This window comes from Henckelia pumila, chromosome 2 (assembly GCF_033568475.1).
Source record: "Henckelia pumila isolate YLH828 chromosome 2, ASM3356847v2, whole genome shotgun sequence".
Lineage (NCBI taxonomy): Eukaryota > Viridiplantae > Streptophyta > Magnoliopsida > Lamiales > Gesneriaceae > Henckelia > Henckelia pumila.
The window spans coordinates 5,114,365-5,182,012 of NC_133121.1; the positions used below are offsets into that span (position 1 = coordinate 5,114,365).

The following is a 67,648-nucleotide window of genomic DNA, read 5'->3' on the forward strand; positions in this document are numbered from 1 at the left end:
AAGTTATGTTATGTAATTTTTAAGCATGCTCATTCATGTATATGTATGTATTAGTATTTAATTGTTTTAAATTATTTTAAACCCTTGTTATGTTAGCATGTTGGGCCTCTAGGCTCACTACACTGGTATGGTGCAGGTGAGGACGTTGAGGATGATGTTGTACCCACCGGAGGCGAGGATGTATGAGCGGACATGCAGTGACCCCGTGACCGTGATAGATGTCTGAGTCACATGCATGTTTTATTTATGTCAGCATGTTACACATTTTATATTATTTTTCAGTAGTTGTGAGTATTGAATATTGTCAGTGCATGCAAATTTTAATCATTTTATTCCTGCAGTATTTTTTTTTAATTAAATGTTTGTCTCAGATGTTCATTTTATTTTAAAGAATGCATTTTTATTTAAGTATTTAATTGTTTATTTATTTATTTATTTATTTTAAATCTTTTTATTTTGTTCATATATGTATGGGCATATATGTACATATCTTATTTAGTAAGTATAAAAAAAGAGGAATGAGTTTGAGAGAGCATAGTGCGTCGGCGTTAATTGAAGCTAAGAGAAGAGGTTGGGAGACATTTGTGAGGAGTCCACCAGATGCTGTTATATCATTGATTCATGAGTTTTATGCAAATTTGATGGTCAAAGACGTGAATCTGAAAGTTCGAGTTCGTGGGAAATTGGTGCCTTTTGATAAGAGTATAATTAACAGCCTTTATGAAATGCCAGATTTGGACATTGCAGATGATGAGTATGCGGTATTCAAGAATCAGTCATATCCAGATAACATTGTACTTCAGACCTTGTGTGAGGATGGGGCGGAATGGAAGAAGAATGCGAAGGATGAAGTTGTTACATTTCCATCCATATTTCTTCGACGAGAAGCGAATAATTGGCATGAGTTTGTGGCTGCCAGGATGTTGCCATCTGGGCATACATCCGATGTGACTAAGGTTAGAGCTGGACTGGTGTACTGCATTGTGACAGGGAAATCCGTTGATGTTGGGAGAGTAATTCATGAGTCTATTATTGCTGCAGTTAGGGGTTCCTCGACTATCAGTTTACCCCACTCATCCTTGATTACTCAACTTTGCCGGTTAGCCGGTGTTGTGTGGGATGATACGGAGCAGATTCTTCCAATTCGAGGTCCTATAAGAATTACTGGTGCATTGAGACGAGACAAGAAGAAGAAAGCAGCCAGTACTTCTGAACAGGCAGCTGAACCACCGCAACCCTCGGAGCCACTACCACACTTTGAGCCAGCACCTGCCCATTTGGAAGGACCCATGTCATTACCGACGCATCTGGCCACTGAGTATTCTACTCGTGATGATTCTACGGCCGTGCTTTCTCAGATGAAGAAGCAGTGGAAGATGATGCGAGCACATATGACATATATGCATGACTTCACTGCCGCTCTTGCCCAGAATTATCCGCCCACTGTTGTGCCTTATCCAGCTCCTCCGCAGTGGTCTTCTGATGATACTGCTGCTGCTGCACCTTCGTTCCATGGAGATGATGATGATGACGCCGAGTCCTGATGCTCGGTGTCGAAGGTATGAGTCCCTTGTTCTTTTTATTGTTTTTAATCATTAGGGACAATGATTACATTAAGTTTGGGGGGAGAATTAGTTTTTGATTTAGTGATTTAGTTGTTTGGTTGATAGTTGAGTAGTTGAATTTTATTGTGTGCTTTATAGATAAAATTTTTAATTGTTGTTTTTGTTGAGTTGAGTTGAATTGAGTTGAGAAAGAAATGGATGCATGGCTGATGAAAATATTTTTGTGCTATAACTGAAATCCATGATTGTCTACCTATCTGACAAATATTTTTGAAAAAATGGAACCAATTAGATGAACAATTTCCTATATACTCTGTGATTAATGCTTGAATCTGATTTTTGAGACATACAGACATAGATATGATTGAGGCATTGTTTGAAATTTTTGGGCCTAATTTTCATTGAATTTATCCTTAGTTGCCCATTTGAGCTACACGTATATTAGTACATTGAGGTACAAAATTCTGAATTTTTTGTGAAAATCATCTTTAACTGCTGATGATTATTCTTTTTCTGCACTGATTGAATTTGTATGATTTAATTGTGGATTGAGACTTGTCTAGAACTAGCTCGAACACTCTTCGAGGCGAAATACGGGCAAAACTGAGATTAGGAATGATTTAGGCGATTTTCCTGAATTCGTTCGAGCCTTTCAAGCTACCTATTACTATTTTATCCCTAGTACCTTGTTTGAGCTTTATTGAAAATCGAATGGCATGCGTGTAAACGTGTGATTAAGCCCCCATTCGTGATTATTTCAAGGTCCTACATTGACTAGCTGAATAGCCTATACACTATTTCCTACCTTTAAGGGAGTAATTTGAATGCTAAAATGTTGTATGCTCCTAGTGTTATTTGTGAGAAAAAGGATTGGTGTGGTGGATGAATTGAAAAGATGAAAAAAAAAAGGTAGTAGAAAAAAGAGTTGAAAAATGTGGTTGAAAAAGTTGTGAAAGAAAGAAAAAAAAAATTCTAAAAAGAAGAGTTGTGAAAAAGTTGAGAAATGAAGTGAAAGAAAAATAAGTATGAAATTGTGAATGAAAATGAGTTGAGATTAGATTGAGCATAAATATAAATTACTCCTTATTTTGAATTCTTATCTTTCATTTGTAGCCGTGAGCCAGACCTTACACTATAAGCTGAATAAGTCCTATTGACCGAGTCTCAGTTGCCCAATATACTAGTGGAGAAGAGTTGCGAGAATTTAGCATATGGACTGTTGATTGATGCTTTTAATGATTATGAATTTTGATCGAAACACGCACACACTATTATTCGTTGCATTTACCTGATTGCGAGCGTTTTTGATAATTATCCTATTTTTGATCCCTTGCTACCTTGAAAAGACCTCATGATCTATGAATGTTTGAATTAAATTTGGAGAATGGTGTTTTGAACTTGAGTTGCGGAGATTGTGAGTTTATGCGGTAATTATTTTGTGATTGGCTAAAACTTTTAAGTGTTAGTTGGGTGTGATATGATTGGATTTGATATTTTTGAAATCATTGTTGAGGCCATTGTTCCATAATATTTCTTGACTATTTTTGTGGGTTTGATAGAATGAGTTGTTGGAATTTAATAGTTTTGCTCGGGACTAGCAAAAGTCTAAGTTTGGGGGTATTTGATAAGTGTATCTTATACACTTAATTTATATATGATTTTAATTGTTAAATATTTGTTTCGAGCAGATTTATGTGGGTATTGTGTTGTTTTTGTGATTGTAGGAAATTAAGGAGATTTTGTGAATTATGAAATTTTGAGGAGAAAAATAAGAAGTTTAAAAGAGAAAGAAGAAAAGAAAAGAAAAAAAACGTACAGACAAAGAAGATGAATAGTGTTGGGCCATATTATTGGGCCAAAGATCAGCGCTTTTCATTAGCGCTCAAAGAAGAGCTATCGCTCAAGTTCTTGGGAAGGTGAGAAGGTTGAGAACAGAGGCTTATGCGCGGGCGCATGATTTCTGGAGCGGACGCGCGTCGCTAAATTCTGAACTTGGAAATTTTTATTCGGAAGGAAACTTCTATATTTGTGGGCTTTTGAGTGGGCTTTGGGAGACGATATAAAAGGCAATTTTTCATCAGACTAAGGGGGAAGAGCCGCCACAATCTTTTACGCAGATATCAGAGAACAGAGATTGATTGTGATTGTGATTTTCCTGAGAAGATTTTTGGAGCTTAATCGTGAAGAACGAAGATGGAGTTTGATCGACCGGACAAGGCGTCGACGACGGATTTGTTTCTTTTATCTTTTATTTAATTTTGAACATGTTTGGATTTATTATTTATTTTTTTCAAAATTTTATTATGAACTAATTTTTATAGTCTAGAGGTCGGATGGAACCTGGTGTAGACACTTTCTTGAATTCTTGATTTTCTTGGATTGAATTTCTTCTAGATTAATTGTTTTTTCTAGAATTGATTGTCTTTTCAATTATCTGATCAATAATTGATTTGTAATATTTATTTGAAATCTGGCACTCGGGAGAGGAGATTTTGAATAGGACCATTGGAAAATACACTGTTAATTGTTTATCTGACTCGGGAGAGATTATAATTTTAACAGAGCTTTTAAAGAGAACATAGTTTTGAATTGATCACTGCAAGTAGATTCTTAATAGGGATATTGGAATTGAATTGTAGTTGATATATTTTATTCGGCACTCGGGAGAGGAAATAATACACGTAAGTGTTCTTGGCTATTAATAGATTGAAATTCATGAAGATTAATTAATTAGGATTGATTGTTGTTGAAACCAGGTGAAATCTATACCTGTAGACCATTTTCTCTGATTGATTATTCCTGAAAGTTGTTTGCGTGCTATCTAAAATCAACTGATTATTTATTGCAAAATTTTTGATTATTGATTTTTTAGATAAAGTTTGGACTATTCTAATTACAAGCACTATTATTTTCATTTTACTCCCTGAGGGATCGATACTTGATTTTATCACTATATTAAAACTTGACACTCGTACGCTTGCGAGGAATTTTCACAACAAACTACCCAAACAACATCACAACCTCTAGATGAACATGGTAGCTTCGTAACGAAATCCATTGATATATGATCCCACTTCCATTCTGAAACAGGTAAGCTATGCAATAAACCACCTAGTTTTTTTCTTTTGGCCTTTACCTGCTGGCAATTCATACAATGTGATACAAATCCTGTAACATCAGATTTCATCTGCTTCCACCAATACTGATTTTTCAAATCATTGTACATTTTTTTGCCACCCGAATGAATATTGTATTTGCTGCAGTGAGCTTCTTTCAATATCTGTTGTTTCAAATCTGAAACATCTGGAACAACAAGTCTGTTATTCCCATATAAAACACTATATACACTAACCTTGTATTCAGACTGATGCCCTGATCTGACCATGTCAACGAACTTCTGAATACTCTGATAATTTCTCTGTGCTTCTTTGATTCTGACTAGCAAGTCTGGCTCAGCTTGAATCGTACAAATTCGAATAAGCTTCATAACTGTTTCAAATACCAATCCATAAACACAACAATATTCTACCAATTTAGCGACACCTAACGTAGATAAGGATAAAGCACATATCTTTATACTCAAGGCATCTGCAGTTGCATTGGACTTTTTTGGATAATATTTGATCTCACAGTCAAAATCTTTCAACAAATCTAGCCATCTTCGTTGCCTCATATTCAGTTAAAACTATGAAAACAAATATTTCAAGCTTTTACGGTCAGAATAAATCTCAAATTTCTCATCGTATAGATAATGTCGCCATATCTTCAATGCAAATACGATGGCTGCAAGTTCCAAATCATGGATAGGATATCTGGTCTCGTGTGGCTTTAGTTTTCTTGAGTCATAAGCAATGACATGCCCTCGCTGCATAAGCACACAACCTAATCCCATGTGAGAAGCATCAAAATATACAATAAAATCACCAGTACCTGAAGAAATAGTCAAAGACTGGTGCACTCGTCAATCTCTTCTTCAGTTCAATGAAACTGGCTTCACATGCTTCAGTCCAGACATACGGTGCATTTTTCTGAGTCAGCTGAATAATATTCTTGACAATGCTGGAGAAGTCTTTGGTAAACCTACGATAATAACCGGCTAACCCCATAAAACACCGTATTTATGGTACAAACATAGGTCTAGGCCAACTGATAACTGCTTCAAATTTGCTAGGATCAACAAAAATCCCATCTCCGGATATAATATGCCCAAGGAAGACCACTTTCTTCAAACAGAATTCACACTTTGACAATTTGACATACAACTTTTTTTGTTCTCAAAGTCTTTAAAATGATTCTCAGATGCTCGACATGATCACAAAGATTCTTAGAATAAATTAGAATATCGTCAATAAAGATAATAACAAAGTCATCAAGATATTTCTGAAATATTCTATTCATAAGGCCCATAAATACTGTTGGAACATTCGTTAGACCAAACGGCATAACAATAAACTCAAAATGAACATACCTTGTTTGAAAGCAGTCTTTGGTATATCTTCATTTCGAACTCTTAACTGATGATACCCGGATCTCAAATCAATTTTGGAATACACTGATGAACCCTGCAACTGGTCAAACTAATCATCTATTCTAGGTAATGGATATTTATTCTTTACCGTTGCCTTGTTCAGTTGCCGGTAGTCAATGCAAAGTCTCATTGATCCATCTTTCTTCCGTACAAATAGCACCGGAGCGCCCCAGAGTGACACACTCGGTCTAATGTACCCTTTGGCTAAGAGATCCTCAAGCTGTTCTTTTAAGTCTTTCAATTCAATTGGTGCCATTCTGTAAGGTGCAATAGAAATCGGTGATGTACCTAACATCAATTCAATACTGAAGTCTATATCCCGAGCTGGAGGTAATCCCAAAATTTTATCTGGGAAGACATCGGAAAATTCACTAACCACTGGCAAGTCAGCCAATTCTGAGCTAGTTTTCAGCACATCTACTGAATAAACAAGAAATTTCTCTGCTTCTTTCTGCAATAAACGAGTCATAGATAGAACTGATATCAAAGGAATTCGAGATCTCGAACCCTTACCATAGAATTTCCATTCCTCTGCCATTTCTGGTCTGAATCTCACAATCTTCTGAAAACAGTCTACGGTACCCCTGTACTTGGTTAACATATCGATACCAATAATGCAATAAATATGAAAACCCAAGCACAATACCATCTATCTCTATCACATTATCTTCATACTGTAGTATACAATTTTTGATAGATTTCACTGATACTATACCGCTCCCCAAAGGTGAAGATATATATATACTACAACAGTTAATGACTCAACAGGCAATGCATGTAATGCAACAAATTTTTTAGATATAAATGTATGAGATGCACTTGTATCTACTAGCACATAAGCAGGATAACCACAAAGAGTATGGTTACCTGCTATCACATCGTCAGGTGCTGGCTGAGCCTGCTCTTCAGTCAAGGCAAAGACTTGAGCCTGTTATCTCGGAGGTTGATTTGTTGCTTGGCTACCTCCTGCTCTATTCTGTTGCTGAGGCTGTGGCTGGAAGGAGTGAACAGAAATGCTTGCCTTTTAGGCTGAGCCACTGATCGTGATGACCCTGCACCTTGAGACCTCACAGAACCACGCTGTGGACATACTTTAGCAAAAGGTCCTGGCTGATGACATATATTTCAATTCCCAGACACACCTCTGCACTGATCACTGGGATGTCTCCCTCCACATTTGGTACAATACATTCTTGTATAACATGAACCCTGACCAGCACTGCTCTGTCTTGGCCCATGGGAACTCGATGAATTATTTCCCGACTTCTTAAAATGATTTCCTCTTGGCCTCAGAAAATCTTTCTTTCCACTACTGCTGCTACCTCCCTCAAATCTGGGGGATGGTTGCTGAAATTGCGGTGACGGTTGCGGTTGCGGTTGTTGTTGAGATTGTGAAACAAACGATGCTCCTCTCTGTTTAATCAAACCAGCCTATGCTCCCTTTGCGCTATCAAGTGCATCAGCAAAGTTTTTCGGCCTCCCAAAATTCACAAGGGTAAATACATCTGGATTCAGTCCATTGATGAACTGATCAACTTTAGCCTCTTCATTCTCAACAACATGTGGAGAAAACTTCAACAATGAAGAGAACTTGGCCACATACTCTTCTATATTTAGATTACCCTGTTTCAGATTTTCAAACTCTGCACCTTTTTCTTTTCTATATGACACTGGAAAGAAACGTTGATAAAATTCAGTTTTAAAGATCTTCCAGGTAATAGTCGTACCTCGGCTTTCAAGAGCTCTCTTGATTGTGATCCACCAACTCTTTGCAACATCATGCAATTGGTGCCCAATCACTCTGATACGTCTGTCATCTCTGTAATCCAGGGAATCAAACATCTCGATATCCTCTAACCAACATTCACATTCGAATGAGTTCTCGGTTACTTTCAGAGTAGGTGGCTTGAAGGATTGAAACCTCTTCATCAAGGTTTCCATAGGCGTTGCTGTAACATCCATCATATCGTTAGATGTACTACCTTGTTCTGGTCTAGGAGCTTCTGCAGCTGGTGGCACATTTGTCTGTTCTGGCTGTGGAACGTCCACTATTTGTCTAGTAATCGGTGCTTGACAAGGAGGCATATCTGATATTCAAAAGAGTTAGCACACATACATATCGATTTATCAGACACAACCATTCTGTTTCAGTCCCCATCTGATTAACATATTCATGCCTTCTCTAGGTATCAAGTTCTGATCCAAAAACCGGTAAACACATATTCTTAAAGCAGTAAAGCATGCTTATAAAATTAATACACATAATCATGTGATCAATTTAATTTGACACAATAAGTCATGCTAGCATAAATCATTCAATCAAGAGGACTCGATTTACCCCGCTCGCTTATTTATAATCATTCCAAAACTTACGCTCTGATACCACCTATTGTGGGGACCTCGGTTGCTACTCTAATATTAAGGGCAATGAAAAAATAATCACTCTTAATTAACTAGACATGAATTCAAAAAAAATATATATTTTTTCCAAATGGGGGTGAGCTCGAGCCGCAACTATTTGCAGCTTGAGCGCTCCCTCCCGCTGAGCAAAACAGAAGCTCAAAACAGGGTGCGCTCGGGCTGTAAAATAATGCAGCTCAGGCGCCCTCTCATATTTTGCTGGGCAAAAACCAAGGTTCAAAGCTGAGCTCGAGATGTAGAATATGGAAGCGCAAGTGCTCTCTGCTCCAGCCCCAAAAATCTTGAATAACAACCTTCAAAACTTGCCTAGAACTCAAAGCCCTTATTCTTGTATGTCAAGATATCATTTAATCAAACATACACATGCTTTCATGAATCTAAAAGATATATATATATATATATATATATATATATATATATAGAAACTCAAGCAAACATAATCCATGTATTTTTTACAATCATCTAGTAATTGAAATACATTAAAAGGCCAAACTAATTCAAGTGCTTAACACGGATTCTTGCAAATAAAATACACTACACAACTAAGCATGCTTGTCCAACATTCAAGGAGCCAAACATCTGCTAACCCGAGTCCACACATCTAATCTCGATCTCGTTCTTTCATGGGTGTCCCTGACTCGTTCCTGCCCTACCTATTGCCATGCACACATACAAACAAAGCAATAGCCGGATTTCTCTGGTGAGAATATAATCCCATTATAAAACAACATAAACATGCATAGTGTAACGCCCTGTTTTTATCTTAAATGAGTTTATTTGAGTTAATCAGATATTGCAGAGTTCAAGAGCCGACTTGATTTTGATCAGGGTCCATTTTGAAAATTTTGGAAATTTCAAGGACTAAAGTGCAAATTTTGAGTTTATTATATTATCTACTCCTTTCTTGACTTGTCTAAGTCTTCATCTTCTTCCTCCTTGCACGCTATCTCCATTGAAGCCGATTCCTTTTGTTTTCAAGCTTTGGGATTTCAATCCGAGCTCGATCCGTCCGTTGGAATTTATTTCTGAAGGCAGATTAGCGATCACTGCAGCGAGAGCTCCGTTATATCGTAAGTTTTCTACGATCAGATACATTATAGTTTTTGGATTTTGTTAGAATCGATTGAGATTTGAGTATGTTGTTCTTGGAGGAGTTTTGGTTGTTTATTATCTGTCAGTTTTGAAATAGAGCGACGTTCGGATTTTTTTGATTTTTGGAATCTATTTTTGAAAGTTGAGATTTGAGATTGGTTGGTTTTGAGCTTTTGTTGTTGTATTAGCATTGATTCTACAAAAACTCTTTTAGTTCAATCATGGAGTAGAGCTAAACACAATCATTTGCATCTTTGACCAATGTCTTTTCATTTTGTTCATGGTTTCTTGAATTTAACTCTCATGCACACACAATTCATACTTTTTCCAACCTCACAAATATTCTGCATCCCACCGCCACCAAACAAGAAACTAAAACAAGAAAGCTAAAAAAAAAAAAACAAAAGAAACACACAAAAAAAAAACACCAAAAATTAAAAAGAAAATCAGGAGCAACTTCAGCAATTAAGAATAAAAAACAGCAAACTCCCCCCAAACTAGGTACAAGCATTGTCCTCAATGATTTGAAAAAGAAATAAATAGGACATTTACCTCAAACGACAACCGTCAGTGGTCGCCGCTCTCGTCACCATCAGCACCATGGTCGGGCCCCGACCCACCAAAGGTAGGTGGCCACTGAGGATAGGGAGGGAATGGGTAAGATGAGCTTGAAGCCTGAGGAAAGTGGTGGCTCAATGCACCAGTGAATCCCATCATATAGTCCATGAAAACTTCATTTCTCTGTTGAAAGTGATGGAATTCTTGACGGTGTTGGCGCAGATCCTCCTCAATAGATGTAACCCACGCTTCCAAAGAAGGCGACGTCTTAGACTGTGATGCAGCAGCTCGACTAGCAGCAGCTCGAGCATTGAAAGATCTTCTAGCGGCACGTTCTCTTAGTTCACTTTCATATGGAAGTCGAGACAAAGAAGAACCACCAGGTATGAGGGCCGTGGGCTTCAACAATTCTTCCGTTGAGCTCCAATCCACGCCAACAGCTTCACACAAATCCGTAATGATGGAAGGCAAAGCAAGGCCCCTCGTTGACCGACCAATAAACAAATTTTGAATCGTCTCTTGACATATACGTCCCAAATCCATAGCCATTCCTTCCACGATGCAATAAACAAGAATCGCCCTTTCACGTGTTACCTCATGATCATGGTCTGTGGGCTTCAGTCCAGCACAGACGAGAGCGTACCATCTCTTGGCATCACTTTTCAAATCAACCTTTCGCAACTTGGAAGGTTTAAAATCGCTGCCCAATCTCCACACAGCTCCCGAAACATAGATGGATTGAAGAATGGCATCATAATCGATATCCCCAGACTTAAAAAGAACATATTCATCTTGGTCCACTGGCGGAATCTGAAAGAGAGAGTTAATCGCCACTGAATCAAATGGCACCATCTGTCCTCGTACCAAAACCTTATAATCAACGTGTCTAACCTTCAGGTTTGCATAAAATTCCCTCACCACAGAAACAACGGCTTCATAGGGTTGCTTCACAAATTGAAGCCACTGTCGCTCAAGCACCTCATCCCCGACATTACTCCAAATCACCCCATTTGGTTCAAAACCAATTGTAGTATCAAATCCTCTTTCAAGCAAAATATTCTTAGATAGCAACTCTTGATAATTCGCTGCGGCCGTTGGATTCCAGAAACGATGACTATCAAAATCAGGGGCGGAATATGAAGATTCCCCCAACTTGGTTTTCTTCTTTTGAGCCATGTTTCAAACAGTTGGAGTGCACAATACGAACTTGCAATTCAATATGATAAAAGAATACTCTTTACACCCCAAACTATATATTCAAATCACGACTCCTTCGTCTCCTCAATGTGACGAACACCGCAATCAACAATAAACCCAACTCTATTACAAATCCACGCCACAATCTCCACTAATGCACTAACCCAATAAACAGAGACGTTATACACCCGTGAATAGAGCCACTTACCATGTGAAAATGATGCACTCCGCAACAAACCAAAGATTAAAGCCGTGTACAATCTGTGTAGCCACCCGCGGACGAGAAGAACACGCAGAGAAAACTAAAAAAAATTGAGAAGGTAAAGATAAAGGATTGAAGGAAGAGAACAAGAAGATGGAGAGAAAAAGGAAAAGAAAAACATTAGACAAAGCGATAGAAAGAAATCGGCAGCCGGGAAAGAAAACAAGATGGTGGAAAAGGAATTATGGGGTAAAATTAGAAGAGAGAATGAGAGAAAGATGGAAAGAAATTGGGGGAATTATTCAAATCGGGCGGGCGCGCGAGATGACAGAAGGGCGCGCATAAAACACTGCCTGTTAAATTTCTGTGGAATGCAACACGCGGGCGCACCATTGGGACAGGCGCCCGCGCATAGAGCTCTGTAATATTACAATTGATTGCATAATTTTCACGCACGGGCACTCCAAAGGTTAGGCGGGCGCGCATAGAACACGCGCGGGTGCGCCACAGGTGAGGCGGGCGCGCATAGCTCGCTGACTCACTTCTTGAATTTTTATTTTTAGAGACGAGCGGGTGCGCCAGAGGTGAGGCGGGCGCGTATAGCTTGTTGGAAATTAGTTCCTGAGAATGAAAACTAAGGGAGAAAATTAAACAAAAACTGCGAAAATTAAAGAATTTAAAAAAAAAACAAACAAACAAAAGAACAAAAGGGTTGCCTCCCTTTTAGCGCTTGTTTTATAGTCCTCAGTCGGACTGTCACCAGTCTTTAAGCCGGGTCTGTGAGGTGAGTACTCTCAGTACTTCGTACTTCGGTACCATAATAATGCTTTAACCTTTGCCCATTCACTTTGAATATTCTTCCATCTGTACAACGTAGCTCAATCGCACCGTGCGGATATATCTTCTGCACCATAAATGGTCCAGACCATCTGGACTTCAAATTTCCTGGAAACAATTTTAGACGGGAGTTAAATAACAATAGTTTCTGACCTGGTTCGAATTCGTGAGGTACAATGTGGTTGTCATGCCACTTCTTCGTTTGCTCTTTGTATATCTTGGCATTCTCATATGCTTCACTTCGAAACTCGTCCAGTTCCATCAATTGCAATTTACGTAACTCCCCCAATGCTTCGAGATCCATGTTTAGCTTCTTGATGGCCCAAAACGCCTTGTGCTCCAACTCCAAAGGCAAATGACATGCTTTTCCAAACACCAACCTGTATGGAGACATCCCAATGGGTGTTTTGAATTCAGTGCGGTAAGCCCAAATGGCGTCATCTAACTTGATTGCCCAATCTTTCCGATTTTTCTTCACCGTTTTCTCCAAGATTTGCTTGATTTCATGGTTAGAAATCTCTGTCTGGCCATTGGTTTGCGGATGGTATGCACACGCCACCTTATGCCTGACACCATACTTAGTGAGCAAGGTATTAAAAATCTTATTACAGAAGTGCGTACCTTCATCACTGATTATTTCTCGTGGAGTTCCAAACCTCATAAAGATATTCTTTTGCACAAATTTTACTACAACACGAGCGTCATTAGTCGAGGTTGCAATGGCATCCCGTTTCCGAAATTGGCATAGCGATCCAGGCGTCGTAGCGGAGCTTTGGCCTAGTTTTGAGTCAATCGACAGCAAAGGGCTAACGACGGACGAAGGTGTAGCTTTTTATTCCTAAAATTATTTAGGAGTATGCAATCGCTTAGTTAAGGATTTTAGAGCACTATAATGATATTAGTATCATTTCGCTGTGTAGTGCGGACTATAGGTGTGGGTTGATTGCTGGTAGAGCGTGCCTAGTATTTGAGGTACAAAAGTACTGTTCGAGATAATCCTGACTGAGTATGCATGTATTATGTGACTGCATGATTTATATGCCATGATTTTATGATGCATACATTTGTATCTTGAGCTATCTCTTTTGAGATGTCTGTTAGTAGGGTTTTACCCTATCTATTAGTGGATGGACTTCCATCGATTTGGGTCCGGCATATCCACTGGTATTTCGGTATGTGAGCCACCTCCTGAAGCGATGGCACATCGTGCTACATACCAGGGCCCGGTCTGTCTTTGATATCTGATTCTTGACCTCTAGTCAGTAGGCAGTACACTTGCATTCATGTATACTCATAGTGCTGAGCATTTTATGCTCACATCTCGTACTCTGTGTATCTGGACACCCTATTCCATGGGGCAGGTTTGCGATTGGATGAGGCAGGTGGATCCAAGAGAGGCTAGGCAGTGGATGGCCAGCTGGAGCTTCGTCTAGGTTTTTATTGTATTGGGTTGATACATCTTTCGATTTGGTTTTATTAATTATTTGGATATTTACAGATTTCTTTCCTTGGGATTGTATAATTATCGTTTCCGCAGTTTAATTTTGGTTTACTGTTTGATTAAGTTAATTACATGCCTAAGTTTCTGTTTAGTAGGTGATATGGGTAAGGGTCACTACACATAGCATAACATTTACAGAAATATCCATAAAATCATCTTCATAGGTATTAAAACCAATCTAATGCAATGCATGATTTTAAAATCTGCTTTTAAATTCTATATCGGTTATTAAGATCTCGGGAAAGAAGAACACAACAAATCTCACACCTACTCCCCATTTCAGGGTGGCGTTGAGCTCTTTTCCCGGACTTTGGCCCATTATATAGAGATTCTAGCAGTAGGAATTGTTCTATCTCCTAATTTCCTCGATATATGTCCACACATCCGTATTTCTTCCGGCGTATCTGCCATTCAAAATCTCAAAGGAATAGTTGACTCAATATGAATGCAACAGGTCTAGTAGCATTAAAATCTAAGCCAAGTATATAAGCATACGAATCTAGTAAGCAAATCAACAACTCTTAAGTAGGCAAACAAGAATACAAAAAAAGTACGTGGTTTTGGACAACTCAAGAACTAATCTATCTTGAGTATATTGTCCCACTTTGATGATGTTGGTTTATACCTTTATTATCTTGGTTTCAAACTCTTCAACTCTTACAAGCTGTAGCACAACAAAGGCTATCAAAATCTTCTCACAACTCTTGCCAATCTTCAAGGTAAAAGTCACAAACCTTGCTCTTTCTTCTACCGGTTTCGAAGTCTAGGTGCTCGAGTTCGATGTCCCTTGTTTTAAATATGAAATCACAGCATGATATCTAGGAAACATCAACCACAACTCAAACATATCACAACTCAATCACATAGATGCAAATTCTAGCAAATCTTGACCCGACGACGTAACGGTATAAAATCAATAACCGTAACCAATTTCCAGCAAATCTAACAATCAAATCTAACTCAAATACATCTCATATCAGCTTAATATCATCAAAGACCAGCAAACTCAGACATGTCTAGGTTCGAATAAAGCTGTAAAAATAATAAGAATTGCATACAGCATTCGTTCTTTGATCCGATTTCGTATATCAAATACATAAAATCTCTAGAACACATATTCATGATCAAAATCCAAGTTCTTCCTCATCTCAATTTTGAAATATTCTGGATCAAAGAGATACTTACATCAAATCTAAGCTCTTCTTGAAAGTATCGCAGAACTATTCCCGAATTTGAAATCGGACGGTCGGATATTGAGATATTAAAGATTTAAGATCAAACCCAAATGAAGAATGGAAGCTCTCGGTTTCTTAAAATGTGATAAAATCTTATACAAATACATACATAAACGTTGATTCACATATCTAAGCCATGTGTCCCACTCAATTTAAGGATTTTTCACTTTTTCCCTTCAACTCTTCAATATTTGTAAACTAGCCCTTTAAATCTAAACTACAAAAATTCTCAAATTAAATATTCTGGGATTAAAATTAAATAATATCGGACCTTAAAATTGGGCTCGGGCAATTCGGAGGATACGAACTGTGTTCGGAGTCAGAGTGAGATCGGACGATCCGAAATCACCCAGGGACAGTTGTACAAATCTCATGAAGGAGATGGCGTCATTACTGACGTCACATGGCCGGATAAGACGATCTGATGTCTAGGGTCGGATCGTCTGATGTGTCACCAGGACATGTGGCAAGAAGGATTTTAGATGTGTTTCGGACGTAAGGAGATCGGATGATCCGAAGAGGTATCGGGCAGTCCAAATTTTCATGCATGCGACGTGGAAACCATGCATAGATCGAACCGTTCGAACCAGGGATCGAACCGTCCTATCAAGGCCTATGTTGCAAAATTTACGCTCGCAAGCGCACGATTTTCAAGTTTAATATAGTAATGAATAGAGTGTCGATCCCACGAGGAGCAACGTAAAAATTATTTAGTTCTTGTAATTAAAATATTCATAATTTTATTTAGAAAATCAATATTTGAGAGAATTGCAAAAAAATAAAATAAACAGTGAATTTTAGCTAGCACACGCACAATTTTCAGAAATTATCAATGAGAGAAAAATGGTCTAGAGGTTATGATTTCACCTGGTTTCGACAACAATTATTCCTAATTAACTTATTTTCATGAATTCCATTCAATTAATAGCCAAGAACACTAAGATTATTCTATTTCCCTCTCCCGGGTGCCAAATAGAGTGTATCAGCTACATTTCAATTCCAATATCCCTTTTAAGAATTTAGTGCAGTGATATATGTAAAACGATGTTCTTTTTAAGACTCCATTAAAGTTATATACTCTCCCGAGCTATATAAACAATTAATAGTGTTAATTCTATTGATCCTATTCAAAATCCCCTTTTCCGAGTGCCGGATTCCAAATAAATATAACAAATCAATTTATGGCTAGTAAATTGAAAAGACAATCGAATCTAGAAAAACACAATTAATCTAGGGAAATTCAATTCAATAAAATTAAGAATTCATAAAAGTTTCTCAACCAGGCTACATCAACATCTAGACTAATAAATTTAGTTCATAATCAAAATATTACAAAAATAATTCATGTTCATGAAACTAGACATCAATTCAATAATATAAATTCATAAGAAAGAAAACAAATCCAAATATGCGATCATCTGTGTCCGGTTGAACGATCTTTGATAGACTCGTAATATTTATATTTTTAGTATTATATTTCTCGGGATTTTATCTTTTGCATATGTTAATTCGTGCATTTTTGTCGTGTTTTGTAGTTGGAGATAGTTTGATGATCTTGGCAAAAATTTGAGCTAAAAAGTTGAATTTCATCACATTCGGAGCTGCCAAGAGAAATTTTGTGAAATTGAGCAAACTAGAAGAGGCGCTGAAGCAAGGCATGGGTGCGCTGTGTTGCAACGATATTACTGTCTGGTAGGAATAAAAGATTTCAGAATTTGATAAGAAAATACCATATTTGAAGAATTTTTAAATATGGTATTTAATTTATGGAATAATTTTGAAGAGAATATTTCCTCTTGGATAAATATTGTTGGAGAAATTGTTTTTTATTTAAACAATTATCAAGATTTTCTTGTACCTTTCTCACGCCTCGTAGAGCTGTTCAAACTCCATATCCCTGAAGGTGCTGATTTCAATTTTCATTTAGATTTAGCTGGTGGAAAATACTTCGAAAAAAATTTGACCGCCATATCCTCCCATGTAGTAATACTGCCCAACGGCAGTGATTGTATCCAACTTCTAGCCTGATCCCTGAGAGAAAACAAAAACAAGCGTAAGCGTATAATATCCTAAGAAACACCATTATATTTTACCGTGTCTGTTATCTCCATGAAAGTGCGCAGGTATAGGTAAAGATCAGCAGTTGTACTCCCATTAAACTGGTTCTGATGAACCATGTTGATCAATGCAGGCTTTAGCTCAAAATTGTTAGAATTGATAGTTCCACGAGCTATTCCAGAGTAGTGAACCTGGATTACTGGCCTGAAGTGCTCTCTAATTGGCACCAAGGGAACTTCATTAACATTTTCTTTAGCCATGTTTTGTTGTTCTTCTCTTCTCGCTCTTCTCAAGCGTGCAGTTCACTCGATCTTCGGATCAAAAAGTAAAGAATTTCCACTTTGAGATCATTGCATGAACTGCAATTAAAAACACAGAGAGATCAATCAGTAAAATAAAATAAAAAAACTCTAAATTAAAACATAAACTAATTGGTAACAAGACTAAACAAAATCAAAATTTACTCTCCGGAAACAGCGCCAAAAACTTATTGTGAAAAATGTTTGTAAGCGTACAAGTGTCAAGTTTTAATAAAAACTGGCCTATCGCCCTAATACTTTACTTTTTGGGCGAAGGGCGGGTGTGAGCTGACCAACTCGCCAACGGGGATGGCTATCCAAGGGCTTCCAAGTAGGATTTGAACCTACGACCAGTCAGTTAACAGCCGACCGCTCTACCACTGAGCTACTGAGGCTCGTCCATTCGTTGGGTGATCCCTTGCTCTCACGTTCGAGTATTTGCTCGTCGTTTAGGCCCGTGTATGATGAATCAAGTATCGTTCCCATAAGAAGTAAAGTGAAAATATTCAGTGCTTGTAATTAAAATAGTCTAAACTTTATCTATAAAATTAATATTCAGAAGGTTTGCAGAAAAATAAATAATCACTGAGTTTTTAGTAGGACGCACACAAATTTCAAAGAATATCAATCAGAGAAAAATTGGTCTAGAGGTTTAGATTTTACTTGATTTCAACAACAATCAATCCTAATTAATTTATCTTCATGAATTTCAGTCAATTAATAGTCAAGAACACTTAAGTTTATTATTTCTCTCTCCCGAGCAACAATTAATGTTTATCATCTACGATTCAATTTCAATATTCCTATTAAGAATTTACTCGCAGTGATCTATGTAAAACGATGTTCTTTTCAAAAGCACTGTTAAAATTATACACTCTCCAGAGTTATATAAACAATTAACAGTGTTATTTATATTGGTCTTATTCAAAATCTCCTCTCTCGAGTGCCAGATTTCAAATAAATATTACAATTCAATTTGTGATCAAATAATTGAAAAGACATTCAAATCTAGAAAAAAACAATTAATCTAGAAAATTTCAATTCAATAAAATAAAAAACTCATGAAAGTGTCTACATCAGGTTCCATCCGACCTCTTGTTGTGAAAAATACTCGCAAGCGTACGAGTTTCAAGTTTTAATATAGTGATAAAATCATATATCGATCACATAGGGAGTAAAATGAAAATAATCAGTGTTTGTAATTAAAATAGTCCAAACTTTATTTCGAAAATCAATATTTGAGAATTTTGCAGAAAAATAAAATAATTAAGAGATTTAAAAGAACGCACACAACTTTTAGATTAAAATCAATCAGAGAAAAATGGTCTAGAGGTATAGATTTTACCTGGTTTCAATAACAATCAATCCTAATTAATTAATCTTCATGAATTCCAGTCAATTAATAGCCAAGAAAACTTAAGTTTATTATTTCCCTCTCCCGAGCAACAAATAATTTTTATCAACTACAGTTCAATTTCAATATCCCTATTAAGAATTTACTTGCAGTGATCTATCAAAAAACAATGTTTTTTTTAAAAGCTCTATTAAAATTATACATCTCCCGAGCTGTATAAATAATTAACAGTGTATTTTATATCCTATTCAAAATCTCCTCTCCCTAGTGCCAGATTTCAAATAAATATAATAAATCAATTATTGATCAAATAAATTGAAAAGACAATCAATTCTAGAAAAACAATTAATCTAAAAGAAATTCAATTCAATAAAATCAAACATTCATGAAAGCGTCTACACCAGGTTTCATCCGACATCTAGACTCTAACAAATTAGTTCATAATAAAATTCTGAATAAAACAATAATTCATAAATCCAAACATATTCAAAATAAAATAAATAAAAGATAAAATAAACAAATCCGTTGATGCGATGCCGTGTCCGGTCAATCGATCTCCGTCTTCAATTAAGCTCCAGATTTCTTCAAACAATTCTCACGTTCAAACCCAAAAATCTCTTCTCTGATATATCGTATAATTATTGTGGCGGCTCCCTCAAATCTGACGTTCAAGAATCCCTTTTATATTGCATGAAAAAGCCCACTCAAAAGCCCATAAAATACTTGCCCGAAATAATTAAAACTTTCCAAACAGCAACGGGGCGGGCGCGCTAGGAACGGCGCGGGTGCGCCTTCTGTTCGCTCTTCATATTTCGATGTCACGACAACGAGTAAAATATTTAAATAACAAGCAGAATGATTAAAATAATTTACACCAACTAGGCTAACGTTTAAAAGCAATTTAAATAAATACACAAGTGGAAATAAAAGCTTTAAAATAATTTGGACAAATAAAAGAAAGATTTGAATAAACAAGTCTAGAACCTTTAAAATAATTTAGACAATTAAAAGGGTTTATATAAATAAGCTAGACATTTAAAATAACTTAAAATAATTTAAAATAACTAACCGCTAAACTTAGACTATTTAAAATAAATAAGTTGAACACTCGAAAATATTTAACCAAATAAACTAAACAGTTAAAATTATTTTAAAAGATAAAATAAACAATTAAAATAATTTAAAATAATAAATTAAACAATTAAAAGCATTTAAATATGCAAGCTTAAACCTTTAAAATATTAAAGCAATTAAATTGCATAATAAAAATCATTTTGGCAAATAAACTTAAACAATTAAAAACATTAATTAAATAGTTAGTAAAATAAAATCATTTGAATAAATAATAAAATATTTTTAAACACATAACTCACATAAAGAATTTAAATCAAATAAATTTAAAAATAATAATCCTAATATTTATTAAATTTAATGCAAGCGATTTAGTAGATTGGATTTTAGGCGTCACATGATGCCTGTCTCGACCCATCGTTGAAACAGCTTAAGAATTGTAGTGATCCGTATTCGTAAATTGCGATTAATGAATGATTAATCATGTAATCATGTTTAGATTAAGTAAAACGTGATTAAGAAAGTTCTTGTTGGATTAACGGACTTCGGAAATGAGCTCAGAATGATCAAAACTAGTCCGGTAGGCCAGGCGAAACGGATGCTCCGTTGCAAGGAACGGACGTTCCGTTGGCGATCGGAAGCTCCGATGGAGATCAGAAGCTCCGATCGGGACTACGTCATGCATGACGCATGGGAACGGAAGCAACGATCGGGAACGGAGGTTCCGATCTCCCTTATCCAAAGTCAACCAGTACAATTTTGACACGTGGCAGATAAGGATATTCGAAAGCTCCGATGGCATGATCGGACGTTCCGATCCAGGAACGGACGTTCCGATCGATGCCTATAAATATGAGATCCGAGCTCCTCATTTCTTGCCAATTCCAAGTTCCTCTCCTTCGCCTAGTAGCTCTATTTTGGGTTTTGGGTACTCTTATTTTAGAGTTGGAGTAAGGAAAATATTTTAGTATAGTCAGACAGTGTCTGACATAGTAGTGGGGTAGTGCTCGTGTAGCGGAGCAGTGCTCGAGGCTGTGGAGCTGCAGCAGGGGTGTGCCCTTAGTTGCGGGATAGACGCCATCAGTGGGCTGACGACGGACGCAGGTATAGCTATGGTCTCTTTAAATTATTTAGGAGTATACAATAGCTTAGTTAAGGCTTTTAGAGCTTAATGAATGATGCATGGATATTTGCATTTTAGAGTTGATGATAGGCTTGGAACCTAGAGTGGGACTGCTAGAACTACTTGTAGTAAGGTACGTAAGTACTGACTGAGATAGCCAGCGGGTTTACATGCTTATATGTTGCATTTGTGTGTCATATTATTATGCAGCATGTGCATATCATATTGTGCATGTCCATCTTTTGAGATGAGCCATGTAGGGTTGCTCAGCCCTGTTTGGACGGTTGATGTCTAGGGCCCAGTGACTGACGGGTCATGGGTGGCTAGCATCGGGGTGTTGGAAAATGTGTTTCAGATCAATTAAGAATTGATACCCGGTGCAGCGAAAGTTTAAAAATTTTATTTTTCTTATATGGAACGATTCCATATCATGGGTATCAAAACTTTACGATTAAATTATGCAAGTAAAAATAAAATCATAATTAAATTTTTACCTCTTCAAGCAAAGGCTTGTTTATGGACTCCAACAGAATTTAATCTGCTCTTCTTGTATATCCCGAGAACCGATGTCTCCCACGATCAATCACCGAAATAAGGTCCACGAACAGAAAACCGAAACCCTCTGATTGATTGCACTAGAAATCAATCAGATGTTTATCGTAGAGAATAAACAGATTTGATCTGTTAATTCGAAATGTAATTTTTCATTAAATCACATACCGAATTTTTTCAAAAAGAAGCAGAGGATTTCGAAAATTCTCCTTGAAATATTTAGTGTGTATTTTCGAAAATTGCTATATTGAATGCTTGAAATTTTTGAACTCTACACCTTTACTTATAGATAATTTCTAGACTAGATTAAGTTATAATTGTATTAGAAATCTAACTCCTTAGGGCCCACAATCCATAACTTAAGCCCAACAAGTCAAGCCCGTTGTTATAGAAATTAATATAAAATTCATCGTGACTCCGATTGATAAACTGATTTTATCAATGTGCACAGAAACCATTTCTGCATCTTTTAAAGTCAAGATAATTTTTCTGAATCCGAATTCAGTGATTTCCAAAAATGCTCATCCCTATGTCATTTTAGGAAATTCCACTCCCGAATTCTAACTTCTCTTTCATTAAATTTAACTTTTTAAATTTAACTATCTCAACGGGGTTTAGTAATCCATTACTTGTGTGACCCTCAATGGTTCAGGGATACAGCTAGCCGTGGGCTCACAACTCCTTGTGACTCGGAACAACAATTTCCGACTTACCCAACGAATCATGGTAAGAGCGCCTAGCATCATCGCCCCATGATTCCCCAGGTATCACTGATAGTGCCTGCAAGAACCAGTAGATTTTGGTTAGCGTACAGTACGGTCCCTTCATCCAAATATCCCGATCGAATCAACAACCATTGGTACATCGAGAGTCGTTCGAGATTCGATAACTATGCATTGCATCTTGGAGATCAAATAGTGACATCGCATGTGTTACTAGGAACACCGAGTAACCTAAAACACATCATGTACTCTGGCCAGAGATTCGTCGCACTAATATCTCCTCAGATCGCATAGGATATCCATACTCGCAAGTATGTGGTGAATCCTTGACAACAAAGCATCGAATCCTATATGTGTCGTAACTGTACCCAATCCCGACACCTGATGACCCCAATAGAGTCGGTAAACGAGTCAAAGTATAGTACTAGCATATAGAGTCTCAATAATGTTTCAAGTAGTAAGGACCTAATGATTGTGTACAACCAAAACCGCGGACTTTATCCACTCAATAAGTGATAACCACTTGGAAAGTCCGGATAGGGTAGTTTGATCATTCATCATATAAATATCCATTTGCATGCTTTGCACATCTCTATGTTCCATACCAATGAAACGTGGTACTCGGCATCGCAAATGCTAGTCTCAATCTTGAGCGATCCTTATCCTTATTAGCGGACGGCTCAATCGACTAGGAATTGTTTAAAATATACAGTGATTATAAGACGTGTTTCATGATAGCCATCTCAATGTACTACCACATCTTACATGCACTCTAGTATATTCAAGGTCTTCATCTAAACATCGTATAGTATGTCACAACATAATAATATGATAAAAGATAAAGTCATTGCCATTATAAAAGTGTAAATTATATTAAACAAAAGATTGTTTACACATAGAGTCATAAAAGCCCTTAGCCACAAGTTGGCTAACCGGGCACCCACTCTTTCAATCTTCCACTTGCCCTAAAGCCAACTAGTCATACTACGTAATCCCATTGCTTTGCGATGTTTGTGAAACAATGGTCATGGCAAGGGCTTAGTAAGCGGATCAGCGATATTGTCTGTAGAGGCCACTCTCTCGATAGTTATGTCTCCTCTTCCACGATCTCCCGGATGATGTGGTATTTCCTCAGTACGTGTTTGGATCTTTGATGAGACCTTGGTTCCTTTGCCTGAGAAACGGCACCAGTGTTGTCGCAGTACACCGGGATTGGACCAACAGCTTCAAGAATTACTCCCAACTCTTGGATGAATTTCCTTATCCAAACTGCCTCTTTAGCAGCAGCTGATGCTGCAATGTATTTTGCCTCAATGGTGGAATCCGCTGTGGTGTCCTTCTTGGAACTCTTCCAAGAGACAGCACCGCCATTGAGCATGAATACAAATCCAGAGGTTAACTTCGAGTCATCCATGTCGCTTTGGAATCTAGAGTCAGTGTAGCCTTCCAATTTCAATTCTCTTCCTCCATATACCATGAATACATTCTTATTCCTTCGTAAGTACTTAAGAATATCCTTCACGGCTTTCCAATGCATTTGACCAGGATTGGCTTGATATCTGCTCGTGACGCTCAGAGCATAGGCCACATCCGGTCTGGTAGATATAATTCCATACATAATACTACCAATGGCTGACACATATGGCACGTGTGTCATCTTTTCTATCTCTTCGTCAGTCTTGGAACACATAGACTTGGATAGAGAAACTCCATGACACATAGGTAGATGTCCTCTCTTGGACCCATCCATTGAAAACCTTTTCAATATGGTGTCGATGTAGGTTGCTTGAGTGAGTCCTATCATTCTCTTAGATATATCTTTATAGATCTGAATTCCTAGAATATAGGATGACTCACCTAAGTTCTTCATCGAGAATCTCCTGACAACCTTATCTTTGTTGACTGCATCATCCCTATATCATTCCCAATGAGTAGGATGTCATCAACATAAAGTATTAAAAACGTTACCGCATTCTTAACTACTTTCTTGTACACGCATGGTTCCTCCGGGTTTTTGATGAAACCAAAATCCTTTATTGTTTCATCAAATTTCTGGTTCCAACTTCTTGATGCTTGTTTGAGACCATAAATAGATCTCTGAAGCTTGCATACCTTATGCTCGCTTTCCATGGATGTGTATCCCTCAGGCTGCATCATATAGATCTCTTCCTTAATGTTTCCATTAAGAAATGCAGTCTTTACATCCATTTGTCATATCTCATAGTCAAACCAAGCTGCTATGGCAATAAGGATTCCTATGGACTTGAACATTGCGACTGATGAAAAGGTTTCATCATAGTCAACTCCTTGTCTTTGAGTATAACCTTTTGCTACCAATCGTGCCTTGTAGGTCAATACCTTTTCATCAGGCCCAAGTTTTCTCTTGTATATCCATTTACACCCTATTGGAACAATTCCATCGGGAGGATCTATTAAATACCAAACTTGGTTTGTATGCATCGAGTCTATTTTTGACTGCATAGCTTCAAGCCATAAATTTGAATCCGCATCAAAAATTGCTTCCTTGAAGTTTCTTGGATCACATCCAATGTCGAGTTCACTTTGATCCCCTTCAAGAAGAAGACCATATCTAATAGGAGGTCTAGAAGTCCTCTCGGATCTTCTAGCAACAGGCGTGTCATTTGATGATTCTTGAGGTGTAGGATCGTTATTTTATATTTCGGGTTCTTCTCAAATTTCTTCGAGTTCCATTATCTTGTCTTTCTTATCCAATAAGAACTTCTTCTCCAAGAAGGTGGCATCCCTCGAAACAAACACTTTTGTTTCAGTAGGATGATAGAAATAATAACCGATTGAATTCTTCGGATACCCTACAAAATAACATAAGGTGGATCGACTATCCAACTTATCTCGCACTGTCCGCTTCACGTAAGCAGGACATCCTCAAATCCTCAAGTACGAATACTTAGGAGCTTTGCCATTCCATAACTCGTATGGTGTTTTATCTACTGCTTTAGTGTGGACGTTGTTCAACAACAATACCGTTGTTTCAAGCGCATAGCCCCAAAACGAAGGTGGAAGCTCAGTGAAGCTCATCATGAATTGAACCATGTCCAACAAAGTTCAATTGCGACGCTCCGAAACACCGTTCAGCTGAGGTGTCATAGGAGGAGTCCACTGAGAGAGAATCCCATTCTCGTTTAGATAGTCCAAAAACTCGGTACTTAAGTATTCTTCACCTCGATCCGATCGAAGTGCTTTAATACTTTTACCTAGCTTGTTTTCTACTTCAGCCTTGAATTCTTTGAACTTTTCAAATGCTTCAGACTTATATTTCATCAAATATAAATACTCATACCTAGAATAATCATCAGTAAAGGTAATGAAGTAGGTGTGACCAAATTTAGTACCAATACTAAATGGGCCACAAACATCTGTATGGATCAAATCCAACAGATTTTGACTACGCTCAGGTTTTCCTTTGAAAGGAGATTTAGTCATTTTTCTCTTTAGGCAAGACTCACAAGTAGGTAGAGAGTTAATATCAGACATATCAAACATGCCCTCTCTCACTAGCTTGTTCATCCTCCTTGAGGAAATATGACCTAGCCTAGCATGTCAAAGGTTTGCCGGGTTTTGACTATCGTTTTTCTTTTTATTTGTTGTTACCGGTTTATCAACATAATTAATTGAAACGTCTTTTAATTTTAAGCTATATAGATCGTTTCAAGTTGTCCATTTCCAATCAAACATTCATTCTTGTAAATATTACAAATCTCATTCACAAAATTGCAAGAATAACCATCTCTATCAAAGCATAGAAATAGAAATAATGTTTTTAATCAAATCTGGCACAAATAAAACATCTCTAAAAAATAACTTAAAATCGTTCTGCAAAACTAAATAAGCATCTCCTATAGCTTGGGCTTCAACTCGAGAACCATTTCCGAGCCTTAGCTGGGTCTCAACTTTCCTAAGCTTACGACTTCTTGTCATCACCTGCAAATCATTGCAAATGTGAGATCCACATCCGGTATCCAATACCCAAGAAGTAGTATTAAGCGAAACATTTAATTCAATGTAAAACATACCCTTTGCAGTTCGCAACTGTTCGAGGTATTCCTTGCAGTTACGTTTCCAATGACCGGGTTTCTTGCAGTAATGACAAGCATCATCTTTGATCCCGTTCGAAGCCTTTGCCTTGCCCTTCTTATTTGGTACAATTTTCTTGGGTGGGGTAGAACGTTTCTTACCCTTTCCACTTGGCCCTTTCTTAGATTTTGAAGAGGAACCAACCAAGAGTACCGATTTATCCTTCTTTAGTATGGCTTCATATGTGACAAGAATATTGACCATCTCTTCAAGGGTGGCCTCTATCTTGTTCATGTTGAAGTTCATCACAAAACCGTCAAACGATGAAGGAAGTGATAGAAGTAACAAGTCCGCGCTTAGTTTATGCTCTAGTGTCAAGTCGAGTGTTGCCAACTTTTCAATGAGCCCAATCATGTGTACCCCATGCTCACGGACCGAAGTCCCATCTCGCATGCGGCACGTCATGAGCTCTCTGACGGTGGCATACCTCTTCGATCTTGACTGAGCTCAAAAAAGTTCCTTGAGGTTCTTGTGAATGTCAGCAGCATTCACGACATCCTCAAATCGCCTCTAAAGTTCATCAGACATCAAAGTCTGCATGTAGCATTTGGCCTTGATATCATAGTCCCACCATAGATCAAGTTTGGCCAACTCTTCCGGACTTGTATTAGCCGGGGCTTCCTTTGGAGGAGGCTTCTCTAACACGTAGAAAGCCTTTTCTGAACTAAGAATAATTTTCAACTTACGGAACCATTCCGTATAGTTTGCGCCAGTCAGTTTGTTTTGTTCGAGAATTAAAAACAGTGGATTGCGCGAATTCATTGTAATAGAATACTGAAAAGGAAACAGACAATAATCAGTGATTGTTTAATTAATTTACTAAGACATAAAATATGACGAATTTTAATTTTATGAATTACACTCCCATTATTTTAACGATTTCACTACCCTCTAGTGAAAACGGGAAACTTTTTCCTTAGTGGGAACATGGAGTCCAATTGACAAATCATAGTCTCGAATAATATCAGCCAACCATAATTTTCAAAAGGTAGAGCCCAATTACTTCCAAAGTAACCCCCATGTTTTTACCTCATGTCCAATAAGGGCTCAATAATATGACGCCGTTTATTATGACATGTCAAGATAACCCATCAATATTAAGTTGTGATGGACGGTCGCCATGTGGATCCCCAATAATATGAGCCAATCCCATGGGAGTTTCACCCAACTTACAACATGTGTCGATCCAATGTACAGCTTTCTGACGAACGGGCCCCCCAATAATATTAGCCAGACTATATCTGCGGGTAGCATCTCATACATTGATCGTTGATGGAAGGTAGAAATATTTAAACAATATTTAAATTCCTTTTTATTAATCTTGATATCAATTTTAAATCATATTTAAAATGAGGGATTTTTAATTTTGAAAATTTGTCTCATCAATCAACATTTGTATGCTTGCGGGATTCATACAATTTAGTCAAAACATGCATACATCAATAATATCATATATTATATAAGGATGATCGATCCAATAACTAATCGACCCGTGGTTGCCAATCACGAGTCTTAGTCCAATCCTAGGTGATATGCAAGTATGCAATGCAATCCTATTACATTGAGCTTCCAATTTACATTTCTTCGGTCTTCATTGTCTGTTGGGCCCACCATGTCTTCAAATCTTTGTCTCCCACTAAGTCTAATAAATTTACAATAAATTTTGATGACAAATAGGGGATACATATTTAGGGGTGGGAACGGGCCATAAACCAGGCCCACTTTTTATTACAAATGACAATTCAAATTGGGCTATAAACCAAGCCCATTAATAAAACCCAACAACAATAAAACCAAATGTAAATTACCTAACATACACCTAAAACATTGGTCATGGCAATCAATCATCCTTTTATCCAATAATTAATTCAATAATTAAATAATTGGATAAATGCAATGACATCATATTTAAAAGATAAAATCATATTTTATCTAATACATTCATAAGATCATATCTTATCATCAATTGTACCAAAATAATTGATTTTATAAATTCTAATTTAACGGATAAAATTTATAAATTTTCCAAAAATTCAAATTTATCCAAAAATCAATTTTAAAAATTTCAAACTCAAACAATTTGATCCGATGCTTCGTGGACCAATCAAAAACAATTTTCGATCGGACCAAAAACTAAAATTTCAAAATATTAAAATTTTAATTAAAAAATTAATTTTAATTTTTTTGCACTGCCCGGGACATTCCCGGGCAGCCCCTCCTCCACGTGGGACCGGGCTGCCCACGTGGAGGTGGGCAGCGTGTTTCAGATCAATTAAGAATTGATACCCGGTGCAGCGAAAGTTTAAAAATTTTATTTTTCTTATATGAAACGATTCCATATCATGTGTATCAAAACTTTATGATTAAATTATGCAAGTAAAAATAAAATCATAATTAAATTTTTACCTCTTCAAGCAAAGGCTTGATTATGGACTCCAACAGAATTTAATCTGCTCTTCTTGTATATCCCGAAAACCGATGTCTCCCACGATCAATCACCGGAATAAGGTCCACAAACAGAAAACATAAACCCTCTGATTGATTTCACTAGAAATCAATCAGATGTTTATCGTATAGAATAAACAGATTTGATCTGTTAATTCGGAATGTAATTTTTCATAAAATCACAGACTGAATTTTCTCAAAAAGAAGCAGAGAAACCAATGTGATTTTACCAATGTGCACAGAAACCATTTCTGCATCTTTTAAAGTCAAGATGATTTTTCTGAATCTGAATTAAGTGATTTTCAAAAATGTCCATCCCTATGTCATTTTAGGAAATTTCACTCCCTTTAGTTAAGAAGTTCAACTTCTCTTTCATTAAATTTAACTCTTTAAATTTAACTATCTCAACGGGGTTTAGTAATCCATTACTTGTGTGACCCTCAATGGTTTAGGGATACAGCTAGCCGTGGGCTCACAACTCCTTGTGACTCGGAACAACAATTTTCGAATTACCCAACGAATCATGGTAAGAACGCCTAGCAACATCGCCCCATGATTCCCTAGGTATCACTGATAGTGCCTGCAAGAACCAGTAGATTTTGGTTAGCATACAGTACGGTCCCTTCATCCAAATATCCCGATCTAATCAACAACCATTGGTACATCGAGAGTCGTTCAAGATTCGATAACTATGCATTACATCTTGGAGATCAAATAGTGACATCGCATGTGTTACTAGAAACACCGAGTAACCTAAAACACATCATGTACTCTGGCCAGAGATTCGTCACACTAATATCTCCTCAGATCGCATAGGATATCCACACTTGCAAGTATGTGGTGAATCCTTGACAACAAAGCATCGAATTCTATATATGTCGTAATTGTACCCAATCTCGACACCTGATGACCCCAATAGAGTTGATAAACAAGTCAAAGTACAGTACTAGCATATAGAGTCTCAATGATGTTTCAAGTAGTAAGGACTAATGATGTACAACCAAAACCGCGGAGTTTATCCACTCGATAAGTGATAACCACTTGGAAAGTTCGGATAGGGTAGTTCGATCATTCATCATATGAATATCCATTTGCATGCTTTGAACATCTCTATGTTCCATACCAATGAAACGTGGTACTCGGCATCGCAAATGCTAGTCTCAATCTTGAGCGATCATTATCCTTATTAGCGGACGGCTCAATCCACTAGGAATTGTTTAGAATATACAGTGATTATAAGACGTGTTTCATGATAGTCATCTCAATGTACTACCACATCTTACATGCACTCTAGTATATTTAAGGTCTTCATCGAAACATCGTATAGTATGTCACAACATAATAATATGATAAAATATAAAGTCATTGCCATTATAAAAGTGTAAATTATATTAAACAAAAGATTGTTTACACATAGAGTCATAAAAGCCCTTAGCCACAAGTTGGCTAACCGGGCACCCACTCTTTCACGGGGGGCACGGCCCACGTCCAGTAGGAATGAGCTGTGTGCACAGGGTTTGCTCCCCGGGTTGCATCACTCATGTCCTAGGCGCCATTATTGAGCGGTTATATATAGTTATCCCGATATGGATACCCGATCATTGCATGCATCATATTTGTATGTTTTACCCTGTGCTTTTGTATTGAGCTTAGAGCTCACGTCCAGTCATTTTTGTGTACCTGGACACCCCATTCGACGGGGCAGTTGTAGGTGCAGGTTTGAGCACCAGGAGCTTGGAGTAGCTAGTGACCAGTGAAGACAGCGGGATTAGCTTTAGGTTTTGCCCTTTAGGCTTATTTATTCAATTGGGTTGTATAATCGAATTTATTTAACCGGTTTTTATTCTGCCGGTATGCTTTTATTTAAGTCTTCCGCAGCGATTTATTTAATGCATATTTAATTATGCTCTTAACTCTGATTAGGTAGTGGATCCGTGTTGGGTCGCTACATTTATTGGTATCAGAACATATGCATGCAAGAGACTTGGGATATAGTATTAAGACTTTGGGTTATCCTTATAGGATTGATGAGACCTTGGAAGAGGTGGGGATACGGCGATTAGATTGCCCCAATACTATCATAATCAGAAGGATTTCTGAAGATTTGGCTTATGGGTATTCAGCCAATGCGGGCAGCAATGATGGATCGTGTCCGAGCTTTCGAAATTTCTACTCATAAGGATCCTAGCTTTGGATCGAGTATCGGATGCCAGAGGATTGGTATGGACTTACTTAATGCTTGCATCTATACAGTCAGTACCATGATGACGCTACTCTGAAGAATCTCCATTCGTAGTTGGAGAGATTGTCATTAAACTCATGCAGAACATATTTTTGCCGGTATGCTTGTATCGATGCGTTCGGTAGGCACACGGGAAACTTCATGTTCAAAAGCATGATTTGTTTACAAGAAGAACGCTGATGGTAGATCGTGAGCAGAAGAGGTCGACTGACATGCACTGACGCAGAGCATAGCTGGTTAGCTAGCACGTGCCATTTCTCCGGAGTTCTTTGCGGGAGGACATGTAAAGAGACTTGGACGGGAATATGCTTGTATCGATGCGCGTGTCTATTAAAAGCTTCATGCTCAAGAAACGAAGACTAGTACGATGATTTAAATACTGTATTGTTATAGTTGTAAACAGTATTTCAGTTGTAAAGAATCATCATACTTTGGTTGTATCATTCAAGTTGTTGAGTTGTACATTTTTCATTGTATTTTCGGAATACTGTAGTTGTATTACATGGGATTGTAATCAAAAAATTGTACATAACTTGAAATAAATTATACATGTATTATTTTATTCAGCAATTTGTGGATTATCGCGTACTTTTGCTGAGTTGGCGTCGATTCTAGTTGATTAGTGTTCAACTATTGTAGCTCATAAGATTTGAGTGGACCGACTGTGATTGTATTGACTTGCGGTTAGTCTAGGTGTTTTCCTAGGATTGACCTAGTTAGTCAGTGGACTAAGATGATGCTAGTGATGAGTGGACTCATCTGGAGGCATAAAGGATATTGTTCGGTTTAGAACATTGGGCTTGTTCTAGGTTGTTTTCCTTAGAACAGTAGGTTGTCTGACCTTGTTAGGTTGAGACTTGTGATGTTGGATTTCATCCAAATGCCAGGTCAAGTATATACCGAGAGTTGTGGACTATGACAATGACTAGACGTGATGGGGCACGACCCTATGCCAGTGTGACTCTGGGAGTCTTTGTACTTCAGAGGTTACCTGGGAGCCTTTGTGCTAGGGGATTTGGAAGTGGGGAGGCTACTCAGTCTAGGGATTTGGCAGTTGTCACAACACTGTATGACCTTGGATTAGATATCAAGTTTGATATCGATGGTACGATATCGTCTGGTAAGCCAAAGATATATGTTAAGCTTTCTGCCGAGGAACCAGTCTTGGAGGTATTTCCTTGACGAGTGTATGCTTTGAGCAGATAAATTTTGACCTTTGAGTTACTGCTAGACGTGTGGATCTAGTAGGAGGACGGAATTCTACCAGCAGTGACTAGGGGTTGTCATCGAAGTTGCGAATAGAGTTTCATTGTGATAGGAATCATCCAAGATATTGGATGGGATGTTGTTTTAAGACTTCGACTCGAATGCGAGGACTAATCCGTGATGATGGACTTCATCGGTGTTGGAATTATATCAAGATGCTAAGGATTGTATAAGCACTAGTTGAGATTTGAGGGAAGCATGACCTATAACCGTGAAGCCTTGGTTGTTGTCCAGATGGGTTATCGAGGTAAGCTACCTTAGTCTTAAATTGTTGTACAATCTTGGCAGGGGATATGATCAGGAGCGTGTCCAGAAATTGGGAGAATCTTTGGAATACTTTAGTAACGATTCTTGGACTTGACGAGCCGTGCAGTTCATTCTGAATGAACGAGGCAAGGACAGTGAATTCAATGTTTGCGCTAAGTACTGTCTGATGTTTTCAGAAGTTGGGCATAGGATTTTCCATGGGATGGAGATGATTTTGGCTGACAAGATCGCGAGAAAAACTTGGGCTTAGTTTGTCTTGATGTTGGATTTGGGTGAACAAGACAACGGCTAGTAGTGGTAAGTGGTACAGGATTTGTGCTAATGACTACTAGTGGATTTTGGCTAATCCTGTCAGAGTTAGGTTGATTAAGTTCAGTAAGCGAGACAGCTGTCGGTGGCAAGGCACGAGATTGTGTCAATGGGCTACTAATAGCTATTGTTCGATTATCGAGCATAGGTTTGTTGAAACCAAAAAGATTTGGGTATTCCAGTGTTTGGAATAGGAGACTTGTGACATCCGAGTCAAGAGTACTAACCGGGCCATGTAGGTTAGATGGTCAGTGACAGTGATGGTATAATCTGACAAGTGTGAGCTTACATAGATCGACGAGTTCGATTGGTTGAGACAATCAGGATCGATCGGGATGTAGAGATCGAGAAATGCTTGGGATAGTATTTGGTCGCTTAATGCTTAAAAGATGAGTACTTAGTACAATCTCGGAGCGGGTTTTGCTTTGGAGTCTCTAGGTTTGCCAGAGATGAATTTACTGGAAGATTATAGTTAACTTGTATGGTCAAGTTAAGTGTAAACTTGGCAGGAGACTATTGAAGGAATTGGTAACTCCTCGAATAATACCTTTGTGATGATGTCTTAAGTATACCGTTGGGTTTGAGATCCAACGAGAATGTGTACTCGAACGGACATCAGTTGTCTGATTGTAAGGTGTGACATTGGTTGTGATCTAGTTCTCGAGATCCGACAGAACCTGTCACTAGTTTTCAGTATGTGGTGCGTGAGATCATTGGAATGATCGAGGCAGTCGTAGATCGACTTAGTGACCAACAAGATTGTTGTGGAAATCGAAGACTCGCAAGGTAGCGATGAAGCAATTTTGTTCTTTCAAGTCGACAAGTCACATTTGTGCAGACTGTTGTCAAGGATATTGCGTTTCAACAAGGGACGACGATCAAGGATGTTGTGTGACAAGTTACTTAAGGGTACGCGTTTTCCTGGAGTGACTAGGGAAATGATGAATTAGTCTTTTTCATTGCTGAGGCCGATGCGTCCAGCAAGGGAACGATTTGACTATTGAAAAACCATTGGGATTTAGTTTCCAGGGTCATTGTGTTCAACCTTGGTAGGTTAGGACGAGCGATGAGGGTATCATCAGAGACTCCAAGTTGAGTTATACCAAGAGCTTGCAACTGTCGAGTTTTGAGACGGGATAGGAAGCGTTTCCATATGTCTGTGTACTGTGGAATGTCCCAGTCGAGCATATTGGTGGGAGCTTGCCTTAGTTTTGATGAGCGCACAGTGATTGCGAGTATGTATAACTATCGGGAGGATGTCCATCGATTGAATTCATGGGTGAATGAACTAGGGCTGAGATGATGTTGATCATCAGCGGTGGAATGATTTCCATTGCAGCTTATGTGTAGCTTTGCAAGCAAGTGACTAGGAGATGACTTAGCGTCATTATTGGCAAGTGATGATGGTTTCATCATAGAACGGTGCTGAGATATACTAAGAAACATGAATTGTGTTTGGTACTAGACTGAATGGTCTGAGTTTCCCAGTATCTGCTTCGGTGGAGCATGGGGAAGATAGTCAGTCTATGGGATCATGTGGAGCAGTTATGTTGTAGTAGGAACCTGTGTCAACTAAATTCTCTTGAAGATAATAAGGGCCTTGTTGTGACAACACAGTGTTGGGAATGACGTTTTCTAACTAGAGGTGTTGAGCACTGAGAACTTTTGGGGATCATTAGATGATTAGATTTGATTTGTGATTCGAATTATGATGTAAACCAGTCAGGTTATGACTTGGTCTTGGTCAGTTTGAGATTTTACTTGGGATGATGATCTTGATCAAGTGGGTGTTTATGTCCCTCGTGATCAGTGAGATCGTGGATACGACAAAAGACGTATCAGTGCTGTGATACGCTAGTATCATGGAAGATTGATTAACATCAAGTAACGCAGTGGTGATCAGCTAGGAGAATGTTATTGTGGTTTAGCATTCATGCAGCTAGTAGATGAAAACGACAAGAGTCTGAGTACGTCGGAAGCTATTTCGACCAGATACTCAAGCGAGGGTTTCTAATACGTTCTCGAGGTTTTACCCTAGATTTCGAGGACGAAATCTTTTAAGGGGGAGAGAATGTAGTGATCCGTATCCGTAAATTGAGATTAATGAATGATTAATCATGTAATCATGTTTAGATTAAGTAAAACATGATTAAGGAAGTTTATGTTGGATTAACGGACTTCAGAAATGAGCTCAGAATGATAGAAACTAATCCGGTAGGCCAGGCAGAACGGACGCTCCGTTGCAAGGAACGGACGTTCCGTTGGCGATTGGAAGCTCCGATGGAGATCAGAAGCTCCTATCGGGACTACGTCATGCATGACGCATGAGAACGGAAGCAACGATCGGGAACGGAGGTTCCGATCTCCCTTATACAAAGTCAACCAGTACAATTTTGACACGTGGCAGATAAATATATTCGGAAGCTCCAATGGCATGATCGGACGTTCCGATCCAGGAACGGACGTTGCGATCCAGGAACGGACGTTCCGATCGATGCCTATAAATATGAGGTCTGAGCTACTTATTTCTTGCCAATTCCAAGTTCCTCTCCTTCGCCTAGTAGCTCTATTTTGGGCTTTGGGTACTCTTATTTTAGAGTTGGAGTAAGGAAAATATTTTAGTATAGATAGACAGTGTCTGACATAGTAGCGGGGTAGTGCTAGTGTAGCGAAGCAATGCTCGAGGCTGTGGAGCTGCAGCAGGGGTGTGCCCCTAGTTGCAGGATAGTCGCCATCAGTGGGCTGACGATGGACGCAGGTATAGCTATGGTCTCCTTAAATTATTTAGGAGTATGCAATAGCTTAGTTAAGGCTTTTAGAGCTTAATGAATGATGCATGGATATTTGCATTGTAGAGTTGATGATAGGCTTGGAACCTAGATTGGGACTGCTAGGACTGCCTGTAGTAAGGTACGTAAGTACTGACTAAGATAGCCAGCGGGTTCATATGCTTATATGTTGCATTTGTGTGTCATATTATTATGCAGCATGTGCATATCATATTGTGCATGTCCATCTTTTGAGATGAGCCATGTAGGGTCGCTCAGCTCTGTTTGGACGGTTGATGTCTAGGGCCCAGTGACTGACAGGTCATGGGTGGCTAGCATCGGGGGGCACGGCCCACGTCCAATACGAATGAGCAGTGTGCACAGGGTTTTGCTCCCTGGGTTGCATCACTCATGTCCTAGGCGCCATTACTGAGCAGTTATATACAGTTATCCCGATATGGATACCCGATCATTGCATGCATCATATTTGTATGTTTTGCCCTGTGCTTTCGTATTGAGCTTAGAGCTCACGTCCAGTCTTTTTTGTATACCTGGACACCCCATTCGACGGGGCAGTTGTAGGTGCAGGTTTGAGCACCGGGAGCTTGGAATAGCCAGTGACCAGTGAAGACAGCAGGATTAGCTGTAGGTTTTGCCCTTTAGGCTTATTTATTCGATTGAGTTGTATAATCGAATTTATTTAACCGGTTGTATTCTGCCGATTTGCTTTTATTTAAGTCTTCCGCAGCGATTTATTTAATGCATGTTTAATTATGCTCTTAACTCTGATTAGGTAGTGGATCCGGGTTGGATCGCTACAAGAATTCACGAAAAACCAACAATAGGTATCATATTCGTGGTCTGTTTAATTGTTTGAGTTGTATTTTTATCTTTCGAGAATTGCAAATTTGTTGTATTTGACACAGTATTGTGAGATTGTGAATACTGTACGACTTTCAATATTTGACATGGGAAATATATATAGATTTATAAAATTAATTCCGTGTTTCTATGCCTTTTGATGAGTCTTTTGCTTTCCATCTAAAAGCACTCCAATTTTGGAAGTGTAATTTTGGTTTGAGGTTTGATTCACATTGCAAATCAATTTCATTGCTTGCATGTTCATTGTATTCTTGAATCACGTTAATCACATGCTTTGATTTTGCATTTTTTGTTTTATTATTTTTATTGCTAATATTTACTTATTTATTTTTAGCAAACTGCCAATATTTATTAATTACCTCAAAAATTTACTTCACCATCATATAATTAATATAATTGTAAATTTTTAATATATTATTTATTACTTTTCTCAATGAATATATTATTCTCTCAAAATATTTATTTAATTTTTAATCTATTAATAGTTATTCAGAATTTTAATTCACTGCCATATACTTAATATAATTCTAAATTTTTTATATATTATTTATTAATTTCCTCAATGAATATATTATTGTCTCAAAATGTTTATAAATATTAATTTACATATCTTGAAGTCCACAAAGTGGATCCACGAAAAATTCACGTTTTTTTTAATCAAAAATACTATTTTATTATATATTTAATAAACACATTATTTGACACGGAAATTTAGATCATTAAGTACGATATTATATATTGTAAAACATATTTGACATGGAAAATCTTATAAAATCATGTCAAATAATGATTTATTTTAATTATTTTTATTTTTATAATATAATAATTGTTTAATAATATTTTCAACGTGATTGTAAAACTATTATTTACTTATAATTATAACGAATAATTTTGACAATCAAATATATAAGTTTTTAATTCAATATAATGTATTTCAATAATTTTATAATAATGTATTTTCATTTCGAAATTAAAATTTAATTTTTCAATTTAAAACATATTGTCACACATATCTAAAATATGAACGGAATATCTAACTCAATCTTCACATACTACATGGAACTTGGTTTTTGCAACTACTAGAAGGTTGAAAACAATGGATCACGTGAATGCAGGAGATCATATCCCCATGAATATTGTCAATAATACGTCGCACATTGAAAGCACAAAACATGTCAGTTACTTTCAGTTTCATGCTACTAACCATTTTAATAAAAACTAAAACTTTTATTGTTATCAATATAGATATTAGTATTATGTTCAATCTTAGACATGACAAGACTTTCATTTATCAATAAAAGATACGTGAATATATAAAATTATTTTATTATGTTACTTACTCGTCATCTATTGTGTTATGCAAAACACACATTTCTAGCTCCATCTCTTATAGTGTTGAAAGACGTCGATTGTTGTCATTGAATCAACGTAAAATAAGACAATCTATAACCGAAGAACAACGACAATCTTATCTCGCTCGACGTTGATTAAGATATCAAACGAGAATAATGGATTTGAGATCTTTCAATACTACTTCACATGAACGTACGATATCCAATAAAATATTATTTTTATATTTAATCTGTTTATTTTATTTCTTTAAATTTTCTCAAATTATTGCACCATATATCATTTATTTAAAATACAAAAATAAATATTGCTTCAATTATTTGACATACAAGAAATTTCAAATCTCCATATATTTTTGGACAGATCAACAACAACGTTGGAGATTGGCACAACGTAATAGACGACGATCAATGAATGAGAAAGCAAGAAGCAATTATTTAGCCCATCGTCATACAACTTACCAAAGAGGGAGACAAGCATCTACTCATTCCAAATAACAATTTAATTACACAAAACACAGGAATTTCAGAATCAACTCATAACATCAGTGAACGATGTAAGTACGTTTTACAATATATAATATTGTTTTCACATTTTTCTTTTAAAAAAATTATATTCATTAGTTTGTTTATCCTAAAAAAATTTAATTTTTAACCTTTTAAGTATTGATACAATTACGGTGCGACAAACATGTCGGTTGGAACCAATACCTTATCACATCTTAACATCAAATTTGAGCGTGAAAATGCTAACACCATCAACAACCAACAAATGATGTTATTCAAGGTCATTTATCAAATTCAATAAATAATTACTTCAATATATATGTATATATATGTTACATATATATATGTTTTAATACAATTTCACCTCACGTTTCACATATATAATTTTTACATAAACTTTAGGTGATGTCATTCACATATGCATTAGAAAATGTTGGTTCTAACTATATGATTTGACATGCATACAAGTATGCATATATTATTGAGTTCAAATAATTAATTTATTTGTAAATAACTACAGGGAAACAATGTAGTCGGTAACATACTTGGATATCTACATCCACGTCGATATCATAACATATCAAGGAGTTTTAATGAGAATCAACAACATAATAGATGGATTTTACCTCAATCAACAATCTATCTACATTGTCAATTATTATGAGTTTCACATTATCCCACCCTACCCATGTGCTTTATACTTTGTGACATGCATCTTGTTTAAATTAGATTTAAATATTATGATGTTTGTGATGTGATGCCTATTTACATATATGTTACATTAGTTATTCCAATGGTTGGACATTGATTAATTAAATCATGAGATGATTTAATTAAATAATTAGAGTTTAAAAAACTTTAATTATTATAATGAGTGGGAGAAGGATATATGACAATAAATCATACGGTCTCCCCTATTAACCAAAGAAATGTGAGATTTAAATGGCGCCTAGTGACGCATATGACGTCCTCCCTAAGGAAGATTTTCATTTAAATCAAAATTCAAGGCTTAATTTTCGAAAGGATAAGATTTTTTAATTCGGTTCATAATTTTCCTACCCTAAGGCAGCAGTTATGGATTGAATTTTAAAATCTGAAATGGTGGGTCACACTTATATGGATGCAAATAAATAGTTTAAATGCATCTAGGCTAAATTAAACGGTAATTAATAAATAAAAGGGAAAATAAGTTTTTTGGTCCATTAACTTATCTATGTCTTAGTTTTGGTTCACTAACTTTTCCAATTTGGGTTTTGATACACTAAATTTGTATTTTTAGTGTTGTTTTGGTCCAATGACATACGTGTCAACTTCTGATTGGTCCAAAATGATGACGTGGACCAATCAGAAGCTGACACATATGTAGTTGGACCAAAAAATACTAAAAATACAAAGTTAGTGTATCAAAACCCACATCAAAAAAGTTAATGGACCAAAATCCAAAGGGGTTAAAGTAATTGGACTAAAAAACTTATTTTCCCTAAATAAAATTGAAGATATGAGATATCTTAGTGTTTTTTTTATTAATAGAGATAATCTCAATTTATTCATCATTTAATTTGACCAACCCTAAGGTGGCTTATTATTTGTGAGAATAAATTTCCAAGGAATTGGTAGGATAAATATAAATGTAGCATGCATGTTATTTATAATTCCTAAATTATTTTACATGATATGATATCCATTCGATTAATTAAATGTCACTCTATATTTTAATTCCAACAATCATGTCTACTAGTCATGTTCTTGCTTTACTAAATGAAAGGTTGATTGGTGAAAACTTTTTGAAATGGAAAAGTACCATTGAAATTGCATTTGTCTTTGAAAACCTCAAGTTTTTATTGACGGAGGAGTGTCCTCCGGAGCCCCATTTGAATGATGCTCGTACTGTACGGGAAATATATGATCGATGGGTTGTAGCAAACAATAAAGCTAAAAGCTATATGTTGGCTGGAATGAACCATGTGCTTAGGATGAAGCACGAACATGCAGAGAGTGCTTATGAGATAATGGGTTATCTGCAAGCCATGTTTGGACAACAGTCTAGTCAATTTAAGCATGAGGCAAATGTTGCTGAAAGCAATCCATCTTCTTTCAAATCTAGTTTGAAAAGGAAGAAAAAATGGGAAAGGAAAGGGAACCATTAAAAAACCCAAAGGAATATGTTTTCACTGTGGGGTTGAAGGCCATTGGAAGATAAACTGTACTAAGTATCTCGATGACGTAAAGGAGAAGAATAAAGATAAATTTGATTTACTTGTTCTAGAATCTTGCTTAGTAACTCATGTTTCTACTATATGGATAGTTGATTTGGGAGCTACTAATCACGTGTGTTCTTCAATACAGCTACTTGATTCTTATGAAGAACTTGTTGAGGGGTCTTTCACTATGAGAGTTGGCAATGGGGCAGTGGTTTCGGCAAAACCAGTGTGAGAAGTTAAACTTAGTTTTGTTAATAAACATTTGGTTTTGAAAAATTTTTATTTTGTTCCGGGTTTTTGGAGGAACTTAATTTCCGTTTCGAATTTGCATGAACAATTTTATTCCTTTTTTTTAATAATAATAAGATTGTTATTTTGAGAAGTGGGCGTATGATTTGTACTGCATTTATGGAAAATGGATTGTATGTTCTGAAACCAAATGAACATACACTGCTAAATGTTGAAATGTTTAAAGTAGATCATCTTAAATCAAAAAGGCAAAATGTTTCTAATGAAGATAAAACATATCTATGGTACCTAAGGTTAGGACATATTTCCTTATAAAGATTGAAGAGACTAGTAAAGGATGGCCCTTTAAGAGAGCTAAATGTTGGCACTCTACCTATTTGTGAATCTTGTCTAGAAGAAAAAATAACTAAAAAACCTTTAATAGCAAAGGGCAATAGGGTCAAGGAACCACTAGAACTAATACATAGTGATGTATGTGGTCCCATGACTACACAAGCTAGAGGTGGTTATGAGTACTTTGTCACTTTAATTGATGATTACTCAAGATATGGATACGTTTATGTTATGCATAGAAAATCCGAGACTTTTGGAAAGTTCAAAGAATTTCATGCGGAATCCGAAAGACAACTAGGTAAACCTTTGAAGTGTCTTTGATCTGATCGAGGTGGCGAGTATCTTGATACTGAATTCAAAGATTATTTGCTAGAGCATGGTATATTGTACCAACTCATAGCGTCTAGTACCCCACAGCAAAGTGGTGTTGCTGAAAGGAGAAATCGTACTTTGCGTGATATGGTGAGATCCATGATGAGCTACTCATCACTGCCAATCTCTTTTTGAGGTTATGCAATAGAGACGGCAACATACATCTGTGCCATCTAAGTCAATCCACAAGACGCCTCTAGAGTTATGGAATGGGAGAAAACCTAGTTTATCTCATTTTCACATATGGGGTGTCCAACACATGTGTTGGAAGGAAAGACTGGAAAATTTCATCCACGTTCAAAAGTGTGTTTGTTTGTTGGATACGCCAAAGGGACGAGAGGAGGTTGGTTTTACGATCTTGAAGATAAGAAGGTAATTATTTCAAATAATTTCATCTTTCTTGAAGAGGATTACATGACCAACTTCAAGCCTCAAATTAAAATTATACTCGAGGAGTTACTAAATGATGAGATCATTAAATGTCCAACAAAATTTATCAAAGAAACCATTACTGATTCCACTGATTCGAGTCAGGTCATGCCACCTAGACGTAGTGGGATGGTAATGAGACTACCTGTCCGTTATCGTCAAGAGGAATAGGTAAATGTTTCCATTACTGATGGGGTGGAAGATGATCCATTGTCATTCAAACGTGCAATGGAGGACTCTAACAAAGAGAGGTGGCTTGAAGCAATGAAACAAGAAATAGAGTCGATGTATTCCAATTCAATCTGTGTTCTTGTAGATCCACCGGAAAAGGTTAGACCTATAGGGTGTAATGGATCTACAAGAGGAAAAGAGGTGTAGATGGGAAAGTGGAGACTTTCAAAGCAAGGATAGTATCAAAGGGTTATACCCAAAAGGAAAGAGTCGATTATTTAGAGACTTTCTCTCCTCTAGTCATGCTAAAATCCATCCACATATTAATTTCAATTGCTGCTCATTTTGACTATAAAATATGGAAGATGGATGTCAAGACTGCTTTTTTGAATGACCATCTAGACGAGGAAATATATATGCAGCAACCAGAGGGTTTTATAGCCCAAGGCCAAGAACAAAAAGTTTGCAAATTGCTTAGATCTATTTACGGACTAAAGCAAGCCTCTAGATCATGGAACCATAAATTTGATGAAACAATAAAGTCCTATGGGTTTGATCAAAGTGTTGATGAGCCTTGTGTATACAAGCACATCGAATATGGTAAAGTGGTATTTATTGTGCTTTACATAGACGATATTCTACTTATTGTGAATGATGTGGAAAAATTGTCTATGGTAAAGGGTTGGCTAGCCAAGCAATTCCAAATGAAAGATTTTGGAGAAGAAAATTACATTCTTGGAATTCGAATTGTTCGAGATCGCAAGAATAAATTGTTGGCATTGTCTCAAGCAACTTATATTGATAAGATGTTATTACGTTATAGAATGCAAGATTCCAAGAAGGGTTTCCTACCAACCCGACATGGGGTCTTCCTCTCCAAGGAGCAGTGTCCAAAGACACCTCAAGAGGTTGAGGACATGAGACGTGTTCCCTATGCCTCTGCAGTAGGCAGCCTCATGTGCGCGATGTTGTGCACAAGTCCAGACATTTGTTATGTTGTAGGGATAGTCAGTCGTTTCCAATCAAATCCTGGTATGGATCATTGGACAGCGGTAAAGAACGTTCTCAAGTATCTTCAAAGAACGACCAATATATGCTTATCTATTAAGGTGAAGACCTCAAAATAGACGATTACACTGATTCTGATTTTCAATCAAACAGAGACACACAAACCTCCACTTTTCTTTAAAAATACTCTTTTACTCTTGACACCTCAACTCTCTTATACCTCATCACACACATCAAAATACTTTCTTTTACTTTCGACCATTGGCTCATAAAATTTCCTCTTCCTTTTAAATTTTGAAAGGACATCATGATTCAAAGGCCTACATCAATACTCTGTCTTCCTCATGGGAGGTGCATCATGACCTGAGAGCCTTCATTCACACTTCGTCTAGTGGAGGGACATCATGACTCAATGACCTACATCCACACCCTGTCTTCCTCTCGGGAGGGATATCATGACCAAAGAACCTAGATCCACACTCCGTCAACCTTAGGGGTGTTCATTCGGTCCAAACCGAACCGAACCGAACCAAACCAAACCAAACCAAACCAAACCGAATCGAACCGAATGGTTCGGTTCGGTTAAAAACCGAATTTTTTTCAGTTTTTCGGTTCGGTCTAACCGAATTTACATTTAGTTATTAATAAAAGCAAATAAAAAATTAATTTATTTAAAAATAAAAAAATCGATTTTTGGCTTGGTTTGGTTCGGTTCGGGGAACCGATCGAAAAAAACCGAACCGAAAACCAAAAATCCAAAAATCGAAAAAGAAACCGAGTTTTCGGTTTAAATCAAATTTTCGATTTTGGCTCGATTCGAGCGGTTAACGAAACTGTGAACACCCTTAGTCAACCTCTTAGAAACTTTGCCACAAGCCATAAAAATTACTTTACCCTTTTCTTTTCCTCAAAATTCAACACACAAAATACCAAGGAAATACACAACACAAAAACACACCAAAAACCACACACACACACGCACACACACTACACACCAAAAATATACAACAATTACACTAAACATAACACAATACACACCCATACACACATCACACGGAATAAAATACCCACACACACCGTACTGGACAACCCCCAAAACACACACTACACACAGTACACGCACACGCTCACACACACAAAGTACAGACACAAGCACACAATTTACACACACACACACATACACACACTATTTCACACATATACACATGCACCCACTGTACACGTATAAAATATGTGTGCTGTTCACGTATACGTACTATATATGTGAATAGTAACTATATACCAACCGTATTTTTGCGTATAGACTCACTTTTACACCTTCAAACTTTTATATACACGTAGATCTATCAAAATAACACCTTTTATCAACCAAATCGTATCAAATTCACTTTGAAAAATATATGACTTTACCAATGAGTCAAAGACACCGATTAAAACTTTCCTTTGAATGTAGGGATCGAGGATTTGGAGATGATTCAAGGATCGACAGTTGGAGACTTTCAGGTGAAGAGGTACCCAGATATAATTTAAGTAAAAAGTTAGTATTTAGTGAATTTTGGGATTTTATTAGCATGATTTATATTTAAATTTATTTAGGAATAAAACCGACATTAATTTAATTAAAATTGAGTTAATAGGATTATTTTATAAATTTTTGACCGAATAGTGTAATTAACCAGTTAATAAAATATATGGTTGTGATAATTGAGATTTGATAAAGATATGTATATATATATACGTATAAATAAATATGAAATAGATAGGAATATTTATATACGTAATTAGCAAATTAAGGAAATTTCAATCTGTAATTAATGGATTTTAATTATTAGTAATTAAGTATTAAACATTTGTTTAAAAAAATAAGAAGGAAACGTATAGAAAGGGGAACAAATTAAAAAGAACGATCAGTAGAAGGGAGTGGCAAAAAATCGTGAGAAAAAGAGGGAGAATAAAAGAGGGGCGGCTAGGGTTTGTTCTTGGCCTTCGATTGCATTCTGAACACGCTCCAATCCTTGAAACGATTCCAAATCTTCGATCCCCGCATTCTAAGGCAATTTTTAATCTTTTTATTTGACTCATCGTTAAGGTCATATATTTTTCAAAGTGTAATTGATTCGATTTAATTGATAAAAAGTGTTATTTTCATAGATCTATATGTATATGAAAATTTGAAGTTGTAAAAGTGATTTTATACCCAAAAATACGGTTGGTATACGGTTACTATTCACATATACTATATGTATACGTCAACAATACACGTATTTTATACGTGTACAGCGTGTGCATGTGTATTTGTTGTGTGCATGTGTTTAAGTGTCTGCAGTGTGTGTTAAAGTGTGTGTGTCGTGTATATCATATACATATATATATGTACTGTGTGTGTCGTGTGAATAATATATATATGTAAAGGTGTGTGTGTTGTGTATATTATATATTTTTATTTATGTGCGTGAGTATAGAGTATAAAATAATATAATTGCGTTAGTGCAAGGGTGGGTATGTGTGTTGTGTGTGCGTGAGTTTGGGGGTGGGGTTGGGTGTGTGCGTGAGTTTGGAAAGGGTGGGGTTGATGTGTGTATATGTGTGTTTGGTTGTGTATTTTTTATGTGTGTTGTGTACTGATTTTGAAAAGAAGATGAGATGATGTAAAAATATTTTTATAGCTTGTGGTAAAGTTACTAAGAGGTTGACGGAGTGTTGATGTAGGCTTTTTGGTCATGATGGCTCTCCCAAGAGGAAGACGGAGTGTGGATGTAGGCCATTGAGTTATGATGCCCCTCCATTAGAGATGTAGGCTCTCAGGTCATGATGTCCCTCCCATGAGAAAGACGGAGTGTTGATGTAGACCTTTAAGTCATGATGCCCCTTTAACCTGGATATCCTTGTAATAAGCTTGATCAGGCGACCATTTATAAAGCAGATGAAAGTTCCTGAGCCACAGGTCGCAAAAAAAATAATTTATTTTATGAAGTTGAGGTGTATCCTTATGCGATGAGTTTGATATGTGTTGAAGTGTAAAGTTAAAAAGTGAGGTGTCTCTTTTGCGAAATGTTTGAAAGAGGTGTTGAGGATTGTGTGCTTGTGTGTGGATGCTTGAAGTTTTATGAGTTTTAAAAAATTAAGTTGATGTTTAAAGTAAAGAGTTAAAGTTTTATATAGTTAAATATTCTTGCTATGTCCGGATATTTCTTGTTGAGCCATTAGGCTCACTAGAATTTATCGACTAAAATGTCAAGCCCCGAAACCGAGTCGTGCCACCGGAGTTTTTTCAAATTCATACAAATTATAATTATAAAACAACAAGCCTCGTAGTATAGTATATATCAAACCAATCTTTTCTCATAAATAAAAGTTCCAAAGCATTGTCTTTACAACTCGATAATCCAAAATCTAATAACTAAATACGGAAAAGACTTAAATAACAAAATATTAATGTATCAATCCCAAAAAATAAAATAACGAAAGTAACTCTTAAGTTTCTTCTATCACCATCCCCAAAACATACTTGTTCTCGTTCCTCTAAATCATCATCTTCATCATCATCTGGGAGGGAAAAATAAGGGGTTAGTGTTTTGAAAAACACTCAGCAAATGAGGGCCGATCGATAATATCAAATATATACATATATATTTATTTAAAAAACTTATAACATAATTCACAACATAAACATTGCATATCATGTATCAACAAAGAATAGCATGAACATCAGCATAACATATTTGACATGACATAACATAGCATAATTTTGCCAGACACTGAAATTCCTCTCATTATTCGTGGTTAACTGATCATTCCCCTATATGTAATTCCTCTAAGGGGTGAGGTCATTGGTCGGTTATTCTTACTCACCGCATCAGGGTCATAACATAACATAGTTTGAAAATTTCTTTTCCACTCATAAATCAAGTCATAACAGTGCCAAAACGTGCTTTTAACAAAATCATCATGAATAAGAATTATCTAGCAAAATTCCAAATATTATCATGAAAGATCAAAATTTTAAATCATACATAATATTTTAAAACATAATCCCACTTAAAGATTGTGTACAAAATCACAAACAAAGCTTGGATCGAAACTTAAAAGCAAAAATCTCAAAAATTCAGATCCAATTTTCGAAATTGGCAGATTGTTGTGTTGATCTTTGAGCACTATCTCTTCACGATTCCTAATCCAAATCCATGTGTATGAAGAAGGGAAAGGGCCAACTCCTCAGCCAAAAAATATTGCTTCAGAAACACGGTACGGAACTACTGCCATGTGATTGGTCCCGCGGCTAACATAGCAGGTGAGACAGCTTCCCACCATTTAATTGTTTTGTCCTCCAAGAATGGAATTGTCACATCTACTTTAAGTGTCTCAAGGACCTCTAGTAATCGCAGTTGGTCCTTCATCTTTTTCATCCATTTTCATCCTACTTCAGGGTCGGCATCTCCTTTGAATATTTCAGTTTGGTTCATGCGGAGGGACTCATAATGGAATTTGACTCCATTCTGAGGAGGTGGTGAAGGTGGCGGATTGCCATTTTCGTTGCCGTTAGTGTTTCCCATCCCTTGGAGGGTCCTTGCCACAATTGTTGCGATAGCTGCAAGGTCCGCTCTGCTAAGATTTGTTCCGAGTGGAGGATTCTCACCTGCGTCTTGGCTCGTGCTATTGCGTGTGTTTCTTGGGGGTACTCCGGCCATTTCCTACAGTAATGGATTCTTTAAGATTTTGTCGAAAGATGATATTTAATGAAGGAAGAAAATAGCGGAACAAACGAATCAATAATTGATTAAAAGAATAGAATTTATTTTATTGATTCTCAAAATGAAAGTAAGCAAAAGGGAACCAAGTATCAAAATATCAAGATATCAAAACCATGCTAAACAAAAATATCAAAACAATGTTTGAGCAAAATAAAACTATGCTAGAGGATAGCCTAATCTATAATCTCTCCATCGCTCGAGGCCTCATTCTCTTCAGGAACTTCTTCGGGGACCTCTTACCCTGCAAGGACGGCCAAATGGAGCTGATCAATGTACTCGAACGCGGCTAATTTCTGCACCTCTAGGTTTTGTACAGCGTGTTGCAATTCTTGCACTTGATTTTGAGCGTGCAACTTTTGAGCGGTGAGAGTTTGCACTTGGCTTTGAAGTTCTAACATTGTCATCATTCTTTTGTTGCGTAGGTCCTCGAGTTCAGTAATGGTAGCTAGGGATGACTCCAACTTCTTTTTCGTATTCTCATGTTACTTTTCCTCTTTATCAAGATAGTATGCAAGCCTTTCCATGTCATCTTCAAGGTGGTCCCTATGCTCCTCAATCTCACTTTTGTTAGCCTCTAACGTCTTCATGTCTTCAATCATTTCCTCTTTCTTGTGTTGCTCAACGTACAGTAAAGCCATTAGTGACTCGATGATTTGATCCTTGTTTCGAACAACGTTTTTGTGAGCATTAACTCTTCTATGAGCCATCTTCCTAAATGAAGAGGAATGGATTAAGGACAGAATTCAAACTGATGAAAAATTCAAGTAGAATTGAAATAGAACAAGATTTTCGGAAAAATTTTCCACCGTACTGAAAAATTTGACGTTGTTAAATTTCGACCAATATCAACGTCTCCTGACCCAAAACAACCCAATGAATCAAACACATACTTTGTATGATCAGTGATGCCTTGAGCCCAAATTCAGCCGTTTGAGCCTTTGAATTCGCCTTTCTGCAATTTTTGGAAAAAAAATTCCGAAAATCTTGTTTTATTTCAATTCTGCCTGAATTTTTCATCAGTTTGAATTCTGACCTTAATCCATTCCTCTTTATTTAGGAAGTGGCTCGTACCAGAGTTACAGCTCGCGAAAACATTGTTCGAAACAAGGATCAAATCATCAAGTCACTAAGGACTTCACTGCACGTTGAGCAACACGAGAAAGAGAAAATGATTGAAGACATGAAAACGTTATAGGCTAACAAGAGTAAGATTGAGGAGCATAGGGACCACCTTGAAGACGACGTAGAAAGGCTTGCATACTATCCTGATAAGGAGGAGAAGGAACATGAGGAGACAAAAAGAAGTTGGAGTCATCCCTAGCTACCATCATTGAACTCGAGGACCTACGCAACCAAAGAATGATGACAATGTTAGAACTTGAAAACCAAGTTCAAACTCTCACTGCTCAAAAGTTGCACGCTCAAAATCAAGTGCAAGAATTGCAACACGCTGTACAAAAACCGGAGGTGCAGAACTTAGCCGCGTTCGAGTACATTGATCAGCTCCATTTGGCAGCCCTTGCAGGGAGAAGAGGTCCCCGTAGACGTTCCTGAAGAAAATTAGGTCTCGGGAGATGGAGAGATCATAGATTAGGCTATCCTCTAACATATATAGTTTTATTTTGCTCAAATATTGATTTGATATTTTTGTTTAACATGGTTTTGATATCTTGATATTTTTATACTTAGCTCTCTTTTGTTTACTTTTATTTTGAGAATCAATAAAATAAATTCTATTCTTTTGATCAATTATTGATTCGTTTGTTCCGTTATTTCCTTTCTTCATTAAATATCATCTTTTGACAAAATCTTAAAGAATCCATTACTGTAGAAAATGTCCGGAGTACCCCCAAGAAACACAAGAAATAGCACGAGCCAAGACGGAGGCGAGAATCCGCCACTCAGAACCAATTTTAGCAGAGCGGACCCTGCAGCTATCGCAACAATATAGGCAACGACCCTCCAAGGGATGGAAAACACTAACGACAACGGCAATGGAAATCCGCCACCTCCACCACCTCCTCATAATGAAGTCAAATTCCATTATGAGTCCCTCCGTAAGAACCGTACTGAAATGTTCAAAGGAGATGCCGACCCTAAATTAGCACGAAACTGGATGAAGAAGATGGAGGACAAACTGCGGTTACTAGAGATCCCTGAGGCACTTAAAGTAGATGTGACAATTCCATTCTTGAAGGACAAAGAAAGTAAATGATGGAAAGCCGTCTCATCTATCTATTTTATAAAACATGGGCCTATTAGAAAAACTAATTTATGGTGTTATGGTGTAGCAAAGAGGAATTCCAAAAATAGCATTTTTATTACTTTACTTAATCAACTATAATTGGGGTTAAATTTGGAAATTGGTGACTTATTTCGTGCAAAACCACCTAAATATGTAATGATTAACGGATTAGTTTAAAATTAAAATTTTAAATTTAAAATCCCCAGTACTTGGTCAATGGTTTATGCGAAATAATAGGGATTAATTTCATTCCAAATCCTCACTACTTGTCTGTCAATTGTTCAGGATTTATTTCATTTCCAATTCTCCAATAACTGTATTTGTGTGCAGATTAATATTTTAACCATTAACTATTACTGGTATGGTTCCTCACATCGTTTTGATTGTATTCGATTGAATGAATTAATTTAATTATACAATTTTCTCGATTTATTGTCAGATCTGACGCCTGTCTCGACCCATCGTTGAAACAACTTAAGAATTCGTGGAAAACCAACAATAGATATCATATTCGTTGTCTGTTTAATTGTTCGAGTTGTATTTTTATTTTTTGAGAATTGCAAATTTGTTGTATTTGATACAGTATTGTGAGATTGAGAATATTGTACAACTTTCAATATTTGACATGGAAAATATATATTGATTTATAAAAATTAGTTCCGTATTTCTCTGCATTTTGATGAGTCTTTTGCTTTCCATTTAAAAGCACTCCAATTTTGAAAGTGTAATTTTGGTTTGAGGTTTGATTCACATCGCAAATCAATTTCATTGCTTGCACGTTCATTGTATTCTTGAATCACGTTAATCACATGCTTTGATTTTGCATTTTTGTTTTATTAATTTTATTGCCAATATTTACTTATTTATTTTTAGCAAACTACCAATATTTATTTATTACCTCAAAAATTTACTTCACCACCATATAATTAATATAATTGTAAATTTTTAATATATTATTTATTATTTATTACTTTCTTCAATGAATATATTATTCTCTCAAAATATTTATTTAATTTTTAATCTATTATTATTTATTCAAAATTTTAGTTCACTACCATATACTTAATATAATTCTAAATTTTTTATATATTATTTATTAATTTCCTCAATGAATATATTATGTCTCAAAAATGTTTATAAATATTAATTTACATGTCTTGAAGTCCACAAAGTGGATCCACGACACTCACATTTTTTAATCAAAAATACTATTTCAATATATATTTAATAAACAAATTATTTGACATGGAAATTTAGTTCATTAAGTACGATATTATATATTGTAAAACATATTTGACATGGAAAATATTATAAAATCATGTCAAATAATGATTTATTTTAATTATTTTTATTTTTATAATATAATCATATTTAATAATATTTTCAACGTGATTTTAAATCTATTATTTACTTATAATCATAACGAATAATTTTGACAACCAAATATATAAGTTTTTAATTCAATATAATGTATTTCAATAATTTTATAATAATGTATTTTCATTTTGAAATTAAAATTTAATTTTTCAATTTAAAACATATTGTCACACATATCTAAAGTATGAACGAAATATCTAACTCAATTTCCACATACTACACGGTACCTGGTTTTTGCAACTACTAGAAGTTTGGAAACAATGAATCACGTGAATGCAGTAGATCATATCCCTATAAATATTGTCAATAATACGCCACACATTGAAAGCACAACACAAGTCAGTTACCTTTCAGTTTCATGCTATCGTACTAACCATTTTAATAAAAAAAAACTTTTAATGTTACCAATATAGATATTAGTATTATGTTCAATCTTAGATATGACGAGACTTTCATTTATTAATAAAAGATACGTGAATGTATATATAAATTATTTTATTATGTTACTTAGTCGTCATCTATTGTGTTATGCAGAACACAAACATTTCTAGCTTCATCTTTTATAGTGTTGAAAGACGTCGATTATTGTCATTGAATCAACGTGAAAAAAGGTAATCTATGACCGAAGAACAACGACAATCTTATCTTGCTCGACGTTGATCAAGATATCAAACGAAAATAATGGATTTGAAATCTTCCAATACTACTTCACATGAACGTATGATATCCAATAAAATATTTTTTTTTACATTTAATCTGTTTATTTTATTTTATTAAATTTTCTCAAATTATTGCACCATATATCATTTATTTAAAATACGAATATAAATCTTGCTTCAATTATTTGACATAAAATACATTTCAAATCTACATATATTTTTGGACAGATCAACAACAACATTGGAGATTGGCACAACGTAATAGACGACAATCAATAAATGAGGAAGCAAGAAGCAATTATTTAGCCCATCGTCGTACAACTTACCAAAGAGGGAGACAAGCATATACTCTTTCCAATAACAATTTAACTACACAAAACACATGCATTTCAAAATCAACTCATAACATCAATGAATGATGTAAGTACGTTTTACAATATATAATATTGTTTCCACATTTTTATTTTAAAAAAATTATATTCATTAGTTTGTTTATCCTAAAAAAATTTAAGTTTTAACCTTTTAGGTATTGATACAACTACGGTGCGACAAACATGTTGGTTGAAACCAATATCTTATCACATCTTAACATCAAATTTGAGCGTGGAAATGATAGCACCATCAACAACCAACAAATGATGTTATTCAAGGTCGTTTATAAAATTCAATAAATAATTACTTCAATATATATGTATATATATGTTACATATATATATATATATATATATATATATTTATGTTTTAATACAATTTCACATCACGTTTCACATATATACTTTTTACATAAACTTTAGGTGATGTCATTCACATATGCATTAGAAGATGTTGGTTCTAACTATATGATTTGACATGCATACAAGTATGCATATATTATTGACTTCAAATAATTAATTTATTTGAAAATAACTATAGGGACTAATTATATTGAAAACAATGTAGTCGGTAACACACGAAGATATCTACGTCCACGTCGATATCATAACATAGCAAGAAATTTTAATGAGAATCAACAACATGATAGATGGATTTTACCTCAATCAACGATCTGTCTACATTGTCAAGCTTTATTATTCCATGGTGAAAAGTCTCAATTTTGTTGTCGAAATGGACGTACAAAATTAGATCCAATACCTACACTATTTGAATTGCGAGAACTATTTGCTGCGAACAATGAAAAAGGTAGACATTTCATTCAGTACATAAGGGCCTATAATCATGTGTTCTCTTTTACATCTATGGAAGTGAATGTAGATGAATCATTGGCAAACGGTGCAAATGAAATTTATATATTTCGAGCTCATTGGTCAATATATCATTCGATCAAAAGTCTTCTACCACATGACCATAATAGGCCGAGGTACATGCAGATGTGGATTTTTGACACAGACCATGAAGTCGACAACAGACTTCAAGAAAATCATGAATTAAGAGTTGATAATAAAAATACAAAACATTCTGGACAAATACAATCCATTTGTTCGTTTGTTTCGACAAATAGGCCAACGTGGGGACATTCCTAACATCAAACTTATTATCAAGCAACAACAACCTCATTCACATGAGTACAGTCTACCAACAACATCTCAGGTTGCAGCTGTAATTGTTGACAATAAATGTACAGACAACTTGAGTAGTCGTGACATTGTCGTACAGGAAATCGGTGGAAACTTGATGAATATTCAAGATATTGTTGGTTATTATGATCTTCTACAATATGCACTCCTTTTGCCACATGGTACATATGGTTGTGACAAAAATAGGCGAATTATTGACGGAACTCCAATAACATGTTTAGACTACTATGCACACATGTTACAGGTGAGAAAAAAATCATAACATTATATTATATTTTATTAATTAATTATAATATTATTATTGTAAGTTTAATGCAACAATAATTTCATTAAAAAACTTTTACACCTGATCAGATATAATTATTCGTCATTACTGCTTCAAGGAGATTGTCTACTACAACAATATGTAGTGGAAAATTATGTGAATATCGAAACACATAGACTAAGATGGATACGTTCAAATCAACAAAAAATTCGATCTGAACTTTATCAAGGACTGCAAGATTGTTTACAAGGCGATGAGAATAATGCAGGTACAACAAATTTATTTTATAATTTTTTTTACAATTTATTATTTTCATAATTTTCCAAAAAAAAATATACTATGCAGAAAATGTTGGTCATAGAACGGTACTTCCATCATCTTTCAAAGAAAGCCCCTGTGACATGTACCAACGATACCAAAATTCCATGACATTGGTACAAACTTATGGTAAGCCAGATTTGATGTTTAAAATGACATGCAATCCGAATTGGAGAGAAATAAAAGAACAACTACTTCCTGGACAATTCCCTCAAGACCGTCCAGATTTGATTACAAGAATATTTAGATCTAAATTTGAAGATTCAAGAAAGATATTGTGGATACATGAGTTTTAGAAAAAGTTCTTTCTTACTCATATGTTATTGAGTACCAAAAGAGGGGATTGCCTCATATCCACATTTGGTTATATTTGAAAATATTGATAAGTTGCGTACTCCAGATGACTTTGACTTAATCGTGCATGCTGAAATACGTTCATCGATAGAAGAACCAAATCTATTTGAAGCAGTTACACACCATATGATACATGGGCCATGTGGATTAATCAATCCTCAAAGTCCATGTATGAAAGATGGTAAATGTAAGAAGAACTTTCCAAAACCATTTGTACTAAATACTTCTCGAGGAGATGATTCATATATTTTGTATCAAAGACGAGAAGGTGCACACACATTTGATATCAATAATGATCAAGTTATGATTGATAATGGTTGGATTGTCCCTTACAATCTGTGACTTCTATTGAAATATGATTGTCATATTAATATTGAAGTATGTGGAGGGATTAAATGTGTCAAGTATATGTACAAATACATTCATAAAGTACATGATCGAGTCGCATTGGATTTACGTGATGGAAATAATACTGATGAAATCCAACAGTTCATTGACGGAAGGTGGATTTGCGCTCCTGAGGAATTGTGACGAATTTACTCATATGAATTCAGTAGGATGTATCCTTCAGTTATTAGGATACAAATACATTTACCAAACCGACATTTAATAAATTTTGATATACTTCAACAGGTAAGCGATATAGTTGCAGATTAAGTTAATTCAAAGACTATGCTTACAGAATTTTTCACAATGAATTATGATCCTACCATCATTGGAAAGTAATTATATCGAGAATTTCCACAATACTTCACATTGATGCAATCCGGAAAAAAGTGAATTCATCAAAGAAGCCAAAATAAAGTAGTGCGAAGAGTATATATTGTGTCACAATCTGAAGGTAAAATATTTTATTTGAGTGTTCTTTTAAATCATGTTAGAGGACCAAGTTCTTTTAAAGAACTCATGACAATATATGGGGTTGTATATGCAACATTCAAAGAGGCGGATGAAATAAGAGGGCTTTTGGAACATGATGATTATGTTCATCAATGTTTACAAGAAGCATGATCTATTAATATGTCATTTTCATTAAGAAGGTTGTTCGTTTCTATATTGGTGTTTTGTCAACCAACAAGGGTTCGACAACTTTGGGATGATTTTCACATGTACATGTCTAATGATTATGGTAGATCATTGTTCGGCAAGTAGTGTATTCATCGTCAACAAATTGCTTCTTGAGATACGACGTTTGATGCATCAGTACAAAAAAACACTGGAGGATTTTGATTGCCATCAATAAGTGTCGAATTTTTGGGTGAATAGTCTCTCCCAAGAATAATCGAGGATGAACTATGTATTCAAATACCTGAAGAAGATTTGAGATATATTGAATATTTGAATACTCAACAAAGGATAGTTTTTGAAACTATAATGGAAAGTATTATGAATAACCGCTCAAACCTTTTTTTCATCGATGGTCCTGGAGGAACTGGTAAAACTTTTCTGTACCGGTCAATTTTGGCACACTTGAGAAAGAATGCTAATATTGTAATTTTCGTAACAAATTCCGGGATATCTGCAACATTTTTGCCAAGTGGCAGGACTGCACACTCACGTTTCAGATCCCAGTTACACCAACAACATCGACATTATGCAAGATTAAGAAACAGACAGATCTTGCAGAATTAATTCGACGTGCAAAAGCTGCAGTTTGGGATGAGGCTCCAATGGCAAATCATTTTGCATTTGAATCTGTGAATCAAACATTCCAAGATATTATGAAAAATCAATTGTCACTTGGTGAAAAAACTATTATTCTTGGTGGAGACTTTAGACATATATTACGGATTGTGAAACGAGGTTCAATGAGAGATCAAATTGTAGCAAGTGTTTCAAAATTGACATTCTGGCATCATGTCAAGATATTACATCTCGACCAAAATATGAGATCTACCCAAGATCTTGAGTTCTCTCAATTCCTATTACGTGTAGGTGATGGCATGCAAGAAACTGTAAAAGATAATTTTATAAGGTTGCCAGATTCAATGATCATATCATGGGAAGGTGAACAATCAATTCATCAGTTGATTAATTCTATTTTCCCTAGAATTGAAGATCATGTGAATGATGCCAAATACATGGTTGACAGAGTTATTATTAACCACCCCAAAAGATAAAGATGTCGATAAGATTAATGAAGCTGTTATTTAAAAATTTCTTGGTGAAGAAAGAGAGTACAATTCTTGGGACTTTGTTTCTGATGATAATAATAAACTTTTCCAAGAAGAGTTTTTAAATTTCCTCCGTTCTAATGGTTTATCACCCCATAAGATCACATTGTAAGTAGGTTGTCCAATTATGTTGTTAAGAAATGTTACACCTGAACTTGGTCTATGTAATGGAACGAGATTAATATGTCACAATCTTGGTAGAAACTATCTAGATGCTGAGATCATAACAGGTCCTTATAAAGGTACACGATATTTTCTTCATCGAATTCCATTGAAGAGTGAAGAAAATTCTGGACTACCATTTGAGTTAACACGTAGACAGTTCCCAATATGGTTAAGTTTTGCTCTCACAATAAATAAAGCACAAGGGCAAACAATACCACATATTGGTATTTTCTTGTGTAATCATGTGTTTAGTCATGGCCAGCTATATGTGGCACTTTCAAGAGGAATTTCTCAACAAAGCACAAAGCTTTTGGTCAAAGATGGAAAGCTACAAAATCTATCTGGTATGTATACGAAAAATGTTCTATACAAAGATGTATTGCTACCACATAGATGATGACAATAAAAAAGGTGAGACATTATAATTTCTTATCATAGTGAGAATAGTATTTGCATATAAATATTGATACACAACTGATGCACCTAATTTTGGAATGCAGGTCAAATATAAATTGTAGCGATCCTACCTGGATCCACTACCTAATCAGAGTAATAAAGCGCATGCAATAATATTAAAAGCATGAATAGCGGATAATTAAAATACAACAAATCCAATCGGCAGAATACAACCGACGATAAACAAAAGTGTATAATATTTATACATCCAAATCAAAAATTCTGAGGGTCACAACCCTACCGCTAAATCCCTGCTGCTACCTGCACCGGCCTCACTCCTGGTGCAAACCTCCGGGACCGTCTAGTCTCAAACTTGCCCCTCCACAAGGTATCCCAAGAACACCAAACACAGGGACGTGAACGACAACGCTCAGTACGAAAGAAATGATATATAAACAAATATGCAACACATAAATGACTTTAAAATTCTGGGTAAAACAGTCTGATCAGGGCGCCACCGAATATATAGCACCTTGCCAGAGAGCGACTCCGCGGGGGTACTCCTATATTCACCCTACCACTATAGAGTCAATCCCACCTTCGTAATCGCTCCTAGTGATAGCAAAACCAGGGGCTGAGCCTCCCCAAAACCTGACCCAAATCCAAAACAGGACACAAGGCTCACATGAAAACTGATAACACCTGGCTCGAGTCCATGATGAGTTACAAGCTCCCTATGGAAACCGTCAATGACTCAGTACTCACGAGATGCAGTCCAGTATAAAAACATGCATGTGCTAAAACAGTAAATCATGAAAAACATATAGCACATAAGCATGCAACATATAAACATATATATCATGTCGGCTATCTCGGTCAGTACTTACGTACCTCTAATACTGCGGGTCAAACATAGCACACTGGTCTAGATCTCACGTCTACAAGTCTACTCTACTGCGACTACAATGAAAATATTCATGCATCAATATTTAAGCTTTAAAAGCCTTAACTAAGCTATTTCATACTCCTAAATATTTTTATGAAGCCAAAGCTATACATGCGTTCGCCGTCAGCCCTTTATTGTTGCTTGCCTCAAAACTAGGCCACAGTTCCGCTACGACGTCTGGATCACTCCGCTACTTTTGGATTCCCAATAGGACGCCTAGATTTCCCTAGATCTAAGCTAGAAGGCTAGAGAAATGAGAGAGAAGGATTTTGGTGCGCCTAGAAATGAACCTCGACACCTCTATTTATAGACGGAGATCGGAGCGTCCGATCCCGACATCGGAGCGTCCGATGTCCCATCCGTACGTGACGTCACCTTGCTGACGTAGAGGATGACGTAAGCCCTAGCCCTAATCAGACCGTTCGATGCTACCGATAGAGCTTCCGATCCCGATCGGAGCCTCCGATCTCCACTTCGGAGCGTCATTTACTTTGGCCCAATTTCTTACTTTTTGCTAATTATTCCTTAATCACCTTACTGGAGTACATGCCACTACATAAATTATGTTGAACCACTTCGTTCTAAATGCAATAGAATATTTTTGAATCCAACAAACGGATGATACTACAAGGTATCAACAACATGAATTAAGTTTCACTGCTCAGTTTCTTAGTATATATTTTGATCAAATGCTTATTTATTTCTCATTCACAAATATTGACCTCTATTTAGTTTAACATCATTTGAAAGGATCTGATAATGTTTTTTAAAAAAATAAATATTTCGTTGTTTTTTTAAAATCATAAATTGTGCACGTTATAAGTTCTTAATGTTAAAAGTATTCTTATATATTTGTTTCCCTACAGTTCAAGATTTTATCTGTTTGGATAGGTGACAGATTGGTGAAAGTGTTGTGATTGGTGAAAGTGCTATTATCGTAGTCTACCAGAAATCATGACATAAATTTAAGAATATGGATAAATAAGAGATTATCTATTCAATCTATGTGATATTTTTTTGTCGGTAAGTGCAATTTATGACGATTTTATGTCAATTTTCAATATTTTACTTTATCATTGCATAATATGATACATGTGTATTTCTTGACAAGATAAAAATGTGATTCTGGTGAAGGTCGTTACAAAACTAAAGTCTTCTAATTAATTTTTTCTTAGATGAATGAATGGTGGACGTAGAAAGATATTGTCTTTGAACTTTCATATATTTTGTGTTATTTAGCTTCTCACTCTATTTAATCTTGTTGTTGCTAGAAGTGTGTATTTTTCCTCCTTTTACACACATCTCTGATCCTAACAATGAGTAAGAAGTTAACTATATTATATGTACGTCTATATTCATATTCATTTTTAAAATGTAAAAAAATTCATAATGCACTCATGTTCGTCACACACATGTATCACACATGCCATATATATATTTGAAGTTTTGTTATTTTGCCCACCAATCGTGCCAACCTCTGTGCCCACCATGTACAATAGTTGAGTGTCTTATATATGATGGGCACAGAAATTGGTATGGTTGCTGGGCAGCATAGCAAAGCTCATATATATATATATATATATATATATATATATATATATATATATATATATATATTTAAATTTGATCGAAATCTGTGTGCGACAGGGTTTTAATGGTTTTTGTTTTTTTTGCACTACTAAAACCCGATACCGGATTTTAGTGGTCACACACGAATTTTTTGCACCATAGGGTGCAGGTGATTAAAATTATATATATATATATATATGAATAAATGATTTCCTGTACACTAGTGTGCAGGGGATTAATGGGGGCTGCTGAGTTGGCAACCGCCTCATATTTATTTATTTTTTAGAAAAAGTTTGGGCCCAAATAAAATAAAATAAAAACCCCATTCATTTGGCATTCTGAGAACGTGAGAGCGAGCAGTGGAACAGAAGGGAGGAGGATAAGAAGAACACCGGTTTATTCGAAAAATCAGAGGCTCGACGCCCAAATAAAATAAAATAAAAACTTTTTTGAAAAAAAGTTTGCATGCATCATATCGTTGGCCACATTACTACGTACAGCAGATTTGCAAACAAGCTTTGCATGACCAAATCAAATATGAAATAATTATTGTATTTATTAGAACAATTAGTTATATTAATTACAAAATATTAATAAAATTATTGTTTTTAACAAAAAAAAAATTAATGCATAACAAATTTATGTAATACATATAGTTTTAACAAAAAAAAATTATATTCAATAATAGAAAACAATAAATTAAAGTATGTAAATAAAAGGAAAATATTTTTTTTGGTCCACTATTCATATTTTGGTTTTGGTCCATTAATTTTTTAAAATTTTGTTTTAGTACATTAACTTATAATTTTCAGTGATTTTGGTCCAACTGCATACGTGTTAACTCGAAATTGACACATCTCAGTATTTCATCGCATGGTTACTAAAATTGAAAAATAGATATGGCTTGATAATTATGAGAAATTAAGTTAGGAATTTATTATATTTTCTCGACTTAAGGATTTGATTGTGTATCTTGATTTTAGGCTTTTCCATATTTGCCTTTAATTTCTATCATTATTGTCTTTCTTTAAAATAATTAATAATAATATTATTATTATTATTTAAAAAGCAAAAAGAAAACCATAACCGTATTCATTGAAATTTGTTACTAGATTTTTGATACTTTGGAATATTTTTGACATAAAGGAGATTATGTAATTTCAATTGCAAGCATGAATTGGAAAAGTTTCAAATTAAATTTACTATTATCAGAATATCTCATATTAAATTCATGTCAGATTTACTAATTATCATATGTGTACATGGAGGGTTACACGTTGGGTTACGCACTACATATAAAATTACAAAAATATTCTTCAACTTAATTTGAAAAAAACTCTTTCCAAAATACATTATGTAATTTCAAGTGCTACGTGTAACCCAACGTGTAATCCTTCGTATACACGTAGCATCACCCTTCATTTAAATCTTTCAATATCGAACATCTAATATATGATATTTCAAGAATTTTAGCATGAGTCGCCGCTAGCACCTATATATATATATATATATATATATTAGTTTCTTTCAAGTGCCCACCTACCATTCCCACCACCATGCCCATCAATGATGTGTCACTATTTTATTAGACCTACAATTTATCACATCTTTATCACATCCAATAAAATAATGACACATCATTGGTGGGCATGGTAGATGGGCATTTGAAAGAAACTCATATATATATATATATATATATATATATATAGAGTTCTTTTATGGTGCCCAACTCATATGCCCAACTCCATGCCCACCATGTACAATATGTGAGTTGACCAACACAATTGATGAGTTGACTTATCACATATTGTACATGGTGGGCATGGAGTTGGGCATATAGAGTTGGGCACAATAAAAGAACTCTATATATATATATATATATATATATATATATATATATATATATATATATATATATATATATATAAAATGAAGCAGTACCCTATATTGCTTACTTCGAAAACACACAAATTCGAAACATGCGTGCTTGGACATTAATTTTTGTGGCCTTGAACACTTTGAGCTTTATAGGTCACCAAACCAATGCAGATGATGTATCCTGGCTATGATGCCAACAAACAAATATTAGGAACCTATGCATGAATATCATCAGGGCCGATCCCCGCAACTACCTGAAGACCAACCCTGAAGGATTATGCCAAATTATAGCCGATAAAGCCAAACTTGTTTCCGCAGCCAATCTTGCAAAGATATCCAACCTTCTCAAGACAAGTACCGGTAGCTACAATCAAGCCTTGTCTGTTTGCTACCAAGAGTATTATCAAGCTCTTGATTATCTGCGAGGTCTAGATTTGTCTGTTATTAGTCATGATACCTACAAAATGTTGGAAATTGTATTATTGAATGAATTACAATTGAAATGGGCTTGAAAGAGTTTGAATTGATTGACCCAAATTGTTTGTAAAAGCCTTGTCCAAAGTATTACAAAATTCAAAATTTTGGTGAAATAAATTGGAGGGAAATGGGGAAATGGTAGTCCCACATTGGAACAACTTCAATTTGTTGTTCACCTTAATTAGTCCAACATTGGACTATGGGATTGGGTTCTTAGGGCACCGGATGTTTTGTAAAGGGGCAAGACGCTAATCGATGCAACAAACACACGCGCGCGGCCGGCCGGCGCGGCGAGGCGAGGCGTGGTGTGGTGTGGTGTGGTCTTCTGATCCGATTATTTTTTTTGAATAAAATTTATTTAAAATAATATTTTATTATTTTATTGAGTAGGCCCGAGCGGTAAATTATTACCGCGCGGGCGCAACACCTCACATGCGAGACAGTGAGTCAAAACGGCTTGCGCCCGAGCGGTAAAAAATTGCCGCGCGGACGCGTACCAAAATAGCGAGACAGTAGGTTGGCTTAAAGTTGGCCGCTCGAGCGGTAGAAAATTACCGCCCGAGCGCACCTTCTGCAGAATTTGGAATACACCCTTAAAACAATCGCAAGACGAAATTTTTTGTATTTCCCGGATTCTGAAGATGTCTACCATTTCATTCACTTCGCTCGCTTCCGCCCCCGCTCATGGAGAAAAGCCGCCAAAGTTTTCTGGTGCCGACTTCAAACGTTGGCAGCAAAAGATGCTGTTCTATCTGACCACCCTTAATCTGTCTAGATTTCTCAAGGAGGATACCCCCGTCGTCGTTGAAGGCGATTCTGACACACAAAGAAGGACAACAATAGATGCATGGAACCACAACGATTTTCTCTGCAGGAATTATATTCTGAATGGCCTCGACGACACTCTCTATAGTGTCTACTCCTCTGTGAAGACAGCCAAGGAATTATGGGATTCTTTGGAAAAGAAGTACAAAACTGAAGATGCCGGCATAAAGAAGTTTGTAGTTGGCAAATTTCTGGACTTCAAGATGGTAGACTCAAAAACTGTAATGAGTCAAGTTCAAGAGATACAAATCATCTTGCATGACTTATTGGCCGAAGGAATGAAAATCAATGAACCATTCCAAGTCGCGTCTATCATTGAGAAATTGCCTCTAATGTGGAAAGACTTCAAAAACTACCTTAAGCACAAACGTAAGGAGTTGAAACTTGAAGATCTTATTGTAAGGCTTCGCATCGAGGAGGACAACAGAAATACCGAGGCCAAGTCACATAAAAAGCTGATGGAAACCAAGGCCAAAGCAAATCTGGCGGAGTCTAGTACGAGTCAAAAGAAGAAGCGCCCCCATGATGAAAAGCAAAAGGGGAAAGCGAAGAAATTCCAAGGAAGTTGCTACAACTGTGGCAAACCGAATCATATGGCAAGGGACTGCCGACTTCCAAAGAAAAATAACAAAAATCAGAAACCAAGGCAAGTGAACATGGTTCAAGAAAGGTATGTACCTTTAGCACTTTTTGATATTGATCTTAGTGTTGTTATATGTGAGACCAATATGGTGGATGATCCAAGAGGATGGTGGATCGATACCGGCTCTACGAGTCACGTGTGTGCCGAGAAAGACATGTATTCCACCTATGCCACCGTTGGGGATTGAAAGTTGTTCATGGGAAACTCCGCAACGTCTGAAGTTGTGGGAGTGGGAAATGTGGTGTTGAAGATGACCTCGGGTAAAGAGGTGACGCTAAAAAATGTGCTGCATGTGCCAGACATTCGGAAGAACTTAGTTTCTGGTTTACTCTTGAGCAAAGCTGGATTTAGAATGGTATTTGAATCTGATAAATTTGTGTTAACTAAATCTGGTGTATATGTTGGGAAAGGGTACCAAGATAGTGGTCTCTTTAAGTTAAATGTAATGAATGTTTCCCGCCTTGAGGCGAAGAATAAAGTTATTGGTTCTGCTTACTTGACTGAAAGTTATGATATATGGCATGAACGATTAGGACATGTTAACTTCAACACGTTGCAAAGACTTGCAAATTTAAATGTAATACCTATGTTTAAAAGAAATCCACAAAACAAGTGTGAGATAAGTGTTGAAGCGAAAATGGTTAAAGCTCATAATGTCACGAGAAGTACTACGCCACTTGAATTAATACATACTGATGTATGTGATTTAAAAATGGTACAAACATGAGTTGGAAATAAGTACTTTATAACATTCATTGATGATTGCACCAGATTTTGTTATGTATATTTATTGAAAAGCAAAGATGAAGCGATCGACGCTTTCAAGAAATATAAAACTGAGATTGAAAATCAACGAAGTTCAAAAATTAAAATGATTCGAAGTGATCGAGGTGGAGAGTATGTGGCTCCTTTTGAAGAATTTTGCTCAACTTCGGGCATCATTCATCAAACGACAGCCCCTTACTCACCTCAATCTAATGGCGTTGCAGAACGCAAAAATCGAACATTAAAGGAAATGATGAACGCGTTGTTAATAAATTCTGGCTTACCTCAAAATATGCGGGGTGAAGCGATTCTCTCAGCAACTCACATTCTAAACCGGATTCCAATCAAAAGAAAAGATGAAACACCATATGAACAATGAAAAGGTCGTAAACCTTCTTACCAATACCTCAAAGTGTGGGGGTGTTTGGCAAAAGTAGAAGTACCTAAGCCAAAACAAATAAAAATTGGGCCTAAAACGGTTGACTGTATATTTATTGGTTATGCATACAATAGTAGTGCATATCAATTTTTAGTACATAAGTCAACGAATCCTGATATACATGAAGGCACACATATGGAGTCAAGGAATGTTGTATTCTTTGAAAATATCTTTCCATGTAAAGACAAGAAAGAAATAAGTTCGAACAAGCGAACTCATGAAAACACAATTGAAACTCCACAAAACAACGTGGAACCATGACGCAGCAAGCGTGCAAGAGTTGAAAAATCGTTTGGTCCTGATTTTCTAACATACATGTTAGATAATGAACCAAGAACTCTTCAAGAGGCTTTATCAAATCCTGAGGCTCATTTTTGGAAGGAAGCCATACAAAATGAAATAGATTCCATAATGCATAATCATACATGGGAGTTGGTTGATCTCCCTCCGGGATGTAAACCTTTAGGATCCAAGTGGATTCTTAAAAGGAAATACAAAGAAGATGGATCTATAGATAAATATAAAGCTCGACTCGTGGTTCAAGGTTTTAGACAAAAAGAGGGATATGATTTCTTCGATACCTACTCTCCGGTTTCTAGAATAACATCCATTCGTGTTCTCATAGCTATTGCAGCATTGCATGATCTTGAGATTCATCAAATGGATGTTAAAACTGCGTTTTTGAACGGAAAATTGGATGAAAAATAATATATAAAACAACCAGAAGGGTTTGTTGTACCCGGGAAAGAACAAAAGATGTGTAAACTTGTCAAGTCATTGTATGGACTTAAACAAGCACCTAAACAGTGGCATCAAAAGTTTGACACTGCAATGTTGTTAAATGGTTTCACAATAAATGAATGTGATAAATGTGTCTACATTAAAGGTACTACAAATGCATATGTAATTGTTTGTTTTTATGTAGATGACATGTTAATCATGGGTAGCAATCATAAATTGATTGTGAAAACCAAGAAAATGTTGAGACAACATTTTGATATGAAGGATTTGGGATTGTGTGATATAATTCTAGGGATTAAAGTTTCTAGACTTCCTGCTGGAATTATGTTATCCCAAACTCATTATGTAGAAAAGGTTCTTGAACGATTTAATGCCACAAATCATTCTACGGCTAGAACACCTATGGAATTGGGTACACATTTAGCCAAAAATAGAGGAGAACCTATTTCACAAGTGGAATATGCAAGGGTGATAGGAAGTTTGATGTATTTAACTAACTGTACCCGTCCTGATCTTGCATATACCGTAAATAAGCTAAGTCGATTCACAAGTAAACCAAGTAAGGATCATTGGAAAGCACTAATGAGAGTGCTTGGATATTTGAAATACACTTTGAGTTATGGACTCATGTATACAAAATATCCTGCGTTCCTAGAAGGATATTGTGATGCAAATTGGATTTCTGACACAAAAGACTCCAAGTCTACGAGTGGATATGTGTTCACTATTGGTGGAGGAGCGGTGTCAAGGAGATCCTCTAAACAAACTTGTATAGCTCGGTCGACTATGGAGTCCGAGTTTATTGCTCTAGATAAAGCTGGAGAAGAAGCCGAGTGGCTTCGAAACTTTCTCGAAGATATTCCATGTTGGAATAAACCGGTGTCTTCCATTACGATTCATTGTGACAGTCAGCCAGCAATAGGAAGAGCACAAAGTAGTATGTACAATGGTAAATCTCGACATATTCGTCGGAGACATAATATCATAAGACAATTGATCTCGAATGGGGTTATTTCGGTTGACTATGTGAAGTCAAAGGAAAACCTTGCGGATCCGCTTACAAAAAGTATAAATAGAGATCAAATGTACAAACTACTTGGAGGAATGGGTTTAAAATCCACAAAATAAAATATTTATAGCGGTAACCCAACCTTGAGAATTGGAGATCCCAAAAACCTTGGTTCCATGGAACAACTAAGTTGAAAGAGTGGGTGCCCAGTGAGCCAACTTGTGGCTATGGGCTTTGATGACTCTTTGTAAAAACAATCTTTTGTTTAATGTAATTTACACTTTTATGGCAATGACTTTATATTACTTCATATTGTTATATTGTGATATACTATTGTTGTTTTGATAAAGACCTTGAATATACTATAGTGTATGTAAGATGTGGTAGAACATAGAGATGTCTATCATGAAATACATCTTATAGTCACTGTATATTCTAAACAGTTCCTAGTCGATTGAGCCGTCCGATAATAAGGATAAGGATCGCTCGAGTTTGAGACTAGCATTTGCGATGCGGAGTACCACGTTTCATTGGTAGGGAACATGGAGATGTTCGAAGCATGCAAATGGATATTCATAGGATGAATAATCGAACTACCCTATCCGGACTTTCCAAGTGGTTATCACTTATCGAGTGGATGAAGTCCGCGGTTTTGGTTGTACACCATTAGTCCTTACTATTTGAAACATCATGGAGACTCTATATGCTAGTACTGTGCTTTGACTCGTTTACCGACTCTATGGGGGTCATCAGGTGTCGGGATTGGGTACAGTTACAACACATATAGGAGTCGATGCATTGTTGTCAAGGATTCACCACATACTTGCGAGTGTGGATATCCTATGCGATCTG

At 36.1% G+C, this 67,648-nt stretch overlaps 2 protein-coding genes and 1 non-coding gene across 3 annotated transcripts; 1 reads left to right on the forward strand and 2 right to left on the reverse strand.

Annotated features, from left to right (window-relative positions):
* Window positions 1-7,524: 7,524 nt before the first annotated feature.
* On the reverse strand, window positions 7,525-8,178 carry LOC140884810 (uncharacterized). Its single transcript, XM_073291673.1, has 2 exons — window positions 7,821-8,178; window positions 7,525-7,763 (listed from the first exon to the last, which is right to left on the reverse strand). The coding sequence occupies exons 1-2, from the start codon at window positions 8,176-8,178 to the stop codon at window positions 7,525-7,527; spliced, it is 597 nt and encodes a 198-aa protein (XP_073147774.1).
* Window positions 8,179-17,815: 9,637 nt separating this feature from the next.
* Window positions 17,816-17,888, reverse strand: TRNAN-GUU (transfer RNA asparagine (anticodon GUU)). The gene has a single exon. It is a non-coding gene; the product is annotated as a tRNA-Asn (tRNA).
* Window positions 17,889-40,190: 22,302 nt separating this feature from the next.
* LOC140884832 (uncharacterized) lies at window positions 40,191-40,610 on the forward strand. The gene has a single exon (XM_073291705.1). The coding sequence runs from the start codon at window positions 40,191-40,193 to the stop codon at window positions 40,608-40,610; it is 420 nt and encodes a 139-aa protein (XP_073147806.1).
* Window positions 40,611-67,648: the final 27,038 nt, after the last annotated feature.

Coding starts and splice junctions, on each gene's coding strand:
- LOC140884810 (XM_073291673.1), bottom strand. CDS start 8,178: ATGCCTCCTTGTCAAGCACCGATTACTAGACAAATAGTGGACGTTCCA. Junction 7,764..7,820: donor GAGAGCTCTTGAAAGCCGAG/GTACGACTATTA, acceptor GTTTCTTTCCAG/TGTCATATAGAAAAGAAAAA.
- LOC140884832 (XM_073291705.1), top strand. CDS start 40,191: ATGTCTACTAGTCATGTTCTTGCTTTACTAAATGAAAGGTTGATTGGT.